The 68326-nt window shown below is 31.7% G+C and overlaps 4 protein-coding genes and 1 long non-coding RNA gene across 6 annotated transcripts in view; 1 reads left to right on the top strand and 4 right to left on the bottom strand.

The window, feature by feature from the left end:
* Positions 1–7743: 7743 nt before the first annotated feature.
* LOC143083118 (uncharacterized) lies at positions 7744–11191 on the bottom strand. Its single transcript, XR_012980563.1, has 3 exons — positions 10893–11191; positions 10253–10387; positions 7744–7843 (listed from the first exon to the last, which is right to left on the bottom strand). It is a non-coding gene; the product is annotated as an uncharacterized LOC143083118 (long non-coding RNA).
* Positions 11192–19178: 7987 nt separating this feature from the next.
* On the top strand, positions 19179–52309 carry LOC143080014 (GATOR1 complex protein NPRL2-like). Of its 2 annotated transcripts, none has more exons than XM_076255665.1 (11): positions 19179–19335; positions 21583–21674; positions 26208–26376; positions 33002–33110; positions 35462–35598; positions 36421–36518; positions 38690–38726; positions 45552–45645; positions 47597–47717; positions 48069–48226; positions 50100–52309. In XM_076255665.1, exons 1-11 carry the CDS (start codon positions 19273–19275, stop codon positions 50165–50167), a joined length of 1146 nt encoding a protein of 381 aa, XP_076111780.1. In that variant the 5' UTR covers positions 19179–19272; the 3' UTR covers positions 50168–52309. The 2 variants fall into 2 exon arrangements, with proteins under 2 accessions (XP_076111780.1, XP_076111774.1); XM_076255659.1 differs by having other exon boundaries at positions 19180–19350.
* LOC143080003 (uncharacterized) lies at positions 27026–32173 on the bottom strand. Its single transcript, XM_076255649.1, has 2 exons — positions 32118–32173; positions 27026–30728 (listed from the first exon to the last, which is right to left on the bottom strand). The coding sequence occupies exon 2, from the start codon at positions 30708–30710 to the stop codon at positions 28995–28997; it is 1716 nt and encodes a 571-aa protein (XP_076111764.1). The 5' UTR covers positions 30711–30728; positions 32118–32173; the 3' UTR covers positions 27026–28994.
* A 3747-nt stretch (positions 52310–56056) lies between the features above and the next one.
* On the bottom strand, positions 56057–61937 carry LOC143079993 (uncharacterized). Its single transcript, XM_076255640.1, has 2 exons — positions 61829–61937; positions 56057–58909 (listed from the first exon to the last, which is right to left on the bottom strand). The coding sequence occupies exon 2, from the start codon at positions 58889–58891 to the stop codon at positions 57599–57601; it is 1293 nt and encodes a 430-aa protein (XP_076111755.1). The 5' UTR covers positions 58892–58909; positions 61829–61937; the 3' UTR covers positions 56057–57598.
* Positions 61938–63994: 2057 nt separating this feature from the next.
* LOC143079988 (uncharacterized) overlaps positions 63995–68326 on the bottom strand; it is a 6174-nt gene continuing 1842 nt past the window's right edge. The window contains exon 2 of the mRNA XM_076255629.1: positions 63995–67229. Coding sequence (XP_076111744.1) covers positions 65505–67211 — 1707 coding nt within the window. The 5' untranslated portion in view covers positions 67212–67229 and the 3' untranslated portion in view covers positions 63995–65504. The remainder of the gene's footprint in view (positions 67230–68326) is intronic.

The raw sequence follows: 68326 nt of genomic DNA, 5'->3' as shown, positions 1-68326 counted from the left end.
TATATAAGTGTTAAACACAAAAAATGGAATTTTATTTTTACAAAATTTACTTCTGGATACTATCTTATGATCATAAACAAGCCTTTGTCCAAGCTTGGTGTAAATCCAGGAGACTTTAAGAAAGTTATTAAAATTTCAAACTTTTAACCACAGAGTGAATATTTGTTGACGCTGCCAAGGACGACGCCAACGATGGAATGTAAGACCGCTATGTCTCACTTTTTCAACTAAAGTCAAAAGCTTGACAAAAAGGGGGATCCAACACCAAAACTCCCACCCTCTGAATCTGCCACTGCCCTCAAAGTATGGTACATGTACATGATCCAATTGGAACCTGCTTGGTTAATATAACTGATTGTGTGCAATTTTTAAAAGAAATTTAAGGGGAATTTCGAAAAGAAATGGCAAAATCTACAAATCATGCTGAGCAATTGTTAAATGTGACAAAAAGGTTTGAATTAAAAATAGTTGTCAATTATGTACTGATAATTATAAACCAAATAGTTACTAAATATTTTTAAATTGAATAAAAATTACACTGATTTTAGAAAAATATGATGTTGAATGGACAAAGAAGACATAAACAAATAACCTGTTCCCATAAATTATTTTTAGAATTTTCATCCTAAAATTAAAATTTGAAACAAGTTATCTCCCTTGCTTAAAAGTAATGGATTTCAATTGTGTAAAGACAAAGAAACACACAAAAAATGTTGCTTATATACAACATTTGAGGCTTAATGATAAAACTTGATTACAAATTTTTTCAAGCAAAAAGTGAATACTGTGGATTCACTATTATTGACAGTTTTTTTTTATTATTATTCATGAGAACCACAAATTTTAGTTTTTCACAAGATTATTTTTTTGGGATTTGTATGGAGAATTTGTAAAATGTCTGAATGAAAGCATATTATTTGGGGGATTAGAGTTGAAAAATTAACCCAAGAATGAGATATCTGAAGCAAAATAGATTTTACTACCATTTAACGCGAGGGATGATTATTTAAATTTCTCTGGGAAATGATGATAGTTTTAGATAACTTAGAATGAAATTTTTTTTTAGGGGGGGGGGGGGGGTGTGAAATGACTAATTAATTGCTTTCCAATTTGGTTAAAGATTTAAGTGATTTTTATAGATAAGAGATACATCCAATTAGATTATAATTTTTAAATGTTACTTTTACTTCACCATTACCTTGTTAGCAATAAGTGCACACACAACAGATACCCTGAAATAATTTTGTGGACGCTCAAGTAAATAACATGGTGGATAATTTTTCACAATACTGTATTTGAATTCAATTTAAGATACAAATATACATTTAATTTTTTTCGTTTCCAATACATCATAATATGTCAAATACAATTTAGAATTTGATTTAAGACATTTGCTTTTGACATTGTTTCAAAAATTATAAAAAGTTCAAAGTAGCTTTAAGCTCCAAATTTTTTTTTTTAATATTTAAATGACCGTACAAATATCAAAATACTTTCATTTCAGAATTACATATGAAGATTCCTTTGAAAGCAGAACACTTGAAAACCATAACACCATCCAAAGAACAAATGAAAAAACAGAAGAAATAACCAGACCCTAACTACTGAAAGCTACACCAAAAAGAAACTATGTTATATGTTAGTAAGAGACGCAGCGGTCAAAGCTCAATGTATTTCTGAAATGATAATTTGATATTTGTTTAATCTTCAAAAACAACTTTCAAGATGAACAATAATGTTCAGCTATGAAACTTTAAATGCAGATGACTATGACCTAAATTTAGTTTCAAGTACAAATGTACTATGTAATTCTCCAATTTGACAATTAAGATGTATTGAAAACAGTAAAAAAATTGGGGAAATTGTTTAATTACAAATCTGAAATTTCAGTTTTTATCCTTTAAAACTGGTGTACCACCAAAAATTGCATGAATTGCTATGCAAACCCAATTTCAACCACCCAAAAGCACTGGCAATGCAAACAAGACAATGTTTAAAAATGTTTTATTAATATCAGTTGATCATTGGACCCAACGACCTAAAATGTTTTACAACTTAATAACCTCATCTAAAGTTTTTTCAACTATCACCATTTCTACATTAATCAATTTGACAAAATATTATAAACAAATCAAATAAGCAGGCTTTCCACTCTGGGTTAATCTCCAACCTCTTTTTTTTAGCTTCGACTGTTGTTGCATATTAAAGTATGCCAAATTGAACTACTGAAAATGATGGGCAAATCATTTTACTGCATTCCAGAAGAAAATTTTGTTCAATGGTTTAATAATCGGGGACGCTTTTTGTGTATGTTGTAATCAAATCAAATCAATCTTCTTTCTGAGTTTTTTATTTAATTTCCAGTTTTTGTAGTACTTTCTGAATTGTATCTATACATCACTATTGAATGCCCGATTTTTTTATATTTATTTTTCTGGTCAAAATTCTAACTACTTTGTTCTCATGAAATGATTACTAAAAATACTGTCATCTATGTATTCAAACTGAATATGTTCTAAAGGAAAATACTTTTTGGTAAGTTTTAAATATTAAATGAAACTTATTCAAGAATCCACCGACAAGAATGTAATAAGTACCACTTGGATTTATATTGGCATATTTATCTCGATATTTTTTTAATTATGAGAATAAAGAAGAAGGTGTTATGTACTTGCCTATTATTAATCAAATGATCATTTGTCTTCTGTAATAAATAACACGAGGAAAACTTATATAATTAAAAATGTCTCATCATAATCCAGAAACATTGTTAAAAATTTTGATGGTGAATATTTATGATAATCATAAATGATTTTGTTTTATATATAAATATTAACTAATTTCAGAAATTCAGAATCAAATTCAATCACATTTTTCCAATTACTAAATGCTTCTACCATAAAATAGTGGAGGAGGCTTTTTCACCTGGGCAAACTGATTTCAATTCAGATAGCATCACATTTAAGCAGTATATATTAATAATAGAATACCCTAGGTTTAATAATGTACCCCCTCAACTATCCCAAGAGTAAAATATACATGAATTTTGATCTTGGCATAGTGTACCTGAATTTAACTTCACAAATTTAGAGCAAAATTGCATCACTTAGTTGAAATACCATATTGTAACGAAACCCTCATTTCATACGAGTTACCTCCCCTTCTAATTTAGTGAATTTTTATTTCACTACTCAGTGGCTAATCCAGAACTTTTCATGAGGGGGCCCGCTCCAGTCATGCTACAGTGATTTCTTATATAATCTTCCCACAAAAAAGGGGGGGGCAAGGCTCCCTGGATCCACCTATGCTACTGTCATTCAAGATATCAGTGTTTTCATGTAAACCCGAGTCATTATTTGTTATTTTACCTTATATTTTCTGTAAAAAAAGATACATTATTAAATTTTGGAACAGTTCAATTGTAAAAATTCATAGAAGCATATCTTAATTTACTCCAAAAAATATAGAAATTTGTTATTTACAATCTTTTATTTAACATTTAATAATTTGGTTATGCATGAAAAAGATTTGAACATTTCTTTTTTCATTCTTTGATTAAAGTAAATTAACATTTCCAATTATTTTTTCTATTCAAGAAATTATTTACTTATTATATTAAGTAAAACATTTTGAAGAAAGAGATGAAAAAACACATAAAAAATTCATGTTGCATTTTGACAATTTTTTATAGAAAAAATGGAGTAAAGAATGAAATTTTTTTTTAACTTAAACAATTACCGTAGTAAATACTTGCTACCATTCTTTGGTGCCTGAGATAACCCTTTTTTTGTTTTGGTTAGTGCTTGTTGTCTGAGATCATTCCTGGTCTTTGGTAAGGTTGGTGAGTTGTGCCTGAAATCATCCCTGGTCTTTGGAAAGGTTGGTGCTTGGTGCCTGAGATCGTTCCTGGCTCTTAAGTTTGGTTGGTGCATGGTGCCTGAAAACCTCTTAGTTCTTTGGTTGGGTTGGTGCTCTTTGCCCTAGTTCATGCCTGTTCTTTGTTTTGGTTGGTGCTCGGTGCTGGAGATCATCCCGGTGCTTGGTGCCTGAGAACTTCTTAGGTCTTTGGTTGGGTTGTTGCTGTACAATATTTTGTTATAAGTGTAGACAATTTTCTGCCATTTCTTTTGGTTATGTGTTGTTTTGTCTTTTTTCACCACATGGTTTAATATTGGCCCTTTGGTATATTCCTTTTTTGTGTATCTCTTGTTTATCATTGTACCCGACTGTTAATTTTTAGGATAATTGTAGAAATACTATTAGCCATATGCTATTCCTAGATGTTCCAGGTTATGAATAACTTCTTGATTACATGGTGTGCTGCTTCATTTAAAAAAGGTGAAAGTAAGATGTCTCGTGTTAAATTTTGTGAGGTGGGATACTTCTTGTGTTCAAATAACACCAGTTAATACTTTGATTGATTTTGTTCTGTGGTTTTTATCTCATTGACAAAAATACACAAAAAGACAGAAATAATAAATACCGTATACCTATACATCTTTGTAAGAAAGAACTCTAAAATGGATATGAATAAGAGCGCTTAGTAATTTATCACTTCCATCAAAGAAATGGACATACAGAAATCTATATGCCACTTTCCTTCATCTGTTACAACATAGTCATACTCTGGGTCTATAACTGAGGTTCATCTACAACAAAAAACAAATTTGTAAATTATTAGTGTTGGAGAAAGTTGGTGTCACTTCCATCAAATGGGTACATGACTGAAAACATCCTCTCGGCTGCATCTGTAAAAAAAAATCTGTAGTGTGTTGGAGAACGTTTGTGTCACTTTCATCAAACGGGCCCATTAACAAGCTCATGGTAGAGTGATCTTGTTACTATTGTATAGTGCTGCGGAAACTATATGCTACCCTCCCTGGTCTAGTACAACGGAGTCTATTCAAGGTCTATGACTGTAACATCCCCCTGCTGCAATCTGCAAAAATCAAAATTTTAGAATTAAACATCTGTTGGTGAACTCTGAAATGAAACATAAATAAATATACAAAATTACATACGGGTATCTAAGAATAAAATCAATTAAACTTTGTTTTATTTTCTTTAAAGTAAAATTCAAAATTAATTTTTTTTTTTTAATCAACTTTTTTTACTTTATTTTCCCATGAAAGTTAGCATTGTAACTGCTGTAAAAATACCAAAACTATTGCCATTTGGCTTAGTTAGTCTGTTTCTTATGTTACCTTTTCTGACATGGGACACAGACTTCTTTTTAAATGAGTTTTACTGTGTGAATTGCTGCGTGTTTGTTTTTTCTACATTGGCTCCTAGAGGTATAGGTGTGCCCGGTTGAGATCTCTCAAACCTGTTTAACCCACTGTATTTATGCACCTGTCTCTAGTACACATTTTTGTGTAGGGCCTGCTGAAGCCTGCCTCCTGATGCTGAATTTTCTGGTTGAGTTGAAGAGCCATTAGTGGCCTTCGGCTGTTTTCTGCTCTTTGTTTGGGTTGTTGTCTCTGACATTATTTTCAATTTTGTATAAGATTCATATTTTTTGTTGGAAAAACCAGTTACCAAACCTGTTGTGTGCGGTGGCTCCCTTGTTTAATTTTTTTATTTTGACATTCTGTTCTTTTTATTATCTGACCAAGCTGAGCAACCTTCTACTACAATGGTACCTATTAAATGTTGCATGCATACAGACCAAAATGAGGTTAAATTATAGTCTTGGAAAAAAATAATAAATATGCAAAGTCTTTAGCTCATTTTTACAAAATTTAACTAAACAGACTGCTACCCGTTGGTTTTCCCGTTTGAATTGTTTTACACTAGTAATTTTTGAGGCCCTTTATAGCTTGTTCGGTGTGAGCCAAGGCTCCGTGTTGAAGGACGTTCACTGTACTAATAATGGTTTACTTTCATAAATTGTTATTTGGATGGAGAGTTGTCTCATTGGCACTCACACCACATCTTCCTATATCTACTTGCTAATTCCAGGTCATTACTTCATTATTCCACTTTAATTTATGTTTATCAAAAATTAAGTGCTGTTATTTATTGTCTTTTTTTTTTCTTTTTTTTTTTAGCAAATGCCTCGATCTTTAAGTGATAAATTATCTTAATGTATTTTTTTCAAACTTTTAAAAAGTGAATGGAAGCTGACTAAAAAACACCAGATAATTCAGTAATTTTTTTTTAACAATTTCAAGCTCCTATGTGTGTAACATATCAAACCTTAAGCTTAGCTTTACAAATTTGATGGATTCTTGTTTTTTGAGTGAAAGTGACAAGCTCCTTGTGAAAAGTATTCTAGTATTGCACAACCCATAAGCCTTGCTATCAACAGTAAATTTGGTGAAAATATTAAAATCAAATCTTATCATGTAGAAAAAGTTATGCTGCATTTTGTTCAAACTCATTTATACTCTTCAGAAACTAAAAAAAAATCAGTCAAAGTCAACCAAATGTTTAGCATTAACAATGCATTTGAACATTTCAATAGAACTAACATACATAAGGTCTTTATGACTCAAGAGGTAAAACAACCAACAATGACAAAATGCTTTCCATGTCCTCAACCAAGTCATCACTAAGGCCATTCAACTTCAATAAACATTTGTTTGTCTTAGTCAAAGTCAAAGTGCAGTGCTAGTGAAATAGTCTCAACAGAGTAGAAATGAGTAAAAAAAAAATGTTTTTGAAGATATTTGAACATTTATGAAATGGTATTTATTTCAAGATGTAGGACACACATTGGACATTTTAGTGTGCTGATTTGGGTCTCCATGCTGTGGTATTTTGTTAGAAGATTATTGCATCCTACATCTTAGCCTTGGAATTTATTATGGAAAATGGAAAAAAAATCTTTTGTTGATGAAAGCACATGACAAAAGGCAATTTAATGTAAACAATTTCTGTATTTCTTTTATCTTAGTTATCAATTATAGATATGAGGGTAGATAGGACCTTTATCGGGACTCCGGGATTGGGTGTTTTCAAACTAGGGATTTCGGGATTGACCCTTTCAACATCCCAGAATTCTTTTTTCGAAATTCGGTATGTCAGGATTTAAATTTTTTTAAATTCGGGACCTCAGGATTTCGAGTTTTTAAGCCCAGGATTTCAAGATAAGTTTTCAGAATTATGATCCATGTGGTCACAGTTATCTCCCATTGATTAAAGGTAAGCTTCATTAAAACAACTTCATTCACTTGTTAAATTTTGAAAAATGACCAGAACAACTGAATTAATTTTAAAACCATGGAGGTAGTGGCCATTTTCCTCAATAATAAGAGTGACATTTTTCTCGTGCGGGGGAGTCAAGATTTCCAAATAATTTGTTGTTTGTTAATTGCATCTGGCATTTTTTTTTTTTAAAGAACAAATTAGCTTATTCAAAATTTGAAACCCTTCAATTTGAAAAGTGTTCTGTATGAAATTTTGTAGTTTGGCTAGGCATTGCACAAAAAGGGTGGGCTTTATATAAAAAAGTTTCACCCTGCAACATGCTCATGTGCTTAGGTCAGATATTGGTGTGTATGTAAGTTATTTGTTAGTCTGTTCATTTTATTCACAAATCTTTTAGACTTTGGATGATTAACAAGTTCATGTATTGTATAAACATCAGTCTATAGTTGAAGACCTGTAGATGTCTTTGGTTATTTATTTTCATTGGGTAGCTGCCTTGTTGATTTATACCCTACATCCCCCTTTTTTATAATGATGCATAATATCTAACCAACAAAAAGAATACTCACCAAGTTTGATTATATAATATTTGGTAACCCCAGATATACTTAACAGCTGTCTTACTGTTCACATTGCTTACTCTTCAAGGTCATCAATCTCTCTTCTGCTCTCTGCTCAGTTGTTGGCTCCTCTAAAACATCATTTCTTTTTAATAAATATGAAAGAATGGAATTTAAAACTCTATATTATTTATCATTCTTTATAAATCTTGGTTGGTTGGCCGGGTCACCGGACACATTTTTAGGCCAGGTGAGCTAAAAAAGTGTACTTCACTTATATTACCTTATCGTTAACTTATAATGATAAATTTCATTGATAAAATGTATGTCTGTATAAATGACTTGTATATCAATAGCAACAAAAAGTACATTTTCATACATTTAATTTAAAAAAAAAACTTATTCAAACTTTTGAGTGAAAATGATAAATTTTGTGCAAATTGATTATGTATGAGATGAAGAACAGCAATAAAAGCACTGTTCCTTTCTTTTGTTCGTTTATTTATGCTGTCTATGTACTGAGTTTGTGTTCTGGATGGATATTCCTGTGTGCATATTCTTTGTTTACCTATTAAACTGTAGCACTAGGTCTATCAAAGATGAATACCGTTGTATACTTTATTGTCCAAATCATAATAGTACATGTAGTCAAATCTGAGAAAAGTTTATCAAAAAGAATTTTTGGAGAAATTCATCATCAAACAAGAATTTGTCCAAAGTACACGGATGCCCCACTCAAACTATCCTTTTCCATGTTCCATGGACCTTGAAATTGGGTAATAATCTAAGTTGGTATTAAAATTAGAAAGATTATACTATAGGGATCATATGTACTAAGTTTCAAGTTGATTGGACTTCAATTTTATCAAAAACTACCTTGACCAAAAACTTTAACCTGAAACTCCCACTTTCATTTTCTATGTTTAGTGGACCGTGAAATTTGGGTCAAAAGTCTAATTTGGCTACAAAATTAGAAAGATCATATCATAAGCAACAAGTCTACTAAGTTTCAAGTTGATTGGACTTCAGCTTCATCAAAAACTACCTTGACCAAAAACTTTAACCTGAACGGACGGACGCAAAGACGGACGAACGGACGAACGGAGCCACAGACCAGAAAACATAATGCCCCTCTACTATCGTAGGTGGGGCATAAAAACTAATCCAGAAGCTTTCGGTCTCAAACATTTATGATTTTTTTTTTTTAGTTTAGATCACCACAGAAACAATCTAATTGTTAATATATACTGAGTGCCAATGAAAACGCAACACTTTTGTTTTTCCAAAAAAACTTATAATTTTTATTTTATTTATATTAGAACTTTGTATAGTTGGTTGAAAATGACTTTAAAGACAATTTTCGACAACTTTACGGTTGAGTGATTTTTGGAACAAATGCTAAGTAAGGGTTATTTTGAACGAACACAAACCGAGTTCACTGCTTTTCAACATACGCACCATTTTCACGATTTTGTCATTTAAAGCTTGGCTAATGTAATGAATTTTCCCGCCCTTATTGTTAGGAAACTGCATTAACATCTGAGTAAATGCCAGGACTTTCCGACAACCAGCGACATGCAGTTTTGGGCATGATCCAATGAAGCCTTTCACAGCATACAATTACGAGAAGACTGAAGTTGTAGCCTTTACAATAACTCAAATCATCCACAAATTCAACCAAAATGGATCATTTAATGATAAGCCACATCCCGGGGTACAAAAAGCAAGAAACGCTCAGCAAGACCGATACATTTGGTCTTTCGCATATCCGATATCGACTATGATGGCTGTCCAAATGTCAAAGAGTTCAATGGTGGTCACGGTAGAACCTTTGGATCAATTTCAGTTGAAAGCACCATTTGCGCAGAAATTGTTTAAGAGCACCACAGTCTTTCCTTATTGACATCTAAACAGAAGTCTGGCGTAAATACCGAATTCTGTAGACCAAAAATCATGCATTATGTACAAAAAAACGTCAATGGTGGTTACATGGATATTTGGCACCCGCCTTTGCTAAAAGTCATGCTTTTCGCCGGATTTTGGTCCATTCGACCAAATTTTGCCTCAGATTTGACATGTTTTAGACGACGAAAACCACCTCCAATATCATAAAGTCAGCTTGAGTTTGCTTTGCGGGACAAGTGGAATAACATTCCTCAGGGTCACATTAAACGTCCGGGATGATCAAATCCACGGCGCTGTCGAGATTGCGCTGCACCACGGGGTTGTAACATTTTTTGTTAGGACTGTTAGTTGATGATTCGACATCGGATGTTTCGTTTACCTATTGCGGCCGAAAGATGACAATAACACATTTTTGTTTGATATCGATCTATTGTTAAAATTGTTAATTTTCAAGAACAATTTATTTTGAGGGATTATCATTTCTTATATAAATTTTATTTTTGAAAAACCAAGTGTTGCGTTTTCATTGGCACTCAGTATACATATAGTACAATATATTATCAGATAAACCTGCTAGTAATCCGGATGGTAAAAAAAAAATTGATTAAGTTTCGTAATAAATTATTTGACTATACCTGTATTCACTTGGTCTACTGTATCAAGAGAAAATCAACATGTTTGTGAAATGAAGTTGATATACTGTCTTGCTTTCCTAGATGCTTCTAATACCAATTTAGATTTTAGATGACTAAGTTTGTAGTGTCAAAGTACTGAAAAGAAACATTTAATATTAAAATTATTCCAGAAAATATGTTGCAAACCAAAAAGTATGTGTGTTTACTGTACCCATACCTTCCCTAAAGTTTTGTTGGAAAATTTTTGATTTAGCAATGTTGCTCCCATAGACTCAATATTTTTGAGTCTATTGACCCTACAATACAAGGTTTTCAACATAGACCTTTTCAGTAAGTTTTGCCAACCAGTTCAAAAACTTTACCCAAATTTGATTGGTTAAACTGTTAATTGTTCCCTAGACAGATACATGAATGTGAGCTCTATTCTTCTTGTTATATTTGCCACTGGACATTATGCAACCAACAATCAATCATGAATCTTAAATGGTTATAAAGTAAAAGCTCTATGCTGTAACTCAAGTAAAGTTTGTATATAAAGACATGCACAGATTTTATATCTCTAGTAGTAAATCAAACAAAACAGATCACATTAAAAAAATTAATAATAAATAAATGATACCTTAAATCTTCTATAACTTACCTTAAATCTTCTATAACTTTGAACTCATTTGATGTCCCAAAATTTTTTAAGGAAAAACACAGGGGTTTGTTCAAGTAAAGATCAATTTAAACTAAAATGAAGCCCAATTCAAATCTGTTGATCACATGATAATTTATACACTCAAATCTACTCACTTCACACTTGAGTAACCAGCCGTGTAGCCAAATATTTTCACCTGACAAAAGTATTGCAAAAAAATAAGTAACGAATTTTGCTCAGATAACAATGAATTGCCCTCAAGGGAATTCTTTTTAACTTATTAAAATTTAAAGAACAGTAAAATCGAAGCATGAGGCTCAAAGAACCTGCATTCAAATTTTTAAGTTTGACCACGAAAACTGATAAACTAAAAAGTGGACCAAGGACTACGGAAGCCGATAAGGGCCATTCAAAAAAAATTAATTATGTCGTAATTACGACATAGCATGTCGTAATTACGACATAACATGTCGTTATAACGACATCGCTATGTCGTAATTTCGACATAACATGTCGTTATAACGACATCGCTATGTCGTAATTTCGACATATCATGTCGTAATAACGACATCACTATGTCGTTATAACGACATCGCTATGTCGTAATAACGACATCGCTATATATAAAAGAATATGTATTATGATTGCCAAGAGACTAAATGACACAGATATTAACAACTATACGTCATCATAATGCCCCCAATAATTAGAAAAGCCCCCGCATAGTAGGCTATAAAAGAGGGAGGAAAGATACCAGAGGGAGAGTCCCCGAAATGCTGTGTTGCAGACAGTGTTATTATTCAATTATTAGCTCCCTTGGTAAAACTCCAAATTTCATATTTAATGCATTTTATTGTTAAATAATTTACATGAAGCTTATTAAGTATATATTTGTTAATTGCATAGCTTTTGCTATTTGAATTCATTGGTTAAAGATATTTATTTATATTGTAAAGTTTAATATTTGCATCGTCGCAAAATCTTTGGATACCTTCTTTGAATACCTTCAGTGAGAAACATATATATTTTATAAAAATTTCAATAGAGGTTAATAAATTAACGTTTGTCAAATGGCTGGACAGACAGATTAAGTAGATAATACTATTTGAATTAGCAAGCCTAACTTGCCAGCTAAGCTTCCCATCTCCCTCAAAATAAGCGCATACTACATGGCTTCTTGTAATAAGGGTGAATTTAAGTATCAATTGCTCTAATGCTACTTTCAAACGTTGGTCACGATATTCCTACAACACGTTACACTTAAAATGCGACGTCGAAGAGGGTCTTTGACTTCGATTAAATTTTGCAAGTTTTATTCGGTTTTTTATATTGTTGGTTGATTCTGGTTCTGTTCGTTTTGTGATGTCATTTTATCAAAAAATTACCTCGAGTTGTGGAAATCGATATAATAATGTTTACCCTTTAAGTTATTTCAACTTAAAATGCAGTACTGTCGCAAGTAATGTAAGAAGGAAAGATGGGACGGAAGTACATGTATACGGTTTTCATATTTTTTTTTATCATAGGATGTTTAACTTTCAAGTTGCATATCATCTGTCATTGTAAAATTTCTATATCTTAATTCATCCCCAAAACAAATATATCTGACACTCTGCAAGTAAATCGAACATTTTTACCTTGGTTAAATTTGAATAGAATTGTATTTTCCCTGACACATAAGTTGTCGAAATACACCCCTTCAATTACTTGAACCTTGGCTTGAGAATTATTTCCAAAGTCATCTTCAGATATATACATTTTAAAATATAGTAATCTACTCCTGGGTCGTCCGCGAAAACGGCAAACAAAAATATAATCCCGGTTTTTTTTTAATTCGATGAAACGGTTTTCGATGCTGTTTGGGATTCGTCTTTCAATTACCTTCATTTCATGCACAAGTTTATATTGACGAAAAGTTCCGGCTTCGCTAGTACAGGAATTACTTTCATCACGAAATAGCAGGACAAATCGCGAAGTAAAACATTCCGTGAACTGGTATTAAGTGTTTTGATATTGGTGATTGCACCTAACTGAAGTGACGACTTTAAATGATCTATTTCGGAGAACTTCCGTAACATAAATTTCAATTTATTTTACAAAATGGGATTTTCCTCCCATTTCCAAATTCTTTTAAATAAATCGTTAAAAGCTATACAATTAATAAAAATTGCAAAATTTAACCTGTGTCGAACCTATTTCCCCGGGCGGAGTCTTTAGCCACATGCACTATTTTTTTTCGGCAGCAATCATTAACATCTTTCTCCAAATTTCATAACACGATTTGTTTTAATTTTCATAAACATTTAATTGAAACTTTAGCACATTTAACGTCGGAAATTAGCGTCTTTAGGATTTTAGACGTTTTCAGACATTTGGAAAAATTGGCTACCGTTTTGTAATGTATGGAAGCATTTTATTCCTTTAAGACCCAAATATGTAGTTAATAAGGAAAGAATCTTGGCATTTTTTACTCTTCGTATATCTAACTTTTGTTTTGATCAATTATACAAAAATGGCTACCGTTTAAAAAACGACTGTGTAGAGAAGATTTTATTGAATCAGCAATATTTGAACTCACATGAGGCAAATATTTGTGCTTTTGTTAGATATTATTATTGTCTTACTTTTTTTTATTCATTTTCTACTATAACATGCAGTCGAGTCAAAAGAAATTTGGTAAAATAACGGCTTTAACGCCACAAAGAACCGACACATGTCGTTGTTCCTGTCAAGAATCAAGAAGATCAGAGAATAAGAAATAGGATCACTATACATAAGAGTTAAAACAGTTTTTCATAAATGTAACGTTGGATGGGGACATCCGTTTTTTCCACATAGCTTTCTTTTTTAATCCTCAAATATACTAGATATTACTTAGGAGATGATCAAGAGCTGTAAAAACATAATTCAAAACATATATTGAATTTGTTTTAATATTGGTTCGTGTTTTCTAACATTTTTATTTTGTTTTGCGGATGAAATTTCGAAGATTCTGTTTTAAATCCTAGGGGTTGTAGGAACATCGCGCGTGCCCAACGTTTGAAAGTAGAAATAGAGCTATCAATACTTCAATACACCCTTATACCAAGAAGCCATGTAGTTTGCGCTTATTAATAGGGAGATGGAGAGCTTGGCTTGACTTGGTTGTACAATGTCAGTCCTCTAATAATTCCACATTTTATTCTTTCAACATGTGTGACTGCATATATCTATTCTACGACCGGTAACTTTTTAATCTAAGCGACTTTGTCTGACTGTACAGACATAGCACTAGGAGCCATGTTAATCTAAATTGGTATCCATAACATATATAAGTTTCTCACTGAAGGTATCCAAAGAAGGTAACCAAAGATTTTGCGACGATGCAAATATTAAACTTTTCAATATAAATAAATATCTTTAACCAATGAATTCAAATAGCAAAACCTATGCAATTAACAAATATATACTTATTAAGCTTCATGTAAATTATTTAACAATAGAATACATTAAATATGAAATTTGGAGTTTTACCAAGGGAGCTAATAATTGAATAATAACACTGTCTGCCACACAGCATTTCGGGGACTCTCCCTCTGGTAGCTTTCTTCCCTCTTTTATAGCTGACCATGCGGGGGCTTTTATAATTATCGGGGACATTGTGATGACGTATAATTGTTAATTTCTTTGTCATTTAGTCTCTTGCCAATCATAATACATATTCTTTTAAATATAGCGATGTCGTTATAACGACATAGCTATGTCGTTGAAACGACATAGTGATGTCGTTATTACGACATGATATGTCGTAATTTCGACATAACATGTCGTTATAACGACATCGCTATGTCGTAATTTCGACATAGCGATGTCGTAATAACGACATGTTATGTCGAAATTACGACATGCTATGTCGTAATAACGACATAAAATAATTTTTTTGAATGGCCCTTATCGGCTTCCGTAAAGGACAGATATGAAGAATCAAGTTTTTCTATAGGCGGATCCAGGGGGGGGGGGGGCCTTTCGTGGGAAAAATTTGGTTGCTTATATAGGGAATCATTGAAGCATGACTGGAGCGCCCCCCCCCCCCCCCCCCCTTAGGTCAGTCAGCGGGCCCCCCTTATGAAAAGTTCTGGATCCGCCACTGTTTTCTACCTTTTGAAATATAGCTTAATCATATATACACTTCAACCCCCGGCTGCATCTTCATGTTAACTGTAAAAAAAAATATAAGTCTTTACATGCTTTGTTTGATATGGAAAGGTATATAGCCACGCTTCAGGCCCAATTTTATTTTCTCGACTTTCAAGTTTTATACATAATATGAATCTTATTGCAGAGAAATAAAAAAAAAAGTCAAAGTTTTACGCTTCCCAAATTTGAAAATTTGAAAAAAGATGATTGTTTATTCTCTCGTCAGTTTTTTACCACTTAACCTCATCTAAACGAACAACCCCAGTCATCGATTTTTTTATACTTTGTGGTATTGTTGATATAGTATCTGACTATCAATAAAATTTTATCTGAGGAAATGTATTAAAACAGATGATTTCCAACCATGAACATGAATAGCGTCTCGAATCGACAACGTAGAAAACGTATAAAAATCGTCCAGTGGCCGTGACAAAATTGCAAGACATTTAATTTCTTTGAAAACGAAGTCTTAGTTTAAAGTTTAAACATATTTTATTTGCATAAGTAGCAAAAGGGATTGGACACAAGTTATGACAACATTAGAGACATCCTCTCCCAATATAAATAAAAACACAAAGTACATTAGATAATGGCGAAAAAAGAAAAAAAAACATAGTAGTAATGCATGTAATACATACTTCAAACAAAAATTAGAAATAAAAAGAAAAAAAAAACCAATATAATAAGGAATAATAATGAAACAACTGGACTGGAGTGAAAGGTTGTAAAGTAGAAATTTAGAACGTTAATTGATTGTTTTAAATCTTTGTGTTATTCTGATATAAGATTGTACGGACTCAAAAATGTCTTTGTTTTGCTGAAAAGAAAGGTCACCGTCACCAGCTAACAGAAGTTCAATGGATATAGCATAACGTTCTAATTTAGAAAACAGTATTTCTCTTGCTTCGTTGTGAAAAGCGCACTCTAAAAAATAGTGTATACTATCCTCAACAGGGTGGCCACAGCTGCATGCCGGATTTGCTTTAATATTAACACGATGTAAATCTGAACTTAAAGAACTGCACATATTTCTCAAACGTGTATGAATGATATTAAGTTTTCTATCCCCACAACTAAAATAGGAAGGTGGCTGTATCAATTTGGACTTCATCTTTCGTTTAAAAATATTTATATTTTTGGACGTACGTATGTCGGGGGTAAGTCTATTCCATTCAATAGTAGTGATGGGAAAAAGGATTTTCTAGTTATGTCTAGTCTATAACCGGGTACTACATAATTATTACTGTTTCGCAAATCGTAGTTAGATACTTGACCAACAAGCGGGGGCATTGAATCACAGAGATAATCAGGGGCAGTCCCATTATGTAAAGAATAGAACATATTGAGCTTTCTGGATTTTCTTCTGTCCACAAGCAATTGCCAGCCAGTTTCAAAATATATAGCTTCCCGACTAGCAAACACGGGCAACCCAGTTACTAACCTCCCTGCTTCTAACTGAACATGTTCTAAATTGTCGGCTTCTTGTTGAGTACAACCATCCCATAACTCACATGCATATTCCATAACGGGTCTTATAAAAGTTAAATATATACGAGCAAGATAATTTCTATTCAATACATATTTCAATTTTTTAAGAACATTTAATCTTGTGCTTGCACACTTTAAAATATTTTCTATATGTGTATGGAATTTACCATTGGAATCAAAAGTAATCCCTAAGTGTTTATGACAGGAGACAAATTCTACTAATTGGTTTTGAAATTCTATTTCAATATCATCTGGGGAAGTATGGCAGGAGAATATCATAGCCTTTGTCCTATTAGGGTTAAAATTAATAAGCCAATCTTATGACCATACTGAAATTTGTTCTAAATCGCTGTTTAAGACTTCCTCTATAGTGTAAGGGTTATTGCTGGAATAAGAAAGAGATGTATCATCAACAATCGAGTTAGACTTGTCAAATTATCAGCTATGTCATTTACATAAATAAGAAATAGTAGGGGACCTAATACGGAGCCTTGTGGAACTCCTGCATTAGTCTTATCAAAAGGCGAATAGGCATTTGAAACAAAAACGCTTTCACTTTGTTTTCTATTTGAAATATAACTTTCAAACCATTTATATAGATTTCCATCAATACCATACGCTTTAAGTTTTATTAAGAGGCCACTATGCCATACGAAGTCGGTTTGAATACGCAAAGTATCAAAAAGTATGTAGCTGTTTTGTAGAGTTAAAGTTCAATTACGGAAAAGCACTATTTAGGATGCAAGGATTCTAAATTTTCAATAAATAACGTCGCAAATGACACTTTATTTGTAAAAAGCGGCGAATTCCGACATTGGACATCTTGCAAGACATTTTCAAGAAGCCATTGCATTTTTATATGTGGTGTGAGTGCTGCAAACAATCGATTTTGATATGGTCTATCTATATATGTACTTTTGTGAGCATAATTTACAGAAACGATATTTCATGATAACTTTATATCTTAAAACCTATAAATTTTGATAACTTAACATTTTCCTATATCTGACCATAATGTACACTATTTGTTTTTGCCAAAAAATAGCGTTGGTAGTTACTGGAACGCATATTCAGCAATATTGTAATACTTTATATATAAAGCATATCATTCATTCGAATTTTCGCGGATATAACACTGTTTTGAAGAACACAAAAAACCCTGCTTAAGTTATTATTCGTACAGTCTGTTACGTCTGACACGCATATTTTTGACGTTTTGTCAATATGTTGTCCTTATTTTAGACTCTTGTAAAATATGAGAAAACAATTTGTAGTTTTTTTTCCCCGGAATAGTCATGATTTATAACTATCTAGTCTATAGATATAAATTTTATATAAATTAACTGTTATGATTTTACAGTTAAGCTGTTTATTAGTGTGGACTGGTTGATTACACGGTATATTGACGAAATAACGTGCTTAACGTCTGAAGTCATTGCGCACCCGGCGATGAACGGAAACTACGAATAAATTACTTAACAGATACCAAGTTTATGTAGAACAATGGCCATTTACGTTCATTCCAACAGAGATATCCTTTGTCAGCGCAGATCGACTTTTAAAGAAAATATTTTTCGGGAAATAATGGTTTGATGATCTTTAGAAGCAGAATTGTCACAATTTTATATGCAAATTTGGTTGTATTTTTGCTGTGGATCATTTTCATTTTCTCTTTAGATAAACTTAAATCTAATATCATTTCAAATTTGCTATATGTTTTAACCAAAATTTAAAATAGTAAAAAAAAGTATAACGTAACGGTACCCAAATTGCACCGAGTACCCAAATTGCACCTATTTAGCAAAAATAGCAGCGGACATCTTACAAGATTTCCTAGAGACTAAACAATTTGTATTTTTATGATTTGATACTATGCACATCTTTCAACATAGGTAAAAATATGTAAATATGCACAAAACGTTCACAGTATTTATCAATAGATGAAGTGTTTACTGAAAAAGCAAAATGTACTGAAACGTCGCCATGCGACGTCATCAAAACGTCATCTTATTAAAATGATCAAATACAATATGTTAAAAGTATCCATTTAAAAAAAAATGAAGAGTAAGCATGGACTAATATTCAATTGTTCAAAATATTTGAAGAAATTAAACAAAAGCTCTTTTATTACACTTCTGACGATGCGAATTTAAGCATGGATGCAATTTGGGTACTCCTCATTTCAGAATCATTGATGGTTTGGAGGTCAGTTTAGACCAATTTTTCTATGATTCCATATGGATTAAAAATCAAATTGGTGTCCCTATATAATAAAGAATAATACAGCTACAAAATAAACACAGAACAGACATTTTGGTCTTTATCATAAAAAAAACGTAGGTGAAAAAACTGTCAAAATAGGTGCAATTTGGGTACCCTCACGTTAGGCTACATGTTCACATCACTGAGAGAAAACAAATACAACATCGGACTTGATTTCTTGCTACATAATAGATGGTGGAGCACGCCCGAGTCACCTTAAGTTTATTAGAAGTTATGTTTAAAAAACACCTAAATAGGATTCTACATGTACCAATACAGACAGGCCAGTACAGACATATCTGGTTCCGTTCCCGGGTATTGATGGGCATATTTTGGTAAAACCTCAATAATCAGCTGATATTTTTCGATTACCTCCCTTCTTGCAGACAACTTTTAGTTTATTTACATTTGTATTTACTTATATTCCCTGCATTTACAGATTTAAATTGAAACAATGATAAAGGGAATGTGCCTTGCAGAATTCCATCCAACTGCTGGTCCTAAGATCAAATATCAAGTAAATGCACATACTGTAAATGTCTTTGCCCTGTGAAAATTGTGAGATACACATAAAATTTGTATCATGATGCTTTAATATCACAGGCCCTTGTTTTTATCCATGGGGAGGTCGCCTATCCAGGCTCTTGTTTCTATCCATGGGGAGGTCGCCTATCCAGGCACTTGTTTCTATCCATGGGAAGGTCGACTATCCATATATATGCACAGTCGACCTTCCCATGGATAGAACAGTAGAAACAAGTGCCTGTGATGTTTATTCAGAAAAAGAATGGGGCGGGGGGTTGAACCTTTATCGAGACTCTGAGACCGGTTGTTTTTACAAGTTTTGAAGCTGGGATTAATACTTTCGGGATCCAGGAATTCTTTTTTTCGAATTTCGGGATATCGGGATTTAAATTTCTTTACATTTGGTACCTTATCGATCCTATATCTTTTTCTGTATCCGTATGTTACACAGTCAGGATTCGATCCCAGATATATGTGCACTGGAAGGAGAGCAGGTTGGTTAGTCCAACCGTTGGAGGGCAGCCGTGAAACCCTCAACAGTCTTTTGACATGCAGTTTCCTCGTCCAGATGGTTCCACTCTACTATTGTTTTTGGAAAAAAAGAGGTCTTTCGAATGTCTGTTTTGCAGTCTATTATTTTGTACGTTCTGCTATTTCTGGTTTCTTGTCTTTCCACGATGTTTGAGTATTGAAAGTCACTAAAGTTTTTTGTCTTGACTTGGCATTTATTTCTTGTCTTGTGCAGGTAATTAGTTGGATCAATAGCCGGCACCAATCCCTCAACCACTTTGTAGAACATAGTCAGCCTCTGATGTTTCTTTCATTCTTGGAGAGGTGGTAGTTTTAGCTTAGAAAGCATATTTGTGACGCAACTGGTGTCTCTATATATATTTATAATCGTGCAGGATAGCATATTTGTGACGCAACTGGTGTCTCTATATATATTTATAATCGTGCAAGATGAAACGTGCTCCTCTTTTCTGTATGCTTTCTATTTTTAGCTCACCTGGCCCAAAGGGCCAAGTGAGCTTTTCCCATCACTTGGCATCCGTCGTCCGTCTTCGTTAACTTTTACAAAAATCTTCTCCTTTGAAACTACTGGGCCAAATTTACCCAAACTTTGCAACAATCATCACTAGGGTATCTAGTTCAAAAAATGTGTCCGGTGACCTGGCCAACCAACCAAGATGGCCGCCATGGCTAAAAATAGATCAATGGGGTAAAATGTAGATTTTGGCTTATAACTCTGAAACCAAAGCATTTAGAGCAAAGCTGACATGGGATAAAATTGTTTATCAGGTCAAGATCTATCTGCCCTGAAATTTTCAGATGAATCGGAATGAGTCCCAGATGACAGCACCATATTCTAGTACGGATCTTACCATGGCTAAGTAGGCAAGTTTTTTGCACTCTTGGGGGCACTGGCACAGGTTTCTTCTCAGGAACCCTAGTGTACAGCTTACCTTGCTTGTTGTTTTCCCTTGCACGTAATGCCCCATGGGGTTTTTGAAATGTTGCCAGGTATGAATCATTGTGAATTGATGGGCAAAACAAACATCCAATAAAAAAATGTTGAATCATCAATGTAATTGATATTAACTTCCGAAGTCTTGTATTATATAGGACTAATTAGTAATAATGACCTCACTGATGTCTTGGCCTTATTGCTCAATACACGTAAACAACAAGCCTTGATTACAAACTAATCCTACATGTACAATGTATATCAAACTCAGATTTTAACAAATTCAGACTTTAATAAGAATTTATTTATTTATGATAACAATGTGTTCTTACATGTACATGTAGAGTTCTTTAACATGCATGACATATTTATATAGTAATCTCACTCTCAGATATTTATATTTATTTACTTAAAAAAAAAATATTGTCAATTGGAATGATTTAAAAGTTTTTATGCCCCATTTATGGGCATTATGTTTTCTGGTCTGTGCGTTCGATTGCCCGTTGGTCCATCTGTCCTGCTTCAGATTAAAGTTTTTGGTAGAGGTAGTTTTTGATGATGTTGAAGTCCAATCAACTTGAAACTTAGTAAACATGTTCCCTATGATATGATCTTTCTAATTTTAATGCCAAATTTTCATAGTCCACTGAACATAGAAAATGATAGTGCGAATGGGGTATCCATGTACTTGGGACACATTCTTGTTAAATTTATATGGATATATGAAACTTAATTGATAGTTCGGGTAAATAACATCTTTTTTTTTAATTTTAGATCCCAGAAGAGGTATTTTCTAAAGAAGACTTGGATGCAATTCATCCTTACATAATTACAAAACCAGACCTGAAAGAGAGACTAATTACATTGTAAGAAAACAGGTTCAGTTTGACAAGTCTTTTCTGAATGTCTTAAAAAATATTTTAATAATTGGATAAATGTTCACAAATAATAAGTTGAAAATATTTGAAGATTTTTTATTTGATCCATATTACACCTGGTTCTTACTGATGATAACCTACAGTGTTTACTGACCTGTACTGGCAATTGTATAACATATAGCTTACATAAATATATCACATTAAAATGTATGAGTCAAATTCTGGTATTTGGAAAGCCTTTCTGACAATGTCAATGGCTTTTCATAGATATATATACATGTATCATCCATATTAAAATTAGGAAAGTGGTAGTATTTCCAATGAGACATCTAATCACCAAAGACTAAAGAATGTAGACAAAAGCAACCATTGGCCTTCAACAATGTGCAAAATCTATACTGACTACTGAGGCAGATACTGTATATTTAGCTATAAAAGGCCCTAGAATGATATTATTAGTTTCATGGTGTGATAGTGAAGCACAAATCCCCTTATGGAATACACTGACCCATCTATATTATATTAGGTCACCTAAGCACACAGTGTAACAAATTTATCTTACCAACTATCTTCATGTGTGATATTTAGAATAGCTGCATATCGAAGTGATTAAGTCTTTAATACTCAAATGTAGTATTAAGAACTTTCTTTCGTTTGTTTATCATGTTTATACAAAAAACAAATGCCAACAAAAACAGCTTGTTAGCTTAAATTTGTTCAATGAATTTATTTCAATCATTCATTATCAATTTCCTAGTCTGTTTTAAAAAAAACTTTCAGATTTCATTTTTGATTTGAAAGGGAAGTAACTCCCTACTAACCCTATATTGTAACTAACCCATATTTTTAGGACACCCTATATCAAATATATGTGGTCATTATGTGTAATCCTTTAACCAATCATATCCCCTTCAATCTATAGGAGATAAGATAAATAGGATACAATTAATATTAGATTTATGGTAAAACATTACGACTGTGACTTGAACATAATTTGTTTCTCTTCACCTATTGCAGGTCATTCAAAATTCCGCAACCAAACTGTTATCTATTTCATCAAATCAAACAGTTCAACTGCATGGTCAAAAATTTAACGAACTGCTGAAATGAAACACAACCAATTCATCAAAGTGCAAATTGATAAAATAAATCATACTTACAATCCTTTTAATATTTGAATTCCACTTTAATTAATAAATTAATGGCTTTTGTTGGACAAGTATCTATACATGTCTATACATGTTAATTGTTTTTGGAAAAGATTGGAACTTGTTCTAAATCTTTCCTTAGGCCCTGGCCTCCCTAACAACATGACAGGTTAGCTACTAAATTTATGTATTCACACTGAAATATAGTTCCCCTAAGTTCTCATGTATATGCACATAATACACATATAAACTGTGAAAAATGGGTATATTTTTGGAGCAGTCCATTCAAGAATGGAGGTTAATAAGGCATGTTGATGTGCAGGCTTTTATAATAATTTTAAATAGGTAATTGAGTATTGATACAATACTAGTATGATTGACAACTGTCATTATCACAGAACAATCAGAGACAAGGTGGACCTTTAATTACATTGCCCCACCTTCTAAACTGCCAATCAAATTTACCACATTACTTATCAACCTCAGTCTTACAATATTATACAGACCTTTCAATGAACATCTAATTCTAATTCACAAGTGTTTTACCTCATAATTGAATACACAAATGTGTATATTAGATGTTTGATATTTAAGGAGGATTTATCCATTGCCTATTACTTTTGGTCTATACTACATAAAGTGATTCTATAAATTATGTCTGAAAGACAAATGATTAATTAAGGATTTACAAGATCTTCAAAAAAAGTATAGATATAAATATGAATATTTAAAAGGTATTCAAGTAAGGCCTATACTTTGCATGATAAATTTCCAGTAATCATCTGTAATTAATCAACAATTTAGGTTAGTCCACTTATTTTTTTTTTATCAGTAATTGACTTGAAACAGTTAGAAAAATTTTAAAACTTATTTTTTTAGTTTTTTCCCCATCAAACATTTTTTTTTGTCAAATGTCAATTCACAAATTCAGGCTTTTGAATATTTATTTATTTAAAACGTAAATATATATTTTTGCAATCAAGAAAGAAACCACATTTCAATAACAGAAGTTTTTTAATTGTTTACATTCAAAATGTACATTTTCAATGCCCTGTGCAGAAAAATACTTTATAAATAGACCAAAAGGCACTCTACAACTTTTAATCTTCAATGTCATATAACCTATCTTTCAACATAGAAAATGCCCCAAAACAACATTTTTAGATTATTTTTGTTGACACTTTAAAATTCTTAGCTGCTGGTATAAATCTTAGCTTCAAGTTTATTTGTTGGTCTTTAATATGTCTTACAAGGATATGATTGATGGAAGTAGGGAAGGGTATGATTATGAGTTGGTAAAATTTACTGGTTGAATTTTTGATTTGCAAATTTTAAAATTTTTTGAAACATGTTCAAAACAGACATTATTTGCTTAAGATACAAACTGCAGTTTAATTAAAATTGAGCGAATTAAGAATTAAATTGAGCTCATTTTAGTTTCACACTGAAAAAACACTTTTCCTTATATCTCGTCAGAAATAGTGCTTTATTAATGTTCTTGTTTGTCCACACCATACCTATATGAAATTATTCAAACTACTCTTCCAATCTTTCCATAAGTGATTTCCATCACTTTGATTGTAATGATTCATTTGAAAGATGGGAGGAAGATATTTTTGAAATGCCAAAAAAATATTCAAACTAATTTTTCATTCTATATATATATTCATGAGAATCAGTCTGAATTAAGACATGTTATATTCAGTAAAATATATGTAAAGTCACAGACTGTGCAAGACTGTGCAAGACCCTCGTGATAAGTATAGGTCATCATCAATTTACAATATGTTGTTAGTTTCCAAGTTTCCAAAGGGAGATAATTCAATATATATTCCTCATGACTGTCTTATCTCCCTTTTTTACTTGATGAAAAATATTCTTTAGCAGAAAGTATAAAATTATTTCATGGAGTATTTAGTTTTTAATTTAAAAACAGCATGGAATAAAATTGAGAATGGAAATATGGACTGTATCAAAGAGACAACAACCCAACCAAAGAGCAGAAAACAGCCAAAGGCAATCAATCGTTGTTTAATACAGTGAGAAAATCTCACACCTGTGTGCTGGCTTTAGCAAGTCCCTTAATAAAAGAGCATGTAAAGCAAAAAAAACCATTAGAAGATATAATTCAAAAAGTTAGATTTTATATTTATTTTTAGCAATTCAAAAATTATAGCTCTCATCTTCTAAATGAACCATTTAATACAATACAATACAAAAATGCATAAATCTTTGATTATTTGAGGGCACTCTTTCATCATAGCCATGAAATGGAATTAAAAATCTTATAGGATTACATTATTTTACCAATCTGCACTTTGATGATTTTATTGTGGTTTTTCTGAAACAGTTGGTTGAAATTTTTGACCACTTTATCAATTTGATTTGACAAAACATAATTGTTACTTAGTTCATATCACATACATGCATGAAATAACTACCACTGGATGTTAAGCAAGCAACACTCAATCGAGCAATAGATCTCTTGAAAGAACAAAAAGTCATGTTGTTTCTTATTGTCCTAGTCAGCCACAGGCTATTTGAATATTCAAGACTGCTATTTCAGAATGATTCAAAAATGACTTACAGTAAAATTCAATTGAATAAGAAGTTATTTACAAAATAATTTTCTTTAAACAAAGGAGGAATTACTTAACTTACTTTATTGAACAGTACAGCATACATTTTTACCCGATCAACATAAAGTATACTTTAAATGTAAATAATAGAAGAACGAAGGAGTTCTAAAGAAAAAATATATATGTAACTGTTTATTTTTCCCCCCCTGGAAATCTGTGGAATGAGCTAACAACAAGTATAGATAAAGATGAATAATAGTTTATTAAAGTGTCACATATTGATCTACATTAAAATACATAACAACGTTAACATCATAAAAAAAGGATCAATACCTAGCCTATAAAGATTTACGAGACACTGTATATACAAATAAAAGCTATAACAGTTATACTGAAGGAAAGTGTTTTTTTCTAAAAAGGCATAATCATGCATTACATGATTAAAAACTCATTGAATATGTACACACAATTATAAATATCTATTCATGAATGCTTCAAAATGATAATATAGAACTAACTAATAAAAATCAACAATGAATACAAAAGAAGTATAATTGCAGTTTAGTTCGTATATATCTACTTATCTTGCATACATAGTAATTATAAAACTTCTTCCAATTTTTTATATAAAAACTGGGACTATTATACTGTTTAGTATAATAGTCCCAGATAAAAAGCACTATTACAATACCTCAATTTTCAACATGATATGAATTAATACATTATAACAAATATAATAGCCAACTTGAACCAAGTTACATTTATGAAAATGTAGCTATTTTTTTTCTTTTCAGGAATACACTTGGGAAAAAAGTCATTGGCTGCCCTGTCATTATAGAAAACCCAAAATATGCCAGAAATGCCTACATTTTTAACCTATTCTTCGTCATGGACAGCAAAACAGAAACCACCAAGTATGAACCTGTGGTCAAGAAATTAGCTTCATATTTAAAGCAGATAGAGGTAGAAGAACTTATAGCTAACATGGCCCAAGGACCAATTTTGCTTTTCTCATCACTTTGCACTCACCGCCCGTCGTCTTTGTCTTTTTTACATAAATCATCACCTCTAAAAACTGCTTGGCCAAATTTAACCAAACTTTACCACACTCATCATATTGGTAGATTTTGATAAATATTGATGTGCCCAATAACCCTGCCTCTTAACCCATATGGCCAACATAGCTAAAAATAGAACATTTGAATTGGGGTAAAACCGCTATATATAGAGAAAGTCTGACAGGATGAAAAACAAATAAAATGTTCAGATTTAGCTATTGTACATGTACGTATCGTCAGAACTGTCAGAAGACTTATATATGTAGTAGTTTTTTCCCTGAAAAGACAAAGGTTATTCCATGTTTGCCTATTACCATCTTGAAAACTAAAACAGATAGAGAGAAACTTGAATATGAAATAATGATCAGCAAGACAAGATCTACAAAATGTCAACATGAGACAATGACAATGTTGCATAAAGAATTCACTGCAATGCACTTTACTGCAGAAAAAAGAAAATCGGATCATCTTGGTATTAAAAAGTCTAGGTTTTCTATTTTAAGCTAAGAAAGAACCACTCGGACCCCATTTCTTTACTTTTACAATTGACTACATGTATATATACAACTGTATGAAGAATGTTACATCAAAGTTGCAAGAAAAAAATCAACAATGAAAGTTTTTGTATGCATTTGTATTAACAGATTTTTATTACAGATTATTGCATGACTTCACATCTAAAAATTTCACAAGCATATACAAAAACAATGTAGTACAAATGTAGTAAGAGCTTTGTCCTTGCGTCCTTCTTTCCATGTGTCTGAAACAAATGATTTCTGGAGTATCCTAACATGAATTTCCTTTTCTCAATTCGCTTGTTTTAAATAAAATTTATCCAGGTGGTAGATAAAGAGAAGGAGAAAAATTCTATTGGTTTAAGGGTCAATAGGTCAATGGTCAAAGTAACTGTTACCAAAAATAGAAAAATATTGGAAAAATAATTTTTGGATAGTGTCTTGAGTATCCCTAGCTTGGAATCAAACTGATACAGATGGAGAATATAAACAAGTTTACTGTATGTGTTACTGACCTTGTTAGTTTATTTTGGACTTATGATGAGTTTGAATGTTCCTTTGGTATTTTCCACCTCCCTTTTACAAAATATAGAAGAACTAAATATTTGGACAAATGGATTCAGATTGTACCCCACTATGAACTGTAACACATTTATTCAGGTGAAAAATCTGCAACAATAGTACATGTTTTTGTTCCTGAAATATTTTGAAATAGTTTTTAAATTTTTTTCTCAATAATATGAAGTTCAGGGAGCATCAGTTAGCAGTGCCAGCTTCATTTACTTGTTTGCATCAAGAATTAATTGCTGATCGGTACTAATTAGATATAGGAAGATGTGGTGTGAGTGCCAATGAGACAACTCTCCATCCAAATAACAATTTAAAAAAAAGTAAACCATTATAGGTCAATGTACAGCCTTCAACACAGAGCCTTGGCTCACACAGAACAACAAGCTATAAAGGGCCCCAAAATTACTAGTGTAAAACCATTCAAACGGGAAAACCAACAGTCTAATCTATATAAAATAAAAAAACGAGAAACGAGAAACTCGTATAAATTACATAAACAAACGACAACTACTGTACATAAGATTCCTGACTTAGGACAGGTGCAAACATTTGCAGCGGGATTAAATGTTTTAATGGATCCAAACCTTCTCCCTTTTTCTGAAACAATAGCATAACATCACAACATAGAAAAAACACACGATAAAATATCAATTGGCAGGCTTAACTCAATCAAAAAACGTACATTAGTACACTATAACACATAAATTTGATCTGTAATGTCCACTTTAACAAATTCTTGGATAACTTGTTGCATGGATAATTAAAATTTTCCCAGTAAGAGTTGTGATTTGACTTGAATATTTTGATAAAAACACCAAGGGATAGTAAATTATAATCATGACATATTGTGAAATATTAGGTAAGCTTGTATTATTGGTTTGTGAACTAATTAATGAGTGATTTCACATCTAATTCATACATCTTCATAATTTTTTTTTAGAGCTAATGTATAATTATGTATTTGAACATTCTTAAAATCCTTCTGGTATATAAACATAAATTCATTACAAAAGTATTAAAGTTTTAAAATTAATTAGATTTTAATTAAAAAGACACTACATGAACATGATGAATGGCATACATGCCTGCAGCATTGTATCATTACTACAAGAATCACACTCAAGTGACTCTACCCATAACTGTCAATTAACTGGTACCAATGTTCATTTTAAATTAATTACTATAATCGCCTGATTTTTCATAACAATACTTGTTAGTAGATCTCCATCCTCTAACAGGATGATTGTTCAACTCAGTCACTACTACACTTTGTTATGCATTCATTCATTTCACTATAGCTTTCAGTAAAAACATACTTCTAACATATGAACATACATTTTTGCAAGTCCCTTAGGCCTTTTTATGCATATATGAGTCTTATTTAATTGTTAAGACAGATTTTGGAATATTATTTATGTTTGAAAAATAATTTCTTGAATTAAAAAGATATTTTTACGACATGTAGCTTGGCGTCTGTTCTTTCAATATCCCCACTATAACATCCCACCCATAATTGTCCCTTGTAATCAATATCCAATGACACTGGATATGTAATTCCCTGATCCTTCATAACTTTATATGTTAGTAAATCTCCCTCCCCTGACAGGACATGTAAGGCATGGTTGAAAAAATCAGTCACTATAACCAGACCTACTGATGTTGTCACTATATCTAAAGGGTGGAATGCGTCATCCCCTACACTGACCTGAGGATGCCCCTGATAGGTCCACTTGACCTCCCTCTCCCTGTCCAGAACCACCACCCTTCCATCAGTATCAGATGTTTTATCTATAACCAGTATGTCATTATTAAGATTAGATTCAATTCTAATAGGGTGAGTAAATAATCTCTGTTTATGTTTATCATACTCATATGATTGTTTTTGTTTTCCATTCATCCCAAAGATTATAACTTTCCTACAGCTTTTGTCTGTTAGGTTGTAAGTAGCACCCTTCTCAACTACACCCAGTATAATGTCATTATATTTAGTGACATGTATTCCACCTGTCAACAATGGTGATACAGACAGGAAATGTGTGATTTCTCCTGTCTTTTTTGTTAACAGACTAACATCAGTACTGTCATACAAAGACAGGAGAATATCATTATTTTCTGTCACTGACATGTCATAAATTTTAACTGGAATATTTTGAACAGTTGTGATAGTGTCATCAATTTGTATTTTACGAAGAGTAGGCATATGATAATTAGAAATCCAAGCTGTCTTGTCATCCTGTATTAATATGCTTGCCACCATTTTAAAATCTGTAGTAAATCTCTTGATAACATCTAACTGCATTTGTGGCAATCCCTTAGGTAGATTTGTTTTCTGAAGAGATCCAAATAAGTTTTTAATGGTCATTAAACTTCCTTTTGTAGGAATAAAATCCTTTGTTTCCTCAGGAAATGTCTTGATGGATGAATCGGGAATTTCTTTTTCACTGAAATCTTGAAAAGCACTGAACACTTGAGCTGCTTGGTTTGATTCTAAAACTTCTTTTATATTGCTTTGCTTTTTAAGTAAAGTTTTCTTCACTTCTTCTGTATGCTTCTCTTTTTCTGTAATAGATTTTGTTATTCTTTGCTTTTCACTTTCCTGTTGTTCTCTAAAATCTTTAGCATATTTACCAACTTCCTCTTTGATCAGCTGTTCTTGTTGATTGATTTTCTGAACAGATTTAGCAGAAAATTGCTCATATTTTGTTTTAAAATCCTTTATTTTACTGTCTTCTATTTCACAAAGTGTGAATTTTTCAGAAAATTTAGATTCTATTTCTTTCAATTTTTCTCTTTTTTCATTGCACACTGTATCAATTGAATCTAGGTCGTGTTTTTTATGGGAAGCAGTTATACACTCTGGACAGACTAACTGGTCACATGTTCTACAAAACATGCAGTTCAACTTCTTCTTGTGAATCTGACAGGGAATGTTATCAGTAATAATTGTGTGTTCCATTTCTGTTTTAGCCTCTGAACTTTTAACATCAACAATGTCATGTGTGATCGAGGTTTGAACTTTTAAATGAATTTTCTTACATTTATCGCACATTAGTGTATTGCATTGTACACATTTCCATTTAATGTTTGTGTCAGTTTCACACAACTCACATGGTTTAGGTATTTGAGCTCGTCTGATAGATTGGGAAAATGCCATCTTGATTCAAAATAGCCACTACAAAATATATAAGATATGTTTTTATGTGATTCTGTGAAAGTGTTTTTTTCCATTACTGTTGATATTCATAGAATGCAGACAAATGTAGAAAAATCACTGTTGCTTGTATTTTAATTTATACTGCACTCGTTCTATAAGAGCAGTCAAAATGCGTTTACTGTATATTTCTATGTCATATACAGTCACTGACTGGATATCACTTTTCCTAATGAATATTTAAAAAGTAGTTACCTGAACTATATTTCTTTATTCACCGAGGCCCATGTGAGACTGTTTGACAAAAAACTTTCATACATGGAAGTAAAATTGAGAATGGAAATGTGCCAAAGAGACAACAACCCGACCATAGAAAAAAACAACAGCAGAAGGTCACCAACAGGTTTTCAATGTAGCGAGAAATTCCCGCACCCGGAGGCGTCCTTCAACTGGCCCCTAAACAAATATATACTAGTTCAGTGATAATGAACGCCATACTAATTTCCAAATTGTACACAAGAAACTAAAATTAAAATAATACAAGACTAACAAAGGCCAGAGGCTCCTGACTTGGGACAGGCGCAAAAATGTGGAGGGGTTAAACATGTTTGTGAGATCTCAACCCTCCCCCTATACCTCTAGCCAATGTAGAAAAGTAAACGCATAACAATACGCACGACTATTTGATTTTTATGTCCCATTGATGGGCATTAGATTTTCTGGTCTGTGCGTCCGTTGTTCGTCCTTCCATTCGTCCATACGTCTATCCCGCTTCAGGTAAAAGTTTTTGGTCTAGGTAGTTTTTGATAAAGTTGAAGTCCAATCAACTTGAAACTAAGTACACATGATCCCTATGATATGATCTTTTTAATTTTAATGCCAAATTAGAGATTTTACCCAATTTTCACGGTCTAGTGAACATAGAAAATGATAGTGCGGATGAGGCATCCATGTACTATGGACACATTCTTGTTTTGTCATATTCTCCTGTCCATGTCATATTGTTGAGTTCATTTGATAATTTTATGGGAGTTATGGGACTTTGACAATTTTTTTTTCAGTATTTGAACAATGACACCTTTTAAACCTAAATCCTCTGAATCCATTATAGAGAAAGCGCTCACACTACATGTATGCACGATTGTTTGCCTTCATGAGTTGTTGACCATAGTGTACCAACATTTTGATTCAACCATTCTAAAGCAGTTAGAGGACTTTGACTATTTTTTGGAGTATTGTAATAGTGTCACCTTGTGAATGCAACACTTTCGAGACCATTTGACAGAAAGCATGTATTCTTAAGCTTGGTAGGATTGCTTGCCTTCACGTGAAGTTGACCATGTAATACTAAAAATAATATGTTCTCTCTTGAATATATTATTAAATATAAGGAGATGTGGTATAACATACCTTTTTTTTTACAAAAATGTCTGTTAATAACATTCCTTCATTTCCTAAGATTTCAGTCATTCAGGAATTTAATTAGAACTTGTCTATATATAGCTATTATTGATCCAGGTTATATGGGTTTAAAATCTCATATTCAGTCGATTATATGCATTCTAATAAACCTTTTGTTGTGGTATCTATTGATAATTGTATTTCTATATAGGCATTTAAATATTTATTGTTTGTTGTTAATTTGAATGATTGAGATATTTTTGTTTGAAAAACTTGACATAATTTTTACTGTACATTTTAAATAAAGATGTAATGTTTGTTGAAAGTCAAGTGTTAAGAGTTGAAATTCATTTTTTAAAGACCACACCAAAGTAATCATATCCCATAAAGACAAAAATGTGTAAATATGTTTCCATCTTTTTTTTTCTTAAAGTAACACTAGGGCACGTATTTAACAATTGTGGCTACTTATGTTATTTATTTAACAAGAGGTATAAATGCAATTCCAATGATATATTATACCTGTTCAGTACAAGTACAGAATATTTTTTCAGTCATATGCATTTATACTAACCTTTTAACTGAACTTAACCTTACTCAGCTGACCAAAGTATTTTAAATCATAGTTTTTCTCCAAGATTATTTCCAAATAGTAGGTTTATTAAGAAATGATTTTACTCAGCTGTTGTTGAATAAAAAGAGATATTTGGTTATTTTTCTTGTAATATTTTTTATGTTTGATCACTGAGCATTTTAAGATCAAATTTACATGTTGTGACTGTTTTTACTTAAGCAATTTAAATGATGTATTTCAAGGCTCTACTTTTTCTTTGTAAAAAAAGTTATTTTTATGAATTGAATTAATTATTATATATTTTGTGTTTATTTTTTAGTCGGAGAATGAAGCACTCTCTCAGGAGCACAACAGGGAAAATATCCTTCAGTTCCTGGGAACTCTTATGCACCAGCTTAACAAATATGGTTACTGTAGCATAAGAATGGGTATGTTTAATGTTGCACATTTTTCATGTTTTATGTTATTTAATTGCCTGCTCTTTATGTAAATTATGTTTGGTAAGCAGGTCCTCAGCAATGAGTTGTGTAACATAGGTGTTACCTTTTCATATCTGGTAGTCTCCTGCTTGACAATACCATGAAGTTGTCAATATAAAACCTGAACTTCAAAAAAAGATAATTCAAGCACTAATCAAAACATCAACATTTTAACAAACTTCTATGAATTTAGAAATTATTGCAAGGTTTGTATTATTGCAAATAATGTGACTTAGTGGTAATATTACATATAAGTGTACGGTATGCAGATTTTCCTCCAATCACAATTACAAATTTCTCACTTTTTTCTGGTCTTAAAAAATCAAAACAATAAATGCAAATGATAGTTTCTGAATTTACAGTAAACAATAATTCTTTAATTTTTACAATCACTAAAATGTTATCCCCAATTTTTGTCTAGCTTGACACATAGTCAAAAAGCAAGAGACATGGGTAGGCTGTTTCTGGCGTTGGCGGTGACGTCAATGTATTAGTTTGTGATTAGGTTTAGTTTATGGTGGACCCTAGAGGTAAGTCAAATATATTTGGTATGCATTTGTATTAGTATTGGCACATCTCATTACCATGGAGATTATTTGGCCCTGCCCACTTAGTTATGGTCTATTGACCTTGAAACTTTTGCTTAGTTTCATGTATTAGTTTGTGATTAGGTTAGTTTATGGGGAACCACTTGTGGTAAGTTAATGATAATTGGTATGCAGTTGTATAAGCATTTGCAGATCTCATTTCCATGGAGATTATTTGGCCTCGCCATCTCAGTCATGGTCAATTGACTTTGAAACTTTTGCTTATCTTTCATGTATTAGATTGTAATAAGGTTGGTTTATGGTGAACCTTTAGTGGTTGGTCAATGGTATTTGGTATGCAGTTGTTTTAGCTTTGGCATATCTCATTACGAGTTATTTGACCATGCCCCTCAGTCATGGTCTATTGACTTTCTGATTTTGCTTAGTTTACATGCATAAGTTTTTATTTAGGTTTGTTTAAAGGGAACTATTTATGCTAAGTCAATAGTATTTGGTATTCAGTTGTATCAGCATTGGCACATCACTTTTCCATTGAAAGCGCTTTGGATGCAAGAAATTATTAAATGTGTTGTTTTCAATTTTTTCCATTGAGATTGTTTAGCCATGTACCGGTACCTTTAGTCCTGGTTCAACGACTTTGAATATTTGCAAAACTTACATGTCAAAGTGTTGCTATCTTAATTTCAACATTTGTGTTATCGAATTTACAAAAAAGAGAGACATATTATGTGATAACAGTTTACATGTATATTAGGATATTTGTCAATAATTTTCTTTTTGAAGGTAGAGATTTAGATGAAAAGCAACTTATTATTAAGCCATTTTAATTGTAGAAGTATATTTTTTTTGTGTTTAAAAATTATGACAAATGTTAATTATAATGAATAGGAATATAAAGCAGGTTATTATTTTAATGCAGACATGCTTTTTATTCTATTATGTAAAATCATTAATATGCTGAACATTGGTATATTTGATATTTCCCTTACCTTGTACCTGTATCATTTATTCCTTGTTAGATTAAATTGAGCAAATTAGTGTTAGCCAAAATTTGTATAAAACATCTTAAACTTTATATTAAATGTTTCAAACTGATGGGACAAAAAATAACCATCTCCTGTTTTACATGTTTATAGGTGTTAGAATACTGATGTATTTTGAACAAGTTGGCAAGGTTTCAGAAAATACAAAAAATGTTTGTACTTTCAGCGATAATTTTCTAAACAGACCATGTTGTGTAGACACTATATGCTGGAAATATTAACACCTGCACTCCAAATGACCTTTGATTATCTATGTCAATGAGTTGCTGTCTCTTTAACTTGTGCTCTACATATTACCAATGTTATTTCAACTGATTGGGGGGAGCTTACGTTTTAATTTTCGTCTATTTGAATATGTGTGTGATTTAGGATGATTGCCGTTAAATTATTATTTAATTCTAATCACCAATCAGTGTCACAAAACGCATATTCAAGAGAGCTTAGTGTATGATATGGGACGAATAACTAGACACTTTATTGATGAGTTTATCCTAAAACTCCTGTCTAGAGATGGCTAGTCTTAAATAAGCGAACTTCTTAAACCCCGCCCAGTCAAAATAAATCTAGTAATATACTACACCAACATTTGAACTTTGCTGAGAAATTAGAAATGTATTTTGTGAACTCTCCTGTTTTATTCTCGTATGTTGCCATTGATCTTATATTTATTGGTTCTTTGTCATGTAGAGATATGTGTTCTGTATTTTAGGTGAAAGTTGTACAGTTCACTTAAAGGTTGCACCTAAGATCTACGACCCACCTCCTGTTCAGGACCAAGATGTGCCTGTTTTCTTAAAAGAAAAACAGAATTTAAAATTAGGTCACTGGGATTTAACAACGCAACAGGTATTTTCAGAAAGAATTAAAAAAGTAGAATATGATTCCCAATGAGCATCAAATTGACAAGAAAACCGAAATAATACAAATTCTAAATTATGCAAAAAATAAAATTAAGAATGGAAGTTTCAGAAACAACAACAACCCGACAAAAGAGCAGAAAACAGCCCAAGGTCATCACCAATGGGTCTTCAACACAGAGAGAATATTCCACACTTGTAGGCATGCTTCAGCTGGCTCCTTAACAAAAATGTGCACAGTTCAGAAAAAAAAATATGTCCCACTAATTTTTGAAAAATAAAAATAAACCAAAATTAAAATAAACATACAAGACTTACGAAGGTCAGAGTCTCCTGCAAGGACAGGCACAAAAATATGTCCGGGTCAAACATGTTTTGTGATATCTCAACCCTCCCCCTTTACCTTTAGACAATATAGTATAAACACACACACAGCAATATGCACAGTAAAACTCAGTTTGAAAGAAGTCAGAAGCACACCTCGGGGTGCTGGAGTTTCTCACTGCATTGAAAACCCATTGCGGACTTTCAACTGTTGTCTGCTGTTTGGTCGAATTGTTGTCTCTTTGACACATTCCTCATTTCCATTCTCAATTTTAGTGTTCGATCTCAGAATAGGTTTTAAAAGAAACTAGGCAAAATGATAAACTTTGCCTGGAGAAGTTGGATCGAAGTTTCTGAATAAATTTTTAATTTTTCAATAAAAGGTTTAAGAAAGGTGTTTTAAATCATTTCTATAATAAAATATTTAATTCTAACAGTAATAGAAGGTTTTAAATGAGAGAATCAGAGTAAATATTCTATTTTTCAGATTCTCTCTTATATTGATGGTTTTAAGCATGTGGCTAAGATAGCTGGTGAGGCCGATGTAGAGATTAACTTGGTGAAATCTTGTCTGCAGAATCTTGTGTAAGTGCTCTAACTTGATTCGTACTTTTTTATTAATATAAATAAAGAAGATGTGGTATGATTGCCAATGAGACAATTCTGCACAAAAGACCAAAATGACACAGAAATTAACAACTATAAGTCACCGTATGGCCTCCAATAATGAGCAAAGCCCATACCCCATAGTCAGCTATAAAAGGCCCCGAAAGGACAATGTAAAACAATTCAAACAAGAAAACTAACGGCCTTATTTATGTACAATAAATGAACAGAAAACAAATATGTAACACATAAACAAACAACAACCACCAAATTACAGGCTCCTGACTTGGGACAGGCACATACATACAGAAGGGGGGGGGGTTAAACATGTTAGCAGGATCCCAACCCTTCCCCAACCTGGGACAGTGGTATAACAGTACAACATAAGAATGAACTATAAAAATCAGTTGATAAAGGCTTAACTCATCAGATAGATAAAAAATACAAGTGGACATGGACAGGTACTTGTACATCCCAACAACAAAAAGACACTAGGTACAGATCTGTGAGTACTCACAGTTAACTGACAGCTAGTTCAACTTTGTTATTAAGTACATTGAATGGGGAAACAGCTAAACAATTTTATAACTAATGAAAGTATATTTACATGTATATTGTGAAAATTGTTCTGAACCACATTGCCCATGTATGGTTATTTGAACCAAGATATCATTCCATGTAATTGGGTATTGTGCATTTGTGATGTTTTCCATAACAAAAGGTCAAATTGCTGAAAAACCCACTTCTTAATTAAACACTTTTAATTTTGCATTAAACATAATATATTGTACTTATTAGATACAGCTTATTGAGCCCTCATTCTAATATGTGTATCTAATATACCTATCTAGAGCTTCCCACTACACTAAATTTTTTTTTCAATCTGGAATAACCCTCATTTTAAATCTTTTTTTATAAAACACCCATGATACTGTGTGCAGAGGAAAATTATAGTTTCAATTATTGATACAAGTGCCAATTTAGCTATTTCAATTAAAAATATACTCAATGTGCTCTTTAGGCCAGGATTTTTTAATTTGTTGGTTTACGGATCCGCCGACCTGATTTTGCCTATTTCCAGAATAAAAATAAAATTGACTTTTCATGCTTTTTCATTCCCGCCGACCCTAACAAATGCATTATCCCTGAAAAATAAATAAATTATTCTTTTTTTATAAAATGAAATGCATTAATCACTAACAGAATTGATAACACTTTCTGTTGTGAAAAAATGAAACTTCCAGTTTACGTTTCTAAAAATAGATAAATCAATTATTAATGACATTGACATGTCGTTTGGACAAATAGTTTTGTGGAACGAAACCCGTGTTTAAAACCAATTACACAATAAGTTTGTTTCTCTTATTTGTCAACAGTCCATAAGATGCATCTTCTCATAGAAATAGACTTGTCCAAATGTGGACAGGTGGAAGTTCAGGACATCAAGTTAAAGTACTGAATATTAACAGATCATTTAAAATTTTCTTGTTTCATAGATAATAAAAAAATTTCGCCCATTTGGATAAAAACGGGAATGCGTGACAACAGATTAACCCGATATTCTCGTTTTTTCCAGTGGACGAGTCTATTACGTTTTTGACGCGTGTGTTGAAAATTATTTTCTTACCACGCTTTTACATTTATTTCTTTATCAGTTTTCATTCTTGAAGATCATTATTCACCAAGTTTTCTGGAATTGATTAAGAGCTATGTGAATTTGTCTTCCTTTATGAAATTTAATTACGTCTTTGTCAGTGCACCCCCTTTTTTACGGGAAATTATTAGGCAATGTCATGCAATTTTTATTACAACTGAGCAATAATATTTCATTAAACTAAAATTTAAGAAATGATGACAAAATAGGATAACAAACATATTATTAGAAAGGTGAAATATATATTTATTTTGCATATCAGTCTTCTGTCTTGAAAGATATTATTTTATTTTTTTCCCGACCGACCGACCCGACTTTTTCATGGAGAAAATCCGTAAACCAACAAATTAAAAAACCGTGGCCTTATGATTAAATATTTTGTTTTGTAATTTAATTTTAAGAACTTTTGTTGAAACAATTAGATTATTAAAGACATTCACGTGAAAAAAAATTGTCTTTGATCATAAAATAAATAATATGTCTGTTTTCTTTGTAGACATTACCAAGTTATCAAGGTTATTCCAATTTTCCAGGTAAATATTTATTTTGAGTTCTCATACTCTGCCTACAGTATAAGGGAGGTAATTCTTTCTTTTTTCAATGATTTGTAAAATTGACCATTATAAAGCTTTATAAATGTAAATGTTTGCAAGAAAATGCAATTTGTGGACATTTAAAGGGAAATTCCGCGATTTTTTACTTATCATCTAATTATGTTCATCTTAACATAAAAAACACATTTGCAAAGTTTTAAATTTATATTCCTTCTAATAACGGAGAAAATCAAGTATTTGTAATTGTTTTGGTTGAATTCTCGAGTGGGTCGTGACGTTTTAGCCCGATTTGTTGAATTCTGGGAAAAAATAAAATCTGTTTAACTCTTATAGCTTATCGACAATATACGTAATTAAAAGCACACAGCTGATGAATGGTCATAGTTATTAACCACAATATAAGAATGAACGAAAATGAATATGCATATACTGTTTTGTATTGAATGAATTAAACTCCTATAAAATTATCTCTGGTAAATGTTTTCGAATAAATTTCATTAATTATTGTTGAGATTTTTTTCATACAATATTTATTGAACATTTTTACTGATATTGAACTGAAAATATTTCAGTTTATTTACCGTTATTGTTTTGAAAATCATTTCAATGCAACTAATGTGTGAGCAGAGTGTGTATATTATTTTGTAAAAGGTCACTGTATATTTCTCGGCTTGAGGTCAATTCATTTACCTTGTAGCTATTTAGCCGCATGTGTGAGTTCAAGCGTACACAGGTATGAATGTTGTTATTTGGAAAGGATAAACAGAAAGGATTAGAACAATTATGCTGTATTTAATACACTAAGATTTAATACACGATGAGAATAAAGATACAATAATTAAATTGTGTAAATTAATTGAAAATAAAATTCAGATTCATAATTCCGAAAGTGTATAAAAATAAAAGGAAACAATTTGGGATTACTTTCTTAGCGGCAATTGGCGTAAATATTCAAATATGAAGTAAAAAATAGTAGTTTTAATCTTTAATGAAAACTAAATGCAATATTTCCCAATTTGATATACCATTGACTTTACCGGAATTTCTTAACTTGTATTCAAATCTGGCTGTGTTTAATGCTCATAAAACTATCGCAATTTTAAAGTTTTTAATTGAAAAAAAATACAACATACAACATGCATGATTTTTTTTTAGTTTCTTTTTAACATTTCATTCTTACATAGTTAAATTCATTTGACAATCATTTACACGAACTTTTTGTGAGAAAAACCAATGATCTAAGCTAAGACATTATTTTTTTTGAGGATTTTTGTACATTTTTTTTTAAAATTCTATGATAATATTTGTGCAATGTTGAACATGATAGCCGTCATTAATCCAAATAAGTAATACAGTAGTTGTAATAAAACTTATAGTTTAGTCATGCATAACTGATATTGACGAATTTAGAATAGTTCGTCCATACATCGTTGTTCTTGAAACAATCATTATTAGTATACATGTAAGTTTCCTGACGTATAAGCGCCATGAGAGGATGAGCTCTAGAGAAGCAGACTAGTAACGTTTCGTTAGTTTGTTTGTTGGGAAAGTAGAGGAAATGCAACCACTTGTACAGATAAACGACAGAATTACCATACAAGCATTTATAGTCAACACAACCAGAAAGAGTTCCCATCGTTGGAAGGGGAATATGAAGGCTTCCAAGAATGAACAAGTGACATGTCTAACTCTGAACAGTTAGAAAACGGACTATCGACATCGACCGATTGTTCTTGATATTTGAAACTGCATGCATATATACGTATACGTTTATGATAGTGATGAGTTCTTGCGTCTGACAAAAACTAAATTCCTTCATGGTTATATCTTGCCATACGTTTATATTGGTTTGTAAGGTGATTACTCAAAATCGTTATTTGAAGATGTAGATTCATTTCAATACAGAAATTTCGTCTATATATTAATTTTCACAAGTGTATACCACGGAGAAGCTCTGAAGGTACATTACTCCCATTTTGTTTGGGTGTGAACCATCGATGTTTACAGCAATATCAAAGAATAAGATGATGATGGTAGAAAGAACTATGGGCGTCATGTGGCAAATATTACATGCATATCGGACCATGAGTTGTCAATCTGTATGAAAAGATTTCCAATACAACCATATTATTGAGAAGGAATGTTTACATGCTATACTCTCGTACTAGTATTACAGGGTTCTTGTGGCGTTCACCTTAGACACACATCTTTTTAACGATGTTTAAAAAAAGACAGAACCAATTTAATGTCATATTTCTCTTGAATACCAAGAAAGAAAATAAATCCCGAAATTAATTAGTTTCCCAGCAAAATATTCACATCCCTTGGGGATAATTAGTGTTCGTCCAGTGGCATATATAACAATTGTGATGACAAATTCCTTCCTTTGTTCGAGAACAATAAATATAAATCTGTGATTTTATACTATGTCCACAACTTCGATGAACCAAAGCAAATTATACATCGACCTGTATTTAAATCAAATTGGTTCTCTTCTTCTTCTTCTTCTGGTATACAATAGTCTATCGACATTCGATGATTACATACTGTTGGCATACGTGGACTAGTCTATTTACAAAACTTTTACCCCAATTTATTCAAAATATATGTTTTTTTCTTATGTTTAATGTATACATGTATATATTTTAAATTGCGCTATAGTTCCATAACATTCTACCCAGTCCTATAAACGAATCGTCGACAAGTGCGTACATTTTTTTAAATCAATATTTCTGGTATGTTCCAATCTGTCCTTCACTATTGATAATGAGTATATATTACATTTTTCCAAATTCACCCTAGGAAAAAATATTTAAATAGATTTTAATTTCATCAAATCTTATTTTTTGGGTATTATTTATATTTTTATGAATAATATTCTTTACACCAGAAATGTTATTTATAAACAAGCGTATGAGTTTAGTAATGACAAGTAAGACAGAGTTGTATATTATACATCTGATAGTTCAAAATGGAAAGTTATAAGTAATCCGCCGTGTACACTGATCAATACCTGCAGAGGTGAAACGATGCATGAACTTGCAAGCCCGACAGGAAATCGCTTGAATACCTGGACGTGTCACCTCACACCCCTCACAATACCTTTGGAAGTAATACCTTTAGCCATGCTGGTGATCAGATGAGGGAAGATAAGAATTTATTTGAAAAACGTTTATTACTTTAAAGAATTATGAACAAATTAGATTTTCGAAAACAATTTTCACGGAACACTTGTTTATGATTTCAACTTTGACTTTTTACCTAATTCCAATATTAACAGTTTAAAAACAACAGACCATGGTAATTTAAAAAAATAAGAAGATTTTCCGTATCAAGTTAGTTAGTCGGATAAAACAACCGTACGATTGACAAGATATCGACACGCAATTACGACTACATCGGTTACTGTAGTTTTGTTCCTTTGTGGTTTTTAGACATATTGTTGTTATTAATCGGGGAAAGAAGACAAAATGGCCGAACGCAGAGAATTGATACTCTAAATTTAAAATCGATGGTGGTCGCTTATCTAGCGGAATAAAACTTTAATAACTATGAATTTGAGCATTTTTATACTGATTGAACATAATATCAATTTTTGATTTTTTTGCGAAGTTTCCCTTTAACAATTATAATACAGTACAAAGGAGTAGGGGCTATAATGGCCTAAAATGGCCCCAGATTTACAAAATAATAAAAATTTAAACAGAGCAGATTTTTCTCCATAAATTATTAGAATATGAGTCAATGATTTAAAAAAAGAAGTTTTTAATCTAACAAATAAAGGTTCAATGACGTCACAATGGTAGGTGCAAATGACGTCATAATTGGAAAATAAGCAAAAACACAGAAATTTGGATGTTTTTTTTAAATTTTGACCACCGCACCATGCTTGCACCAATTAGAAATTTTAACATTTTGACAAGTTCATACATATTAAACTTTGGATAAAAAACCTTTTTGGTGCAAGGTTGGTGCGATAGTTTATTTTATATTTTTCATAGCCAATCGGAGCAATAAAAAGCTGAACTTTGCCGTCCAAATTAGACCTATTCATCTGACAAAGTTTAGTTTATACATTCTTATGCCTATAGGAACTTTATTCTTTTGTTTATGAATGTAACGTGTATTCCTAATATTATTTCCGTAAGTATATCTAGTTAAATGTCTTTAAAAAATCCAAAAGTAATAAACTACATAAGGGAGTCAATAACAACTTTAAGGACATTTTTTTTTAAATTATGAAATTTTAGATAGACCTTCAATATAACAAAAACTGTACATTTCTTATGTTTCTGCTAATTATCAATTCAAAATCTGGTGTTTGAATGGGCCAATCTTCTCTCTCTGGTTTTAGGGTCGGATCCATGATTTATGTTAGGAAAAGGAGGGGGGACCAAATTTAAAAGATTATTTTGCTTGAATTTACATAATTGGCAATTAACACAAAATTTATTTTGAAAATGAAACTACCTATATTCCAATTGGATGTGTCTTTGTTGATAATGAGCATAGAGAACAAGTTCTAGAAAATTTGATGGTAAGAGAACGGAAACGGCATATGGTAGATATAGACTATCCATATATCCGTATATACATGCATATATATATGGTTAGTTGACTTTCCCATGCATAGAAACAAGTGCATGATGTCTGTAAGCATCCTACATAAAATTGAGAATGGAAATGGGGAATGTGCCAAAGAGACAACAACCCGACCATAGAAAAAACAACAGCAGAAGGTCACCAACAGGTCTTCAATGTAGCGAGAAATTCCCGCACCCGGAGACGTCCTTCAACTGGTCCCTAAACAAATATATACTAGTTCAGTGATAATGAACGCCATACTAATTTCCAAATTGTACACAAGAAACTAAAATGTCTGTTACCTTTTTAAAGGTTATGTTTTGAATAGTTTTATAATCATTTGTAAAAATAAAGTGTGATTTTAAAAATGGGCATTATGTTTTCAGGTCTGTGCGTCCGTTTGTCTGTTGGTCCGATTGTCCTTGTGTCCTGCTTCAGGTTTAAGTTATCGGTCAAAGTAGTTTAATCTGACATCAAACTCAGACTTCTTTTGAACTAAGTTTTACTGTGTGTATTGTTGTGTGTTTGATTTTTTTCTACTTTGGCTAGAGATAAAGGGAGATGGGGTTTGAGATCTTAAAATAACATGTTTAAGCCTGCAAATTTTTGCACCTTTCCCAATTCAGGATTCTCTGGCCTTTGTTAGTGTTGCAATTTGGGCATCCATGTACTAAAGACACATTCTTGTTTTCAAGTATTTTGATGTATATATAATGAATATTGTCATGATAATTAATCAAAGACCAAGTCATACGACACTAAGATTAGTGAAGGCGAAAGATAAACTAGTCACAGTGTCAAAAACTACAATAAAACAAATAATATGTAATGAATATAGAATTTTTTTTAAAATACAGATTTATTTGAGATAGTAGCATGTACCAGTTTTGTAATGCTATAGAATGATATGGTTATAAATCTGGACGTCTGAAATAGATAATAAAGATAATAAAAATAAGATGAATTTCGAAAAGTCAACCCTAACGATCCTCTACATATGTCTAGAGGGGTGGGGTGGGGGTGTACTTCAATACTTAATTGATAGGGGGGTGCTGCTGTTTTGTTACCTCACCTTGTTTGACATTTTAAAAATATATACCTTTTCATATATTGCGTAGGAAAAAGTTACCTTTTCCCATATTGATTTGGTTTCATGTGGTTTTATGTAAAAGAGGAATACTTAAGTGTCAAAAGAGAAAAATTGGTTGATAAAGACACAGCGGGAACACCAAACAAGTTGACAGTCAAAGAAGTTATGGGAACTTTATTGTCCTTATCATAATTATCTGATAGTTTTCTTAACTTTTTACTTATTTTAAGCTTTAAAAGGTGAACTATTCCAGAGGCACGTCCTATCACCTTGTAAATAAAAGTGCCCCCCCACTTCCAACCCCAACCCCTATCTGAACCATAACTACTGTAATGGAAATACACCGACATTTAAAAACACCCTTTAATGCATGTGTCTGTATCTATTTATTTTAGATAATTAATATTAAAATTTCTTAGCGCTAAATATGTGTTCTTGTTTTTATATTATTCTCCTTGTCGCTGATAAGTGAGACCCTACCAGGCACTAGATGCACAATCTGTATATATCAGCAATACCCGGTGTTTTGTTTTATTTGTTGATGTTTTAATATTGCTTTTCCCCTTAACATTTACTTTGGAGTTTGTTACATTTTACAATTTGCATCTTAAATTGCCTTTCTGTTGCAACATATTTGAAATTGAATCTTGTAAGATAGAAAACAAATTGCAGTTACCATGGGCACAGATGTGTTGCTAGGGAGAAACAACAGTGAATTTGGCAAACATGTGCATTTAATTATGTAATATTTAAATAGTGTACAAGTTTAAAGTTCACTACATGCTAAACAGGTTTAATTTCAAATATAGATATATTAAAGCTGTATAATAATCATATTTGATGAGTTTAACTATTGGTTGCTAGGCAACAGAATAAACGAACTAGACCCAAAATTGAACTATTTTCAAAAGGTCTATGGTATAGACTTACAAAATGACAAATTAAATGAAATTTGGGGGTGGGGCCAAAAACGATTATTAGAAATTAGATGTTATGCCTAGATGAGTGATCATGATAATGAAAATTGCATTACAATACTATTAAATGAATTTCATGATTTTAGCATACAGTTGTTGGTTTGACCTATTACCAACATAATTTAATGTTGTTTTTTTTATCATTTTTTGCAGTATTGCAATGTCTACACCTCACGTCCTGACATACAGACACTTTACACAAACAAGAGGCTTCAAGAAGAATGTATCAAATTTGTAGCAAAGAAAGGTTGGAATTTTTACTTATGATTTTTAAAATTATTCTTTAATATAAGTTTCTGTTGATTATCAGCTCACCTGGTCAGAAGTTTGCTATTGTAAGTCTTTCATCCATTTACTCTTAAAAAACTGTCTATAATTCATTAGGATGATTATTAATTTACCAAAATGAATCACAATATTGGTGTGCAGCAGAAAACGTAATGTCACTACCCAAATTGATCTGAGTACCCATATTGCACCTTTTCAGACCAAAAATGTTGTTGAAAATTACAAGTTTCCTTTGAGACTTAACCATCTGTATTTTCATGATTTGACATTATAAACGTCTTTTCTCATAGGTGAATGTATATAAATATACACAAAACACTCGCAGAATATATCAACAGACGAAATATTCACTGGAATTGTAAAATCTACAGAAAAGGCGCCATGCGTTGTAAACAAAACAGTCAACTTTTAAAAATGAGCAAATAATCTATGTTACAAGCATTCATTTCTTAAGAAAATGTAAGAAATGAATAGAAAGCATCCACCAATGTCAAATTGTTTTGAATATATTTGAGGAAATAAAACATAACATCTGTTATTCAATTTTTAAGGATGTGAATTTAAGCATCATGTTGCAATTCAGGTATTCCTTGTTACAGAATCATTAATAGTTGAATGTCGCTTCAAACATATATTTCTATCATTCAATATGGATTCAAAATTAAATTGGTGTAACTATGTAGTAAATAAAAATACATCTACAAAATAAACCAAGAATGGAAACTTTTGTCTAGAAAATAAATAAACGTAGGTGAAATTTTTTTTTTTACGTATGTGCAATCTGGGTACCCTCATGTCATATCTTTAAACCCATCTGATTTACCATTACACCACCAAAGGTATACGATAAAAGAGCACTGATAAGTCTTTTAAGTTCAAATACTTTTTGTATTTATAGTAAATGATTTGAAAACTAATGAAAATTAATATTGTAAAGATATATAAATGATTCAATTAACTACCATTCAATTATGATGTTATTATAGAATAATATTTGTTAGATAATGTTAAACATGGCCAAATATTATTTACTTCTATGAATAAATGGAAGCTGATGATTTAACTTTTTATTTACTATTTGTTTAAATGTAGAAAAGCATTTATAATTCATAGCATATCTCAAAATAAGTAATGATTATTTACAGAAAGATCAATACGATCGGGTTCATAAGTATTTCTTTTTTATCACTTTTGTCTTACATTGACAGAGTTAAAAAGAGAGAGATAAGTATGCTCTTTCGGCTGTGGCGTTGGTGGCTTCAACAATGTATTAGTTTGAAATTAGGTCTAATTTATGGTGAACCACAATTGGTAGGTCAATCATATATGGTATGCAGTTGTATTAGCAGTAGCACATCTCATTTCCATGGATATAATATTAGCCATACCCTCTCAGACTTAGTCTTAGTCATGGTCTATTGACTTTGACACTTTTGCTTATCTTACATGTATTAGTTGGTGATTAGGTCAGTTTATGGGGAACCACTAGTGATAGGTCAATGTTAATTGGTATTCAGTTGTAGAAGTATTAGCACATCTCATTTTCATGGAGAATATTTGGCCCACCCCCTCAGTCATGGTCTATTGACTTTGGAACTTTTGCTTAGTTTACATGTATTAGTTTGTGATTCGCCCCCTCAGTCATGGTCTATTGACTTTGGAACTTTTGCTTAGTTTACATCAATACATGTATTAGTTTAAGATGAACTACTAATGTTGAGTCAATGATAGTTGGTATGCAAACTGTTTGGCATTTGTAAGTATCATTTCCATGGAGATTATATAGCCCCACTCCCTGTTTAATAGTGGTTCAATAAATTTGTGGTTCAATAAATTTGAAGTTTTTACATAGTTTTTTTCATATCTATAAAAAGTTCAAGAAATTCAAATTTAGAATTCTATATTTTTAGGTAGTTTACAACTCCCAAATTTCCGGGACATTTTCCTTATCTATTGTTCTTTAGGACCAGGGGTTACAGTGAAGGATATATGTGCCAGATTCAATCCCCATGCACTAAAAATTGATGAAAGGTGAGTACTGTATACTGCTAATCTGACCAAAAGATAATAACAAAAACCTTTTATTTTGTAATAAAAAAGAAATCTATCCACTAATCCTTAACTTTTACATATTAATATCAGTTGTTCTAACTGGTATAGCTGCCTTTGTAGGGGATTAACAGACAATATCTTGACAAAGCTTCTTTTTGAGAATTGCTGGACTAATTGAAGACCTGAGCAACTTATACTACCATGTCATGCAGTATTTTCATAATTAGTTGTACTAAAATGCTTGATTGGTCATTTTAAAATTGATATTTCTATTGTGCTGTTAATGTAATATTCCATACAGTTTTGTTCTGATTTTTTTTGTGTATGTAGAAAATTGATCCAGTTTGGTTTGATGAAAGGATTGCTTCGACGTCTACAAAAATATCCAATCAAATTTCCTGGAGATGTTATGACTTCTGTAAAACTACAACAGTTGTATCCATGGTTTAATGGTCGCCATAGTTATGACGAAATATGCTCAAAAACAGGCAAGTACCTTGACCTTTAATGGCTTACTTTTATAAATTGTGACTTGGATGGAGAGTTGTCTCATTGACACTCATACCACATCTTTCTACAAATTTATATCTAAGTCAACGTTAAAATTAAGACTTCTGTGAAATGCATTGTTTTTCTCCCTATTATAAGCACAGTTCCTTATCAGATAAAAACCTAAGGTTTGAATTTAATACAAGATGGAATGTTCTACATCAAGTTTTATTTTTAAACATCAACACATACAATAATGAATAAATTTGAGTTTTTAAAAAAGGCTGATGATAGTCTTCTTAGCATTTTTAATTTAAAAGAAAAAAAGCATCTTATTGAATAAAGATTTGTTTCCTTTTTATTCAGTGTTATCACATTTAAAAGAAATAATCCAGTCAATAAAATGCAGTAAAAAGCTTTAATATATCCATAAAATGAATGGAATATACTTGGTTTTCATTTGTTTAACTGTCATAAAATTGAAAATTGGCTTACAATTAAATTGGATTTTAAAATGTCAAACTGTTTAAAAGTGTAGTCAACTGGAATTTATTGTAAGTGAATATTTTGTACAGAAATAGTAAATATAAAGTGTATAGGAGATAACTCTTTATAGCCTTTTCACACAAAAGCATACAGATTTCAAGGAATAAAAGTGCATCAAATAAGCCTCAAAGATAGTTATTCCACTTTGCTTCAATCTGTGATTGATTAATTTTTATGTTAGCTTGTCAAAAAACCTGATGCAACATCTCAATGACTACAAATAAATTTCATGTTCTATTAAGGGCATACGATACAGTTACAGGGAAGGTAATGAAGTTGCTAACGTAAAATGTTATTTTCGCGACTTCAAACTATGACATATCGGGAAAAGGTGCATTTTTCGACTATTTTTTATCATTCAAACTGATTTAATTTGAAAACGAGTGCAAAAACCCCTATTTTTTAAAACGACATTTTGTTTCATTTTGTACGGAAATTATGTGGACTAAATTTTATAAAACTGTAAATAGAGGAATTTTTTTAATTTTGATAAATATACAGCCAAAAAATACGATTTTTTCTTAATTCATGACCATTTGATAAATATGAGTTATTTCTGAATAAAAAATGCATAATTTTTTAGAATACTTATAAAATACAAAAATTATAAATTATCTAACAAAAAACAATTTGTGTTTATCTTTTAAAACAAAAAAGTTATGGTTTTCTTTCGAAAGAGAAAATACGGCCACAAATCCGAATTTTGAGCAAATATACAAAATTTCGACCTCATTTAACTCAAAAAGTAGCACATGAAGGTATATTTTTTATTACATATTTGATTTAAGCAGGCAAAAACTAGCCTATATGGAAATTTTCATCAAACTGTAAATACAGGATCAAAACTGTATCGTATGCCCTTAACTGTATTGATCTTGTCCTTTTAAAACAATGTGAAATATCGGGCATATGTTGAAGAGGAACAAACCATTTTATGCTCTAAGGAGGAAAAGGAAGTTACTGTACATACAATTATCCACAGAACATTACGCAAAAAAAATGTTATCAGCAGGAATCGCACTTAAACTCGACTATGCATTGGGTAAAAAAAAATTGCTTTGAAAGGTCAAGCATTTTTGATTGATGTGTGTATAGGCTATATTTCTATTGGATAACTCTTCACAATTTATTTGTATACCAAAGTGGGTACCTCTGTGGTGGTACCCATTTATAATAGCTACAAGTTTTAGTTAACAAATAGTTTTTGTTATCTGTTCTGTGGTTGTAATATATCAGTTGGAGTTATTTTGAAATATTTAAACAATAGGAGACATCAGCCATTGAATTTATTACATTATTAGCTAATATTTGTATATCTAATTTCAGGATTAAGTCACCAGGACCTGGAAGAAAAGATAGAGACTGATCCAAGCATAGTTATATCATGGAAGTAGACATAACACGATCTCATTACTTACTGCCAAAAGTGAACACAGTGACGCCGAACTCATTTTACTGAAAATGTCCCAATCATTGCTTCCCTTTAAAAGATAGTACACAAATGAAGCAAAAGTAAATGGCACTATGATGTGACCAAAGACAACAATCACAGAAGATCTGAATGCTAGAAAACAATGGAGCTAATGTGGAGAGACCTATAGTGATGCATTACATTGTTTATTCTGCAAAGTTGTGTATGAGATGACATTTTGTGTGTATTTTTTGAGATTTTACACAGATAACAATTGGATAATTAATTCGCTGACTAACTTCTTAGTAAGTTGACTGACAAGGGTAAAAAAGATTTTTAATATTTGGCCCGGTTGTCAAATTGGTTCAAATTGAGGTCTAAAGGGTCTAAAATTGAACATTATTTGATTTCATAAAAAATTAAATTCTTGGGGTTCTATGATATGCTGAATCTAACCATGTATTTAGATTTTGGATATTGGACCATAATAGGTAAATGTCCAATTTAAAAGTTTTAAGTTTTTAAGTTTAAATTTTTAGACCACATTCATTCTGTGTCAGAAACCTATGTTGTGTCAACTATTTAATCACAATCCAAATTCAGAGCTGTATCAAGCTTAAATGTTGTGTCCATACTTGCCCCAACTGTTCAGGGTTCGACCTCTGCAGTCGTATAAAGCTGCGCCCTGTGGAGCATCTGGTTGCAATTTTCAAAGTATAAGTTAATGTGAACAATTTTCATGAAAAAACGATTCATAATCATAAGACAAAGACTGTATATAAAATGATGCTCCAAGTTTTTTGTCATTTTTCAACTGGTTTTTGGACCCCAAAATTTTAAAACACATGTACAAATGTTTGGATCAATTATGACACTTATCCCACTCCTTCTTTATATTTGTTTAAATATATCATGGTAAGTAGTTATAAGAAAAATCTAGCTCTATCAATTGTTCAAATCAGAAGTTGATAATCAATGTATTGTTATACAATTACCATATTATTACAAATTGTAATTCAGATTTTTTTAATCACTGATGTAAATAAATAGTAAAAATAGTGGAAACAAATGACAATAAATATTTATTTTCATCAGTTTATATGTTTTAGTTTACTTAGCATTTAAAATCGTCTTTCAAATGACATTCTTGATGAATGTTAAATAAAATGTATTTGAAACCTCTGCACAGAAATCTAATAGTGTTGTCATTTGGTGGTCCCTAATTGGAACAATTGATTTTAGGTAGCAAGTCATGCTTTCATTGTGAGGTTATTTACCAGATAGAGGGGATTGCCTGTATCCCTACTCTATTAAATTTCATCAAGCATCTTCGTGATCGTCTTTATGCATGATAAACTTAAGATATTTGTTTTGTTATGTATTTAATCACAATTCCCTAATGACAGCAATACTGATTATCAATTAAAATATATTTAAGTTGTCGAATAAATCGTGCAGTATAGCATCATGTTCATTAACCACTCGCTCAACAAGGGATCACAAGTGATGATGCCCTTAAAAGCATGAATGATGTACACAAAAATCGAAGTTTTTGATGGAAATGCAACCAACTCGAAAGTGGTCTATTGATAAAATAGAAATGATATTTCTAGATACTTTAAAAAAAAAATGCAGAATTTGGTCCAAAATATTTTAAACTGCAAACGTATTGGCATCAACAATTTAGTACAATCATAAAGATTATCAACAAAGACTCCTGATCAGTACTCTTTGGTATAATGAATTTCTTTAAGCTCATTTGATAAAAGGAGACTTGAATATACTGCATTGAGGCAGCAATTAACAACATCAAAAAGCTAAAGCCATCCATCTACTTATCAACATGATGTCTATTCTGGTAGCTAGTTTAATCTTAATATGCTTGCATAATAGATAATTGTGTACATGTCAGTAATGATGTGAATGCAAGATATCATTTTTGAGTTTCAAAAACCTCCAATAGAAAGTTACAATTATTTTTAAACACATGTATAAGAGTTATACTAAATTTTTTAAAGCAAAAGCTCACTAAAACATATCACTTGTCAATTTAGACATGTGTTTTATTTGATGAACGTATTGTATTATGTTAAATATATTATGAGGAATAAACCTTACCACAACAGACCAGAGTTATTTATATATTTATATTTATGTAGGTTATCATTTGACATGTTAGAATGATATTGGCTATTGATTCTTGTCATCTGTTGTAAATATATTAAGAAAAAATAAGTTTCTGGGGTTAATGCAAATATTAAATTTAAAATATAATTAACTCTAAATATCAGCACAGCAATGTTAACGTTTTGTTCTTCACTCATTGGGATACAAACTCATGCTATTAGGATATTGAATAAATAAACTCATCATAGATACCAGGATTAAATTTTGTATTTACGCCAGACTCACGTTTCGTCTACGAAAGACTCATCAGTGACGCTTATCCTAAAAGAGTTAAAAAGGCCAAATAAAGTAAAAAGTTGAAGAGCATTGAGGACCAAAATTTCTAAAAGTTTTATCAAATACAACTAAGGTAATCTATTCCTGAGGTAGAAAATCCTTAGTATTTCAAAAATTCAAAAGTGTCGTAAACAGTTAATTAATAAATATGACCATATCAATGATAATTCATGTCAGCACAGAATAGGATATTGAAACAACACTGCCTGCACTGTTTCGGTGGCCTTGTAATACATTTCCTTGACAGTAGAATCTAGAGTTGTAAAACAATACATGGTAAATAAAGCATTAAGGTGGAATTGATTGCAGATTAGCTAAATATATATCGTACAGGATCGTAAGATGTAGGCATAGGAATATATATAACACAGTAATAGAATGGAGTACTATGTGACTGTCATATAAAACAGAGCTTTAGTTAGCTATTAAACAAGGTTGATTGGTTGGCAACAAAGTAACAACACTTGGTCAGCACCTCATTACCATTTTCTTCATAAGAAAATGCCTGTACTAAGTCAGGAATATGACAGTTGTATTCATACGTTTGTTTGATGTGTTTGAGCTTTTGATTTTGCAATTAGCTTAGGGACTTTCTGTTTAAAATTTTCCGCATGTCTGTTATTTCTGTTATTTTACTTTTTCCCAGAAAGATTTATTTAGTATTTACAGATCCATCCATTTGATCACCAGTGAAGGTGATACACTGCTGAAACCACATTCTATACTCATAACTACTCTAGACATCAGCACAACAATGTAAAATTTAAAATATTTGTGGTAGCAAAATTTTGTTCTTCCCTCGGCTGGATTCGAACTGGAACTGGAACTTGCTATGAATTAATACCTTATAATTGATAGCCAATTTGCACCAATTAACATTAAGGAAAATGAGACTTTTTTTTCTTTCATCAATACACTGAAGAAAGTAATTGGTTGCAATGTTCATATAGAAAACCCAAAATATGCCAGAAATGCATACATAAATATCTCACCTGTTCTATGTTATCGACACCAGTAAAACAGAAAAACATAAATTTGAACCAGTGGTGAAGAAATAAGCTTAATTTTTGAAGTAGGTAGAGGTAGGAGTTTTAGATAAACTGGTCCAAAGGGCCAAATTTGCTTTTCTCATCACTTGGCAACTGTAGTCCTTCTCTTCTAAAACTACTGGGCTAAATTTAGCAACAATCATCATTGGGATATATATATAGCTTTAAAATGTCTCTGATGATTCTGCCTGTCAACCAATATGGCAAACATGGCTAAAAATAAAATTTGAATATGGTTAAAATGCAAGTTTTGTCTTATATCTTGAAAACCGCTATAAATATTGAAAATCTGACAGGATTAAAAAATGTATAAAATATTGAGATTAAGCTAATGTCTGTTAATATCAGAACTTTCAGAAGACTTATAGGAGTTTTTGCCCTTAAAATGTTATTTCAGTTTTGCCTATTTTGGAATAATGGTTATTAAGACACGATCGACAAAATTACAACATGAGACTATCACAATGTTGCATAAAGAATACACTGCAATGCACTTTACCACCAAAAAGGAGAAATTGGATCATCTTGGTAGTAAAAAAATAGGTTTTATATTTTAAGCTAAGAAATTACCTCATGGAACCTATTTTTTTCTTCTTTTCAAATCGACTATGTCTGCTCCATGAAGAATGTTATATTTGCAAGAAAAAAATCAGCAATGAAAGTTTTTATATGCATTTGTATTACAGCTTTTACATTAATGCTAGCAAGACAAATCTTTGTTTGGCTTGCTTGCTTTGTGTGTATTAATGTTTGCTCAAGCATGGCAATTAAGATAGGCGGGGCTTCAGCTGTGTATACATCATACTTAAATTTTATTGGACGTTACGTTTGAGGTTTAGGACACTTAATTTTAAAACATCACATGACAAATATTCTCACATGTTTCCTCATCTGTAAAAATACAATAATTGGTCAATGAAAGAAAAATATAAACTTAATATTGTTTTTTTATAACATATTAATCTATTAGTTCAGTTGTTTCCGTGTCTGCCCTTTCATTTATGTAACTCAAAAAAAATTCCAATAAATGGGCAACAATTGTATCGAAAAGAGAAAATCGAGTGCACCTTTTTTATGTTAGGGTGTGTTTGAGATGAATATTTTGTCTTGAAAACGTACAAAGGAAGAGTATTTGATACATCATCTCGCTTGAGATTCTATCATTTTTATATAGCAAAGCTACAGGTTGACTTTATAACATAAAAAAATCACAATACTAAAAGATGAAATGTAGGGGTCAAGTGAAATACCTATCCAATGAATCACAAAATCAGAGTAGGTGTGTTCGAATAGCTATTTTACTAAAAGTATTTGACGACAATCTTTAAGTTGGATGATGAAAATGCATATGTTCGAAAAAAAAATGGTTTCCATTTCTACGATTGTGAAAATGAACTGCCGTAATGGGGAGATAATTTTGACGAAGTAGAATCCTGACTGTATTGTATATTTACAGGTAAGGAAACATGTGAGAATATTTGTCATGTGATGTTTTAAAATTTAGTGTCCTTAACCTCAAACATTTAAGTATGATGTATACAAGCTGAAACCCCGCCTATCTTAATTGCCATGCTTGAGCAAACATTGATACAAACAAAGCAAGCAAGCCAAACAAAGATTTGTCTTGCTAGCATTAATGTAAAAGCTGTAACAAGAAAATTGTCTAAAGTTTTTTTATTAAAGTAACGGATAATTGCATGACTTCACAAATATTCTAAGGCATTCAACTTTCTTTTTTGGGCATTCATCTTCCTTGGAAGGAGTTTTATTCTCCTTAAAAAAAGATTTGCGAGCATATAGTAATATCTTTAATTTGTCCTTGCATCTTTCTTTCCATGTGTTTGAAACAAATTGTTTCTGCAGTATCTTAACTTAAGAATCTTTTGATCATTGTGCTCGTTTTAGATGACATTTATACAAGTTGTAGGTTGCACTTTGTAAATACAGATGTTTCTCAAACCACGCCTCTTTTGAGGAGATATATGATATTCATAGAAAATTAATTTTGTTGACGCACTGGTTCCCAGTTATGATCTTTATATTTTATCTCGTAGAGATATAACTTGGGAATGTTACCAGTAAATTTGCATATGCATACCAGTCATATTGAAATCTGTGGGAGTCCTAAAGTCATGGCAAGGGTAGTACACAATTTGAGTGTATGTTTAAACTCTTGATAAACTTACAAAAGGGAAGATTATTCACATTCATCCTCATAAAAAACAATTACATTAAATTATATATACATGTATATAATATACTTAGAATTCCTTTACCATGTATTAGTTCTTTTTTTACCAGATCCGATAAGGTATATATATGCATACATAAACACATAACAAAAGTACAAAAGTCATAGATAGAAAATAATTAAAAGATTTTAATTAATCTCATGTTGATTAAAAAATAAACTACATGCACCTGATGAATGACATAAATGCCTATATCATTGTTGCATAACTGAGAGAACCATACTCCAACCATAACCGTCAAATGAATTACTATTATTGCCTTTTCCTTCATAACTTTACGTGTCAGTAGATATCCATCCCCATTCAGGATGATTAATGAACTCAGTTACTACCACTTGCACACTTCTTTTATCATTTATTCCTTTCCCTATATATAGCTAGCTTTTATTTTATAGTAAATACTCCTGTAATATGAAAATGTCAATTGGCTAAGTCACTGATTTCAGTAAAATTTTGCATACAACTTTGGCTCGATGAACTACATCTTCTTTTTTTTATATATACAACTGAAAATCGAAAGAATAATACAATTATCTATTTATCATTTGAAATATTACTGATTGAATTCTATCAAAATGGATGAAAATTTGTATAGAAAGCACACACAATCGACTAAAATCCTTCTAAAATTTGTCTTAAAATCATAAAATCTCTAATTTTACTCCATAGATTTTTCTTAAACAACTATATGTTGTTGATACATAAATTTCATTTTTAATGGTGCAAAATAAAGATAGGGTCACCGACGTCGTTTTTACCGTAAACATCATTTACAGTCATGTTCTTTGTGAAAATATCCCACTAAACGTCGAAATAATCGTAATGTCATCGCGTTACAGGCCGTAAAACATTGATTTTTGACGTTTTGTACCAACAAGGTCACAAATTGATTATTAGACAAAAAACGAAGTCGTTAAAACAGAAATTTTAAGTTTCAACAACACCAAATTTTAGAAGACTTTTTGCCGATGTTATGTGCTATCTATACAAATATTCACTCATATTAAAAGAAATAAATCTGTAATAGTTCAGATAATAAAAGAGATGAATGCATTATTTTTTCGATTTTCATTTGTTGTTCAACAAGTCAAAGTTGTATGCAAAATTTTAGAAAAATCTGTGACATAGCCCATTTACTGTTCCTTGACCTTAAAGTACTTTTTGTTGCAGATAACATATATAGTTAAGTGTTTATTAGTTGCATACTTTTTCAAATTGATATTGGATTAAAAATACATTTTCATGACATACAGTTTGGCATCTGTTATTTGTTCATTCCCTGATAAACATCCCACCCATACTTGTGCCTTGGTATCAATATCTAATGACATAGGATATATAATCCCCTCATCCTTCAAAACTTTACATGCCAGTAGATCTCCCTCCCCAGACAAGACATGTAAGGCATGGTTACTAATATCAGTCACTATAACATAACCTACTGATGTTGTTACTATATCTAAAGGGTTGAATGGTTTATCTACCACACTGTCACGAGGATTCCCCTGGTAAGTCTACTTAACTTGCCCCTCCGTGTTAAGAAGCACCACCCTCCCATCCAAATCAGATGTTCTGTCTATAACTAGTATGCCAATGTAAACATTAGATGTAATTCTAGCAGGGAGAGTAAACAATCTCCGTTTATGTTTATCAAACGCATATGATTTTTTTTTGTTTCCCATCCATCCCAAAGATTATAACTGTCCTACAATTTGTGTTTCTAGGGTTGTAAACATCACCCCTGTCCCTAACGCCTAATATTATCTCATTATGTTTAGTGACATGTATGCCAAGTGGTATCAGTGGTGACACAGAAAGGAACATTTCGATTTCTCCTGTCTTTGTTTTTAATAGATTGACAGCAGTACTGTTACAAAAAGACATAAGAATATCATTATTGTCTGTCAGTGACATGTCATAAATTTCAACTGAAATATCTTTAACAGTTGCGATTTTGTCATTGATGTTTATTTTACGAAGAGTAGGTATATCATTGTTAAAAATCCAAGCTGTCTTGTCATCCTGAATTAACACTCTATCCACCATACTTAAATCTGTTGTATAACTCTTGATAACATCTAAATTCATTTGTGGTAATCGACTCGGGAGTTTTGTTTTCTGAAGTGATCCAAATAAGTTTCTAATGTTCATTAAATTTTCTTTTGTAGGAAAGAAATCCTTTGCTTCTTCGGGAAAGGCATCAAAGGATACATCTGGAATTTCTTTTTTCCTGATTTCTGAAAAAGTATTGAACACTTGCGCAGCTTGATTTGATTCCAATACTTCTTGTATATTGCTTTGCTTTTCTAGCAAAGTTTCCTTTACTTTTTCTGTATGCTTCTCTTTTTCTGCAATATATTTTTCTATCCTTTGTTTTTCACTTTCCAGTTCTTCTTTAAGTGCTTTAGCATATTTACTGACTTCATCTTTGGTCAGCTGTTCTCGTTGATTGATTTTCTGAACACATTTAGCTGAAAGTTGCTCATTTTTTGCTTTAAAATCCTTTATTTTACTGTCCTCTATTTCACAAAGAGTGAACTTCTCAAAACATGTGGATTCTAGATCTTTCAGTTTTTCTCTTCTCTCATTACACACTGTATCAATTGAATCTAGGTCGTGTATTTTATGAGAAGCAGTTATACAATCTGGACACACTAAGTGGTCACATGTTCTACAAAACATGCAATTCAACTTCCTCTTGTGAATCTGACAGGGAATGTTATCAGTAATAATCGTATGTTCTATTTTTGTTTTAGCTTCTGATCTTTTCACATCAACAATGTCATGTGTGATCGAGGTTTGAACTTTTAAATGAATTTTCTTACATTTGTCGCACATAAGTGTATTGCATTGTACACATTTCCAGTTAATGTTTGTGTCAGTTTCACACAACTCACATGGTTTAGGTATCTGTGCTTGTCGTATAGATTGGGAAAATGCCATCTTGATTCATAATAGCCACTACAAAATACATGAAAGATGTTTTATTTTGATGTAATTCTGTGTAAATATTTCATTGATAGTGATGTTATAAAATGCAGATATTTAAATCATGTGTCAACTTTACAGAGGCTGACTTCATGCAGGAACTTCTTAGGAAGAAAGATAAGAAGTTAGCAATATCCTTTAACTCTACTTTCCGCTATATAGATGATGTTCTTTCACTAAACAATTCAAAATTTGGTGACTATGTGGAACGCATCTATCCCATCGAACTAGAGATAAAGGATACTACAGATACAGTTAAGTCGGCTTCATATCTTGACTTACATCTAGAAATTGACAATGAGGGTCGGTTGAAAACAAAACTTTACGACAAAAGAGATGATTTCAGCTTTCCAATTGTGAACTTTCCATTTCTAAGTAGCAACATTCCAGCAGCACCTGCATACGGGGTATATATCTCCCAATTGATACGATATTCCCGTGCTTGCATTTCCTATCATGATTTTCTTGATAGAGGGTTGCTGCTCACAAGGAAGCTATTAAACCAAGAGTTCCAAATGGTGAAGTTGAAATCATCCCTTCGCAAATTTTACGGACGCCATCACGAGTTGGTTGACCGTTATGGAATAACCGTTTCACAAATGATATCGGATATGTTCCTTACGTCGTAACTACAATTCCCTTCCCTTTCATGAATGTGACCTACCGAATTAGACTATTTACCGGATTAAAATTTTGTAATCACATAAGCAACACGACGGGTGCCACATGTGGAGCAGGATCTGCTTACTCTTCCGGAACACCTGAGATCACCCCTAGTTTTTGGTGGGGTTCGTGTTGTTTATTCTTTAGTTTTCTATGTTGTGTCATGTTTACTATTGTTTTTCTGTTTGTCTTTTTCATTTTTAGCCATGGCGTTGTCAGTTTGTTTTAGATTTATGAGTTTGACTGTCCCTTTGGTATCTTTCGTCCCTCTTTTACTGATATAGGTAGAAACCTCTCAATGGTTGTTATATAAGTCTCCAAATGTGTTAAAGTAAACATAGTAATAAATAAACTGAAATTCATTTTTGAAGAAATTAACAATAAACTGAATAATTGGTCCGAGACCACAATTAATTCGTAGTGCATTTCTTTTAGAACATAAATGAAAATTAAAAAAATCCCACCTGCGCTTTCTCAATTAAATTTTTACAGTGTGTTGTACTACTTTTGGGACAAATTATATCAAAATTATAGAAAACTTCATCGGCTCTAACTCAAAATATGGACAATTTTATGTTTAGGGCGTCTTGAAATCTTTTGACAGCTTCCGAAGTGCTAATTTTTAACCTTTTTCAGCTGGACGAAATCACTACTTTCTTTTAAAATTATGGACCCAAATTTTTTTACAGTGTAATTTCACCCCCTACTTGCAATTTGAGGCATACAACATGGAGAAATAAATTTGGAAGGGGTATAAAAAACATTGGCAAGTAACCCACTGTCAACACTAGGGACTATATTCGTGAAGAACGAAAAAAATCAAGGGACGACAATTGTAACAACGAAAATCAAGGGACGACAATTGTGGTCTCGGACCAATTACGAACCTATTAATTAATTCCATTTATTAAAATGTACACAGTTTGGAATCCCCCACTGCAGTGGTTTGAAAAAAAATATCATACTTGGGTTTAAAATGCCTGGTATAAATGAACAATTTAATTTCTGAAATAATAATTGATCACAACCTGTTTTTATGCCATCTTTGTTTGATTTAAGATATGTCAAATTTGGTCTATAATATAATCAAAGACATGATTTTAAGTTTTACAATATATATACATATATAAATTCCAGCACTCTCACAAAATATCATCTCCTCTGCAACAACAAAGAAAAATACTTTGAATTTGGGTAGTAATGATTTATGGCATGTCCCTAAGAATGGATTTTCATTTCGCTCCTGTGAGATGAAAAAACATGACAGTAACTACAAACATTGAAGTTATAGGATACAATAATGTTAAAAAGTGGTTTTCGCTTGAAAACACCACGTATCTAAAATCAGAAGCAAAACGGACAATATAATAACAATAATCGAACAGCAGTCCAAGATATATCTTATTTTTAAACTATCAGGAAATCTGACCATCAGTTTCAATGTTTGATCTACGTAAGCGTTGTTCGGGCAATTGAATTTTTTTTCAATAATTAAAAAAACAAAATGATATGGGTAAAATTTGTAAAAAAAAAAGCACAGACCTATTCATATTAGAGTTTAAAAAAAGTGTATCTCTATTATAGCTATTAAATGGGTGTGTGAAAAAAACTAACTCTGGTGAAATTGAGGACAAATTTCACGTGTATAGTCCTTAAAAAATCGAAAGACCAGATAGCAATCTCATTATATGTCATTCCATTCAACTGTACCTTTTTATATGAAAATTATACAAATGTGGAAGATATAGGGAATTGTTTTACATTTCGTCATGGTGGGGCCTTTTAAGCTTGCCTTAAGATATAGGTTTTGCTCATTGTTGAAGGCCATGCAATGACTTACAGTATCTATCATCTACATCATTTGGTCTCTGTTGAATAGTTGTCTCATTGGCAATCATTCCATATCTTCTCATTTTATTTTAGGAAGAAGCCTATTGGTTTTGGACTCAGTGGTACAAATACTTTGAGTCCTGCATCAGCATTCCTTAGTGAATATCATTTGAAAATATTGTCACCCTTATGCACTGATTATATATGAACATTGTTTTTATCATTAAGTTTCATACATTAGTACAGGTGATACATGTGTTTCCTATTCTTGTTGTAATGTGACCTTGTGACCTCTGAACCAAAATGTCTGCTGTGTGTTCATATAAGAATTTTGCATCATTATTTTGTAAATCAAAAGTATTGCACAGTCGAATAAAAATAGTGTTTTATCCTCCATACCTGTTTCCTTGACAAAAATCTACTTAGCTGTTTGTTAATAACATTTCTTTATTTTCTTTCGATGTCAGTCAACCAGGAAAATAAAAAGAACTTGTCTATACTTGATCCACATTAACAGTTTTTAAAATGAATATTAAGTCCTACCTATGCATACAAATTAACCTGTAGTTTTTGTATTTATTGATATTAGTTTTACCTTTAAAAAGGCATTCAAACATGATTTGGGCCATTTATAAAAAAATCTGACATAATGTTTACTCTACATTTAAAAATAATAATTTTTGTCTGATATCAATTCTAGTGTTAAAGTTGATTATGAATTTTGAAAGGCCACTCCAAGTTAATCTCAAAAATGTGTAAATAATTGTCTCCCTATTTTTTTTTTATAAATAACGTACACTAGGGCCTGTATCTGTCGATTGTTGTATAGTGAAGCTAATAAAATTTTAATTCAAGATGTATATGCAATTCCTATGAAGCATATTAAACCTGTTCAGTTTAGGTACTGAATTTTGTTCAGCAACAAGTAAACTAACATTTTATTTAGTAATTTTATGTTCCTTTTTGTAATTTTAAAGAGTTGTAAAATGTTGATTGGCACACATATTTAGTATGAAGCACAGATACATTTCTATGCTACAACTATGAAATTATATGTTATATCAGAATTTGTGTATGTTTTCCTATGCATTGTAGTGATGTTGTATTGGGTAGTACATTTTGTCATGCATGTTGAATTTTATTTAGAAATACAATTTGAATTTTTGAATGCTACAATCTTTGTCAAAAAATTCAAGTATGATTTTATTTCTGTTTCAAAAATTAATAAAACAGGAATATTTAGAATTTCAAAAATAAATAAAACTGGAATATTAAAAATTATATTTCGCTTTGATCAGTCAGTTTGGTTAATTTTTTATTAAAATAAGCTCAAAAACATCACTGCTATATTATTGCCTTGTCCCATCAGTCTTTCAGTTGTTGTATTCTTTCGTCATAACTTTGTTGATGCTATGCAAGCATTTCTCCTCATTTGTCTTTGTAAATTATTAACCTCTACTGTTTAGTCCATTTTTTTATTAATATCCTTTATGCATGACTTGGTACTTGTGTATCCCGCCAATGTGTGGTTGTGCTGTGGGAATTTTTTGTATTCTTGTCTTTCATTTTTGCTTACGTGCTTTTTCTAAATGCCATTTTGTTTTTCTTTGTTTTATAGTGGTTAAGACCATAACACAAATGTGTTTGAGCATTTGATTTTGCCATTTGATAAGGGACTTTCCGATTTGAATTTCCTTAGTGTTCAGTATTTTCGTTATTTTACTGTTTACTCACTAAAGAACCTTTTTTCTTTTCTTTACTTTGTGCCTTATTAATGTTTTTTTTTTTCTGTTTTTAAAGTCGGGGGGGGGGGGGGGGGTAAAAACTAGTGGTTTCTGAATTTTGTATCAATTCATTTTATATTATTCTACAATTCATTTTTTTTCCCTGACGTAAAGATATTTTGTTTGAAGAAGTAATTGCCAATCCAGAAGGAGTCCATCATAAATTCTCCCATTTAGGTATTTATTTCTGTTATTCTCATACTGATTGAAACTGAAGAGATGCATCAAAAAGTGATAAGTTCATGGCATTTTATAGAAATCTAAGAATGAAAAACATGTTATGGCTGTTAGCCTTACTTACAATGAATTATGATATATTTTTAAAGGCACCTAACTTCTCCTTTGTACAAACAGATATTTTTATGAACGGAATGCCTTATTATATGCATATCATGTTTATTTTTTCGTCGGAAAATGAAGCCCTTTCACAGGAACATAACAGGGATAACATCTTTCAGTTCCTGGGAACTCTAATGCACCAGCTTAATAAATACGAATACTGTAGTATAAGGATGGGTATGTTATATGTCACACATTTCTCAAGTATTATTAATATAATTTCCTGTACTTTATGTTTATAAATCTACTAAAAGACCATCATCAGCAACAGTTAACAGTAATATCTAAAAATAAAATTCCTTCATCAGTATTTGATAGTAACTTCTAAAAATAAATAGACAGCTAGGACTTTGCAACCATTAAAACCCATTTAAATATATCACAAAAGTAGTAAAATAGAAAATGACATCATTGTCAAGGCTAAAATTTAAAAAAAAAATCATCAGCAACATTAAATAGTAATATCTAAAAACAAAATTTCTTCATCAGCAACTTTTTATATTAATATCTAAAAATAACATTTTTTCATCAACATTTAAAAGCTAATCAACTCAGGACAATACAATATTTCATTATACATAATTTAAAAGCAGTGTAAGGGAGGTAATTCAAACCATGCTGTGTTTGAAATACCTCCCAAACACTGCTTTTAAATTATGTTTTGTACTTAAGTAATTGTCCATTAACCAGGACACCCTTGTTTCCCCCTTGTTTGTCCCTAATCCAAAACGGTTTGAACAATAACCACCACCCTTCCCACACACCCAAAGCCAATTCTTACCATACTTTTGTGGTATGGAAACTTGTGATATAATTTCAGAGAGATCAATACACCATTCCACAAGTTATTGTCTGAAAACTAGAAAAATGCTTATTTGGGCCCTTTTTGGCCCCTTATTCCTAAACTGTTTGGACTATTACCTCAAAAATCAATCCCAACCTTTCTTTTGTGATCATATAAATGTTGTGTTTAAATTCCATAGATTTCTATTTTCTTATACTAAAGTTATTGTCCGGAAACCAATTGTCTTCGGACGACGCAGACGACGACGACGTGATACAAATGTACGATCGCAAATGTTTTAGCAGTCGTATAAAAATTTACACTAAGAAATGAACCGTGAAAATGAAATCAAAGTCAAATAAAACCTGCGAACTGACGAACATTATAAGATATTTAAAAACATCAAAAATAGTTGACCTATTGCATAAAGTATTAGACAAAAATCCCCTCACAAACTTAATTTTGACCACAAGACCATGAAAATGAGGTCAAGGTCAGATGACACCTGCCAGCTAGACATGTACATCTAACAATTATTCGATACACCAAATATGGTAGACCTATTGCATTCAGTATAAGAAACATAGAAAAAAACACAAAAAACTTAACTATAACTTCTGAACCATGAACACGAGGTCAAGGTCAGATGACACCTGTCAGTTGGACATGTACACCTTACAGTCTTTCCATATACCGAATATACTAGACCTATTGTTTATAGTATCTGAGATATGAACTTGACCATCAAAACTTAACCTTGTTCACTGATCCAAGAAATGAGGTTGAGTTTAAGTGAAAATTATCTGACATGCAAGGTACGCACATACCATATATAGCTATCATATTACTCATAATAAGAAAGAAATCATCATTACAAACAAACTTAACTTTTTTTCAAGTAGTCACTGAACCATGAAAATGAGGCCAAGGAAAATGGACATGTGACAGACGGAAATTTCGTAAATTAAGGAATCTATTTACAAAGTATGAAGCATCCAGGTTTTCCACCTTCTAAAATATAAAGCGTTTGAGAAGTTAGCTTACGTCACCGTTGCCGCTGCAGCTGGATCATTATCCCTATGTCGAGCTTTCTGCGACAAAAGTCGCAGGCTCGACAAAAATCATGAATTTAAAATGTTTATTTTTTTTAAATTGTGTTTAATTTGGATTAAAAACCCATCTTGACAACATGTAGTCTAGCATCTGATCTCTGTTCGTTCCCTGAATGACATCCCACCCATAGCTGTCCCTTGGAATCAATATCCATCGAAAATTCATTAAATATCCCCTGATCCTTCATAGCATAAAATGTCAGTATATCTCCCTCTACAGACAAGACGTGTAAGGTATTGGTTATAACATCATTCACTAAAACATGTCCTTCCGATGTCGTTAATATATCTATAGGATAAATTAGTTTCTCTCTATTGACCTGAGGATTTCCCTGATATTCCCATCTCACCTGTCCCTCCCTGTCTATAGCAACCACCCTCCAATCCTTAACAGATATTCTATCTATAACAAGTATATCATTGTTAACATTGGTTGTGATTCTAACAGGAATAGTAAAAAGTCTCTGCTTATGTTTATCATATTCATAAGACTGTTTTTGTTTCCCATTCATTCCAAAGATTATAATTTTTCTACAACTTTTGTCTGTTACTTTGAATGGACAGCCCATGTCTTTTACACCTAGTATTATCTCATTGTGTTTTGAGACATGTATACCACATGTTCTCAGTGGCGAAACAAATAGGAAAGGTTTAATCGTTCCTTTCTTAGTTGTTAACAGACAGACGTTAGTACTGTCATGCAACGACAGAAAGATATCATTATTAACTTTCCGTGCCATGTCATAAACCTGAATAGAAATATCTTTTATAGTTTTGATTGTTAAATCAGTGTTTATTTTACGTAAACAAGAGGACACACGATTTGAAATCCAAACTGACTTGTCATCAAGTATCAATACCTTTTCTACGGTGTTCAAATTTGTAGTATAGCTCTTGATCACTTCAAAAGAAATTTGTGGCGATCCCTTTGGTAGATTTGTCTTTTGAAGTGATCCAAATAAGTAGGAGATATTCTTCAAATTATCCTGAGGAATAAAACATTTTGTTTCATCAGAAAGTGTCTCGAAAGGGGCATCTAAATCTTCGTTGGTGCAAAATTCTTTTTGAGCAGTAAAAACTTTAACTGCATGTCTTGATTCTAATACTTCTTGTATATCGCTTTGTTTTTGTAGCAAATTTTCCTTCATTTTTTCACATTGTTTTTCTTTTTCAAGCATAGAATTTTCTATCCTTTGCCTTTCACTTTCAATTTGTGTTCTGAGTTCATTAGCATATTTACTGACTTCAACTTTTATCAGCTGCTCATGTTTGTTAATTTTTTCAACTGATTCAGCAAGAAAATTGATATATTTAGTTTTTAAATCCTGGATTTGTTTTTCTTCTGTTTCAAAACGTGCTACCTTTTCAAACAGTCTCGATCTGAGTTGTTTTAGATTTTGCCTTCTTTCATCGCACACTGTGTCAATAGAATCAAGATCATGTGTTTTATGGAAGGCAGCAATACAGTCTGCACAAACGAAGCGGTCACATGTTCTACAAAACATGCAGTTGAACTTCTTGTGGCTCTGGCATGGAATATTGTCGGTGATTATGCAGTGCTCTATGTCTTTCCCACCTACTGAATTAAAGGCATCAACAATATCATGTCCGATTAAAGTTTGATCTTTTAAATGAATGTTCTTACATTTATCACACATAAGTGTATTGCATTGTACACATTTCCATTTAATGTTTGTGTCTGTTTCACATAACTCACATGGTTTAGGCACTTGTGCTTGCCCTCTGGTTTGGGGAAATGCCATCTTAATATAATACAACAGCTGAAAATATATAAAAGGATAATGCATTTATTTCAAGTGATTTTGCTGTGATTTAAAAACAAATATATGTGGGTTTTATTGATACATGCTTTACTTTAGCGGAATCAGTGTTAACTTTTCGGGTTTTATTTTGGCTGTCACAAAAAAAAATATGTCCTGTGATGCACAAATAATTTGCTTGGGAGACCAAAAACAGGTGAAAAATATCACTTTATAAATTAGAACAAACCAAGTATTGATTAATTTGAATCTTCATTTAAAACGCTCTTACCCAGAATTTGTAGACAGAGACACATGGGTAACATAAGTTAAACGGAAAGTTTTTAATTGGAACAAAAGCAAGAAACAATTTCTTATGTTCAAATAATGATAAAAAGTTATGATCTTGATATGTAGCAGGAGATATAAAAATATGAAAATTGTTTAATGTTCAAAATTTGTCACATTTAAAAAGTTCAAATGATAACTTCAAACCATGGCTATCTTGATAATCTTTACATAAATATCTTGTCTTTGTTTTATGTATATTGACACAACATGAAAACTTTAGGAATTCGTTCGCTGCCTCAATCAATATCAGCACGCTTTAAAAATATTATCGGTAAGTCTTTTAATGGTAGATATATAAGTATCATTTGATGCCATGACTAGTAAATCAATATTCATGTTAATCACATAAGCAACACGACGGGTGCCGCATGTGGAGCAGGATCTGCCTACCCTTCCGGAGCACCTGAGATCTCCCCTAGTTTTTGTTAGGGTTCGTGTTGCTTACTCTTCTATGTTGTGTCATGTGTACTATTGTTTGTCTGTTTGTCTTTTTCACTTTTAGCCATGGCGTTGTCAGTTTATTTTCGATTTAGGAGTTTGACTGTCCCTTAGGTATCTTTCGTCCCTCTTTTATCCATTATCTAGTATCACAAGTGTCAATTGTAATTTCTATTCCATCATTTTCTACATAAGAAAAAAGTAAAATCACAAAAATACTGAACTTAGAGGAAAATCAATTCGGAAAGTCCATAATCACATGGCAAAATCAAATAACAAAACGCATCAAAAACGAATGGACAAGAACTGTCATATTCTTGACTTGGTAC

Source organism: Mytilus galloprovincialis, chromosome 1 (genome assembly GCF_965363235.1).
Source record: "Mytilus galloprovincialis chromosome 1, xbMytGall1.hap1.1, whole genome shotgun sequence".
In the NCBI taxonomy this organism is placed as follows: Eukaryota; Metazoa; Mollusca; class Bivalvia; order Mytilida; family Mytilidae; genus Mytilus; species Mytilus galloprovincialis.
Note: the sequence above shows the minus strand (reverse complement) of the source record. Positions and strands in the feature narration are given on the sequence as shown.

Excerpts from the sequence above, each read along its gene's own strand:
- LOC143080014 (XM_076255659.1), top strand. The coding sequence starts at position 19,273 with ATGATAAAGGGAATGTGCCTTGCAGAATTCCATCCAACTGCTGGTCCT. Across the intron at positions 21,675-26,207 it reads AAAGAGAGACTAATTACATT|GAATACACTTGGGAAAAAAG; the intron begins GTAAGAAAACAG and ends TTTTCTTTTCAG. Across the intron at positions 26,377-33,001 it reads CATATTTAAAGCAGATAGAG|TCGGAGAATGAAGCACTCTC; the intron begins GTAGAAGAACTT and ends TTTATTTTTTAG.
- LOC143080003 (XM_076255649.1), bottom strand. The coding sequence starts at position 30,710 with ATGGCATTTTCCCAATCTATCAGACGAGCTCAAATACCTAAACCATGT.
- LOC143079993 (XM_076255640.1), bottom strand. The coding sequence starts at position 58,891 with ATGGCATTTTCCCAATCTATACGACAAGCACAGATACCTAAACCATGT.